At 40.9% G+C, this 72089-nt stretch overlaps 3 protein-coding genes across 3 annotated transcripts; all 3 read right to left on the reverse strand.

Annotated features, from left to right (window-relative positions):
- Nucleotides 1-1022: 1022 nt before the first annotated feature.
- LOC142370522 (solute carrier family 22 member 13-like) lies at nucleotides 1023-3914 on the reverse strand. Its single transcript, XM_075453099.1, has 5 exons — nucleotides 3540-3914; nucleotides 2255-2358; nucleotides 1685-1839; nucleotides 1269-1440; nucleotides 1023-1185 (listed from the first exon to the last, which is right to left on the reverse strand). Exons 1-5 carry the CDS (start codon nucleotides 3912-3914, stop codon nucleotides 1023-1025), a joined length of 969 nt encoding a protein of 322 aa, XP_075309214.1.
- Nucleotides 3915-11021: 7107 nt separating this feature from the next.
- LOC142369909 (solute carrier family 22 member 13-like) lies at nucleotides 11022-15315 on the reverse strand. The gene is made up of 9 exons (XM_075452322.1): nucleotides 13984-15315; nucleotides 13124-13227; nucleotides 12617-12771; nucleotides 12332-12503; nucleotides 12098-12218; nucleotides 11911-12005; nucleotides 11625-11839; nucleotides 11348-11456; nucleotides 11022-11220 (listed from the first exon to the last, which is right to left on the reverse strand). Exons 1-9 carry the CDS (start codon nucleotides 14356-14358, stop codon nucleotides 11022-11024), a joined length of 1545 nt encoding a protein of 514 aa, XP_075308437.1. The 5' UTR covers nucleotides 14359-15315.
- Nucleotides 15316-15392: 77 nt separating this feature from the next.
- Nucleotides 15393-27831, reverse strand: LOC142370523 (uncharacterized). The gene is made up of 9 exons (XM_075453100.1): nucleotides 27704-27831; nucleotides 27508-27595; nucleotides 27064-27417; nucleotides 25033-25168; nucleotides 24214-24359; nucleotides 23427-23474; nucleotides 17827-17957; nucleotides 16093-16266; nucleotides 15393-15982 (listed from the first exon to the last, which is right to left on the reverse strand). The coding sequence occupies exons 1-8, from the start codon at nucleotides 27829-27831 to the stop codon at nucleotides 16098-16100; spliced, it is 1200 nt and encodes a 399-aa protein (XP_075309215.1). The 3' UTR covers nucleotides 15393-15982; nucleotides 16093-16097.
- Nucleotides 27832-72089: the final 44258 nt, after the last annotated feature.

The raw sequence follows: 72089 nt of genomic DNA on the forward strand, positions 1-72089 counted from the left end.
GGGGGGGTAAGTAGCAGTAGTTTTTTTTTTTTTTTTTCAGTTTGCTGTTCTGGAGCATTTAGGAGGAAAGAGATCAGCAATGATCTGAGCTGCTGGCCGCCATCAATCTGGTAAGGGTTTTAATGCCACTTATAAACTATTTGTCTGACAGCTGAGTCCATTGTTCTACAGTGAGAAAGATTATTCACAGATTGATAATAATCAAGAAAGTTTCCAATATTCCCAGGAGTGGACGTCCCAGCAAGTTTTCACCGAGGTCAGACCATGCAATGCTCAGCGACACTGCAAAAAACCCAAGAACTACATCTCAGACTTTACAGGCCTCAGGCAGCACTGCTTTGGATCGCAAAGCTGAATGTGAACAAACCCCAAAACGTCTGGAACAATGAGATCAAAGTGGAGATGATTGGTCATAATACACAGCAGCATGTTTGGAGGAAACCAAACAGTATATCGGCACAAACACCTCACACCAGCTGTCAAGCACGGTGGTGGAGGGCTGATGATTTGGGCTTGTTCTGCAGCCACAGGACCTGGACACCTGGCAGTCATTGAGTCCACCATGAAATCTTCTGAGAATGTCTAGAGTCAAATGTGAGGCCATCGGACTGACAGCTAAAACAGGTCATTGACACAGCAGCAAATCTACAACAGAATGTCTGAAAGAGGAAAATAAAATCAAGGTGTTGTAGTGGTAGTAGTTGAAATACTGTGGGGGTGAGAGAGCTGTCTGAAAAACTTTCAGAACATTGTAGAGAATATTTGAATGATATTCCTCCACAACATCTAAGATTGTCAACATCATACTATTATTATTATTACTTCAAGTTATAGCTGCTAAATGGGGTGCTAGAAGTGATTGAGTTTAACTGAATTTTCACACTATGCTTCTGCATTTTGGCTTAGTTTTTGTTAAACAAATAATGATGTCATGAAAATGGTACGAACTGTTGCTCATCTGATGGCTGTATTAACCTAATTTAAGGACCTGTTGAAGACCAGATTTAAAAAAAATCAACAATTTATTCACATCTTTGACGTCGGACTTCATTGTGGACGATCACCTCTTTCAGCAGATCTTCTGGTACTTTCTTTTTGTTTACTCTTGCTGCACACTGGAGCTGTTTCCGTGCCTCTTCCATCCTGCCCTGCGTCATGAGCCAGCGAGCCGACTCTGTGAGAAACCTGTTGAAATACTCCGGAAATGTTTTGGCAAATAGCACGTGGAGAACGCGGCATTATACAGTACATTATGGCGAGCTGCTTACCGGTACATGGTCACCAGGACGATGACAAGAGGACTGAAAAGCACCAGCTGCTGAATCCTCCAGTCTTTAATCAAAAAGGCAATGCCAGACAATAGCATCTGTCCAATGGCAAAGAAACCTATGATGGATATCGTGCAAAGAGCCGACTTCGAAGGATCGGTCCATTCCACTGCTGCATGACAGAACAACATTGGCAATATTAACTTTTTATTTTTCTTACAGTTTGCAATGATGTTTAGTTTTATAGTGACCACGTTAATGTTTTCGTATTTCCCCCCTCTGAAACTGTTTAAATCTTAATAAATACATAAAGTTGAACTGATAACCAAATAACCTGCATTAGCACTGGTAAAAAGAAATGTATGAAAAGCACAAAACATTGACAATAATCACAAAAGATGAAAGCGGTTGCATACCCATGACGGATGCGTTCATAGCGTAGACAATACTGGCACTCCCACTGAGAAATTTGAGAACCATGTAAACATAAATGTTTGGTGAGAAGGCAGGGGTCACACCAAAGAGTAGCTGGAGGAGAAGCGACAGCAGGATTGCAAATCGTCTGCCAAACCTGAAAAGAGGACATGAGGATATAAAATGCACCTAAATCTGCATAAGCAACACTGCATGTATATTTGATCCCAGTGAATTACTAAAAATCCCCAAACATTTCTGGTATTTGCGGTAATTTTACATTGCTTCTCAGGTGTTGCCTTCCCCATAAAATCCTTATTTTATGTCCATTAAATTTCATTCATGGTTAAAGCCTTTAATAAATCCCTGATTGAGATTGACAACACATTTCAGCTCTTCTATAAATCTTTATGATTACAGTGAATGAAAATAACCAAGGTTGGAATTCCCTGAAAACAGTAAGTTTGCAAAGCCAGAGCCAAACACTGAAATACTAGCTGTTGTTAATTTAATGTGAGTAACGGACTAATTCTATCCTATTGGGAAGATGTTACATAAAGATGATGTATTACCTGTCGGAAAGTGCCCCGAACACAAGCGATCCAACCAGGACACCTGCCATGAAGAGGGACTGCGACACCTCATTCAAACCGCTGTGGTCACAAACCAAGTTAAACTGCACAGAGGACAATGGTTAAAAAAAAATTAAAAAAGGAGGGAAGTAGACAGATTAACAAACGGGCAGCAGGCTTTTAGACAAAAAATTACAAATAGGGATTTCAGGATAGAAACGTACAGTGTTCAGTTACACCACAACACCAAATCAGATAAAGCTGTGATGTTTGGGAAATTGCAGAGGTTTGAACAGAGGATCTCCTGTTTGTCAACAAATATATGTGAAAATCACTGAAATATTCAAAAGCAATGCTTCTCATTGAAAGATTTGAATGAATTAGCATATTTCTCCCTTTACGGTGCATATTATGATTAAACTATTAAGATAAAGGGGCAAGCTCAGAAGACTCAGTGAGGGATCTCTGATGCTCCAGACTGCACTGAATCAAGATCCTTCCATCATAAATAGCTGATTTAAGCACATGGGCAAGCGATTAGTGGGAAACATCTGTCAAGCATTACAATAGAGTGTTATATTCACAAATACCACTCAAAACTCGACTGTGCTAAAAAGAAGCCTTATGTCAACCTTGCCCTGAGGAAATGTCAATTTCTTTGGGATTAGAGGCATCAGACAGTGGAAACACGTATTGTGGTCAGACCTTTGGCACTTTGAATTGCCTTATGTACAAATTGGCCCTACAAATAAACTTGCCTTGCCTTACTAGTCAGTACACTAATTGCTCTGAACCAAATAAGAAATGGGCCACCCAGGCTGTTAATAGCAACAAGTGCAAAATGCAGGTTCAGTAAGGGTTTGGAGATTGCACGAGTGCTCATGGCAAAGCTCATTTATGCTTCTGTGATGGCAGCATTAATGCAGACAACTTTCTGCCTTTTGAGGTGAGATCTTTTCCAAGGAGAGATACTTTCTGCCCACGGTAGTAGAGGGTACAAGTACTGAACTGGCCTGTGTGCAGTGCTGACTTGTCCCCAACAAAGAATAATGTCAAATTTTGAAAGAAATAATACAACAACAACGGCACCGTGCTTTTTTTGTACACCTTTGAGATGTGTTTGCAGGAAGAATGAGACAAAACAACATGTAGAATACTTGACATCCTAAATACCAGAGTGTTGTGATAAATAAGAAGAACTTTTATTTATATAGCACCTTTCCTAGATAAAAATCACAAAGTGCTTTACACAGTATAAATAAGTAATAAATTATCTTTTTCTTACATCCGTCACAATGTTGGCAACGCCTGACTCAGCCTCATAGATCCAGCCATCTGTACATCCTGTTGTATCATTTATGCCGTACTCTTCAATGGTTTCCAAATCCAGGTTCACAGGTGTGAACATTTTGCAACTTTCAAACCTTCCATTCACATCCACGGGAATGGTGAGATTCCTTTGTCTCTCTTCTGTCAGATTTGGTCCACGCTCCAAAATCCAGTCAGTGTTACAGTGATGTGGGAAGCTCATGCCTGTAAATACCTGGCTCATCACATCAAAAGCTGGAAAAATGTTGGACATACATAATGAAAGAAGAAGGCATTTCTGAAACAAACCAAACTCTCCAATTTCTTTCAGGATCTGTCCAAAGTTGTTCATTTTGATATGTGGCTTGACTTGCGGAGGCAATTCATAAAGGTAGTGTGAGAGAGATCACTATAAATTATCTGGATAATTAATATTTAACCAAGCCCAATTAAGTTGGTCACTATATTTCCCTTCCTCTTTGAAATGGAAACAACAGTTGTAACCCTTATAGTACTGTCAATAAAATATCTGATAGCTCAGTTAAATAAAATGAGAAGTGACAGATAACAGCAGTAACTTCACTATAAACACAAAATAGTTTTTGAAAAAGTTCCAGCACAGAATTAGATTAATGAATTGGGAAGAAAAGAGGAATATTCACACATATGATGACATAACATTAAAAACATAGTTGGTACAGTCAAACCAATTCATGTCAACAAAGCTATATCTATATAGCACCTGTAAAGCAGTCGTGCAGCCCAAAGTGCTTTACAGCGCAAAGGATATAAAACAATATACAAAGAGATCAACACGCACAAAAAAAATTTGCAAATGAAATTATAACATTAAAAGCAAAACGTCAAAATCAAACAAACAATAATTTGAATAAATTAAAACATCTGACACAAAAAGAAAGCTTCTTTTTTGGGGGGGGGCATGGAGACTAAGAATCTTTTTTTTTTTTTTTTTTTATGGCATGGTAAAGGTGTGAAGCCCTTTTCACCCTAACCTGCCAAGAGACAGAAAATTAGGTGAATTAGAGCAGCTTTATCAGGAATTAAGCTGCAGAAGCATTTACTTACTCTGGACTATTTTCAAAAAAAGAAAATAGACCTGATCTAGTAAATGGTAAATGGACACAATCACACGGCAGTAGCTGTAAGGAGCTTAGAAATCAGGAGCACCTGAGGCATTTGTATATTTTCCACTTTGAGATCAGTAGGGGAGGTGGGATCGAACCACCAACTCTGCATATAGTAGACATGCATCACTCTTTTGTGAAATAGCTGCAGACTCTGATGTACCCTAGAAAATTAACGTATAGATAAAAAACAAGATGCTTTATTAACAAACATGGAGCAACATGGGCCACCTCTTGAAAAAGGGATTTTAGATGCTCCTTTGTGCTTACCGCCTGAAAGGCTAACTCTGTATATGTCAGTGAATGTGTAACCTTATATAATTAGCTGACTGTGTGTGTAGCACAGCTCAAAACGTCTTCTTATGTAACCTTGTAATATTATTAATTAATGTCAAACACTTCCCTTTAATATGTAATACTTTTAAGAGTCAGTGTAGCGTGTTTACATCTAAGCTATCAGTCGGTAATGTCATTCATTTATGACCATCAACTTGTAAACACACAAATTACTCCACGACACACCCACATTGTGTAAATCATTTAACAACAAAGTGAAAACATGGTTTTAAGGTTAGATTTAGATAACAGCTAAGGTTCGAGTAAGGGGTGGGGTGATGAGCTCATGGGCATGTGTCCTGTGGTGAAGTTGTGGGTGTGTCATGCAATAAAATTATAGTGTTGTGTAAGCATAGCAACATCCAAACACATTGCATAGATATGGATGAATTTATTTGCCACCCTAAAACATGACAACCCAGGGCTCAGACCAGGATGCAGAGTTGTAGTCTTACACACTTCTCTGCAGCTTCCCACCTGCTGCTACCCACCCAATCGATTAACACAAAAGGAGCAAATCCTCTTGTGCAAAAAGAAATTATTAAAACAAAAACTTTAACTGAACAAAAACATCAAACTATTAAATGTGGTTTGCTGAATATCAGATCTCTCCTTTCGAAGTCTCTGTTAGTGAATGAGTTGATTTGTGATCATCATATTGATATATTTTGTCTTACAGAAACCTGGCTGCAGCAGGAGGATCATGTTAGCATTAATGAAGCAACTCCCTCTGACTGTTTAAATGTTCACGTTCCTCGAACCACAGGCAGAGGAGGAGGAGTGGCAGCTATCTTCAGATCAGGGTTACTCATCAGTCCCAGACCCAAGATTAGTTTGAGCTCTTTTGAATATCTGATTCTCAGTTTTTCCCACGCAAAGTGGAAATCACAGAAACCTCTTGTGTTTGTTGTTGTGTATCGTCCACCTGGCCCTTATTCTGAGTTTCTGTCTGAATTCTCAGAGTTTTTATCCCAGTTAGTGCTGAGTACAGATAAAGTCATTGTAGTGGGTGACTTTAATATTCATGTAGATGTTGAAAATGACTGCCTGAATATGAACTTTAATTCTATATTAGACTCTATTGGATTTTCTCAGAGTGTTCACGGACCGACTCACTGCCTTAATCACACCCTTGATCTTGTTCTGACTTATGGCATTGAGAGTGAACAGTTAACAGTGTTCCCTCATAACCCTGTCTTATCTGACCATTTTCTGATAACCTTTGAGTTTACATTACTTGACTATACAGTTTCTGAGAAGAAATTTACATATAGAAGGTGTCTATCAGAGGATGCTGTAACCAGATTTAAAGAATTAATTCCATCATCCTTTTCTTCACTGCCATGTGCAGATATGACAGAGGACGACTACATAAACTTTACTCCAGCAGCACTTGACTCTCTTGTTGACAGCACTATAGTTTCAATGCGTACAGCACTGGACAATGTTGCCCCTCTGAAAAGGAAGGTAATCAGTCAGAAGAGGTTGGCTCCTTGGTATAATTCACAGCTGCGTGCTTTAAAGCAGACTGCAAGAAAGCTGGAGAGACAGTGGCGTTCCTCTAATTTAGAAGAGTCTCAGTTAGTCTGGAAAGATAGTTTAACAATGTATAAGAAAGCCCTTCGTAAAGCTAGAACTGCTTATTATTCATCATTGATAGAAGAGAATAAGAACAATCCCAGGTTTCTTTTCAGCACTGTAGCCAGTCTGACTAAGAGTCCGAGCTCTGCTGAGCCAGTTATTCCTTTAACTCTCAGCAGTGATGATTTCATGAGCTTCTTTATTAATAAAATTGTTTCTATCAGAGAGAAGATTGATGGAGTCCTTCCCACTATTATTAGTGATGTATCATCAAGTACAGCAGCTTTAGAAGTATCTTTAGAACCTGATTTGTATTTAGACGGCTTCTGCCCAGTTGATCTCTCTGAACTAACAACAGCAATAGTCTCTTCTAAACCATCAACTTGTGTTTTAGACCCAATCCCAACCAGACTGTTCAAGGAGGTTTTCCCATTAATTGACACTTCCATATTGGATTTGATCAATCTGTCTTTGTTGACAGGATATGTACCTCAGACTTTTAAGGTTGCTGTAATTAAACCTTTACTTAAAAAACCTACTCTTGATTCAGAAGTGTTGGCTCATTATAGACCTATATCCAATCTCCCTTTTATGTCTAAAGTTCTTGAAAAAATAGTTGCAGCTCAGCTTTGTGATCATTTACACAGAAATAATTTGTTTGAAGAGTTTCAGTCAGGATTCAGAGTGCATCATAGCACAGAAACAGCACTGCTGAAAGTTACCAATGATCTCCTCTTAGCCTCTGATAGCGGACTTGTGTCTGTGCTTGTCCTGTTGGATCTCAGTGCTGCATTTGATACGGTCGATCACAGTATCTTATTACACAGACTTGAACATGTTATTGGGATTAAAGGAACTGCATTAGGCTGGTTTAAATCATATTTATCTGATAGATTTCAGTTTGTTCTTGTAAATGAAGAATCTTCCTCACACACCAGAGTAAGTCATGGAGTTCCCCAGGGTTCTGTGCTTGGACCGATTCTTTTTACTTTATACATGCTTCCATTAGGTAACATTATTAGACAGCATGGTATAAATTTCCATTGCTATGCTGATGATACTCAGCTGTACTTATCTATAAAACCAGATGAAACCAATAGGTTGGTCAGACTACAAGCATGTCTTAAAGACATAAAGACCTGGATGACTCAGAACTGTCTGCTGCTAAATTCAGACAAAACTGAAGTCGTTATCTTTGGACCTGAGCGTTTCAGGGAGAAATTGTCTAGCTATATAGTTACTCTAGATGGTATTTCCTTGGCTTCTAGTTCTACAGTGAGGAACCTTGGAGTTATTTTTGACCAGAACTTATCATTTGACTCGCATATAAAACAGGTTTCTAGGACTGCCTTCTTTCACCTTCGTAATATTGTTAAAATCAGGAACATCTTGTCTCAGAGTGATGCAGAAAAACTAATTCATACATTTGTTACTTCAAGATTGGACTACTGTAATTCTTTATTATTGGGCTGTCCTACATATTCTCTGAAAAGCCTTCAGTTGATCCAAAATGCTGCAGCCAGAGTTCTGATGAGAACTAACAGGAGAGATCATATTTCTCCAGTTTTAGCTTCTCTTCATTGGCTCCCTGTTAAATTCAGAATAGAATTTAAGATTCTTCTCCTTACATATAAAACTCTTAATGACCGAGCTCCATCATATCTTAAAGATCTCATTGTAAGATATTTTCCTAACAGAGCACTTCGTTCCCAAACTGCAGGTTTACTTGAGGTTCCCAGAGTTTCTAAAAGTAGAATGGGAGGCAGAGCCTTCAGTTATCAGGCCCCTCAATTGTGGAATAAGCTGCCAGTAAATGTCCGGGAAGCAGACACCCTTTCCACTTTTAAGACCAGGCTTAAAACTTTCCTTTTTTATAAAGCTTATAGTTAGGTCTGTTGAATCTGCTAGTGTGTCTGCTAGTGTGTCTTGTTCTGCCTCCACCTCTGGCACCCTCTATACTTTCATTACCCCCTACCCGAACCAGGGTTTGAATCCCATTCCCGCTTCTCTTACCTCTTTTATTTCTCCCCCTACCCGAACCAGGGTTTGCATCCCCACCCCGCTGTGACTGGTGTGCAGTTGGTGAGAGGCTGAGGTAGCTTGTGGCTGTAAAAAGATGGTTGTTGTGGTGTGAGGAGCAGATCTATATAGGGAGTATAGGGAATTACTCACTGAGTCTGGTCCTTTACTTTATTTTATTATTTATTTTTTCGTTAGCACAAGTTTCTTGTGTTTACCTTGAATAGGGATGGCTCATGTGATCCTGAAACATCCCATAGTTAAGCTGCTATAGGCCTAGACTGCTGGGGGGCCTCATCTGACACACCTTTCCTCACTTTACTCTCTTTATGTATATGTGATATTATTGTGGTCATTAACTCGTGTTTCCCTGTTCCAACAGATATCCTTTGAATGGTGTTACAGTGCCGCCGTCGCGGTGGCCCCCTGCCCCCCTCCCCATCCCCCCCTGCCCCCCTCCCCACCCCCCCCCCCCCTTCCCCCCCCCCCCCTTTTTCTGTCTTCTCAAACCCCAGCTGGTCGAGGCGGATGGCCACCCTTCCTGAGTCTGGTTCTGCCAGAGGTTTCTTCCTGTTAAAAGGGAGTCGTTTCTCTCCACAGTCGCCTCAGGCACGCCGCTCAGGCCGGGAGATTGGACCGAAAAACAAAAAGTTTTCAGTGCAATCTGTTGGTTTTCTTAGCTAGGAAATTGTTTTTGAATTGGCTCTATATGAACGAATTGGATTATTTTATGAATTATGATTATTATTAATTAATTGAATTCCAATTGGCTTGAATTGGACTTACTATCTAAGTGCCTTGAGATGACATTTGTTGTATTTGGCGCTATATAAATAAAAATGAATTGAATTGAATAGATGGTGTGTTTGGATGTTGCTATGGATGAATACTGTATTTCCTCAATTTAAAGCCGGGATTTAAATAAAAGCCATGCCTCTGATAGTGGCCAGGGTCGGGCCAGGAGGGAGTTTTAATTACGTTTTTTGTATTGGATTACGGTAAGCTTTGTTTCCAGATCAGTCTAGAAAGCAGTTGCATACAGTATGGATGAACGTATTTTACGAAAAAGACCATGCAAGGAAAATTTCATAGGATGTAGGAAGTGTTAAGTGTGTAGCCACAGCTTGTCAAGGTTAGACTTTGTTTGCCTGTTTGCGACTTTTTGTATTCAACTTTCTGGCAGTCTCTCCTCACAGGTTCTTGAGGAGAAAAACTAGCAGTGACAATGACAATTTGAAATACCACCAAGCTGTCCAAGTAAATAAAAGCCTCAGCCTACATATCTTTTAATTATCTTTTAATTAATCTAGACTGTTGCTTTTTTTTTAAATTCATTTAAATTATTTTATTTGTTTCTCTTTATATTCTTTTAATGTTTCTTCCACTCCCTGCTGCAATGCTTTTATTTTATGTAAAGCACTTTGAATTGTTTTGTACATGAAATGTGCTATACAAATAAATTTGATTTGATTTGATACATGTGAGGAAATACGACAGACACTCTTCTATTAGAAGCCTCTGCTGTGTGTAATTTAAATAGATTTTTGGGGGATTTACAGTAGAAAATCTACAGATTGGTGAGGTGAAATGGAAAAAAAAAAAAAATCAAATCTTGGAAAAATCCCAAAGAGCACCATTGCATCCACCTGCCTGGAGTGGGCTTTTCCACCAAAACTCACAGAGCAAGCAAGGAGGGCATCGATCAGAGACAACGAGGAGACCAAAGATAACCCTGAAGGGGCTGGGAAGCTCCACATAGGAGATTGGTATATCTGTTCATAGACCACTGTAATCTGTGCACTCCACAGAGATGGGCTCTGGGAGTGGGACCTGACTTTGGTCAGGCTGTCAGATGCATGTTTATCAAGAGAAGCAAAAACAAACACAGAGATTTCTGGATTTATTACTGAAATAACACTGACATTTCATACAAACAGATGGACTGCCATGTATACAGGGGAAAAGATTCACATAATATCCATAAATTAGAATAAAGGAGATTATTTTAACTGTTTACAGCAAATTTACAGTACATACAAAACTTAAATGTATACAAATCCCAGTTATTAGTTTACAACTTTTAAGGGAGTGACTAAAAAAAAAAGATTGTAACAAGAAAAAAGAAAATGTGACACATGATTGCATCCGACTGCAATCAAACAAATGATGTGACGAGGAGAGGAAGCCCCCTTTTTAAACAAGCAATGAGCCAAAAATCACATTTTTGTGCTTTTTTCCTTCCTGCCTTCCTGAGCGAAGAGCGTCCTCTCAGAAGTTTCATCTGTAGGTTTTCTGAAACGGCAAAACCCGTCAATTATTGATTCAATTTAATTTGATATCCATGAGATAATGTCTCTGCTGTGAAATGATTTGGAAACTCACTGAATTTCAGCATGGTCCTGAAGTTCGGCATTGCGAGTTTCAGGCAGCAGTACACAGAGACCCCCAGCAACAATGGGGATAGTGCCATAGATCAGCATGGGAATGGTGTAATGATAGACATCCAGGAGCCGGATCAGAGGCGCGAGGATGCCCGCCACACGAGCACACATGGAGTTCAGACCTACACCGTTCTGCCTGCCGGGACAGGAGGTGAAGTTATCATCAGTCCTACTTCATTGATTATGAGAAAAGAGGCCATCTTCTCCCAATACATCTATATAAGCATATCCTAAAGGTTAGCTTTAGGTCACTAGTGTCTTACCTTAAAACTGTGGGGTATAATTCTGCAGTATAAACATAGACTGTTGCAAAACTGGCAGTGGCAGCAAATTTACCCAGCACAGCTATGACCGTTACCACGACTGGAAGATCTGATGGATGAATAATAACACAATACTTAGTCAAACAGACAAAAGTGGAGAATGCCTAAAAGCATTGAGAGAAAAATATAAAGAATAAACATAAATTTTTGGTCGACTTTCCTTCCTAATCGATAACAAACAGTGAAAATAAAAATAAAAAAAGTTTTAAAAAATCACCTCTTGGTACAGCTAGAATCCCAAGACAAGCTATGCCACCAAACAGAAGCACCCCTCCTTGACAAAGTCTTCTTCCAAAGCGCTGCAGGAGAGGCAAAATGCCCAGCCGTGCGGGAAATTCTACTATCCCGAAGATGAACTGCGTGAGATAAATGTCCAGACCAAAATTGCCAACATTGAGGCTCAGTCCATAGTACATCAGACTGGTTGCAAACCTGGAAAGTGTGATATATATCTTCAGTGAAACCCTTAAAACAATATGAAGTGAAATGAAATAAAAACTCACCAGGCGCAGCTCATTATGAGAGCACGTTTTCTCAGATATGGCAATCTGAAGATGTCCAACATGGTTCCTTTTTTGGTTGTACCCTCAGCCTCCAGCTACATCATTTAGGTGTGATTAGTGAGTGGGAGGGCTTTACTGTGTCTGATTTTGGTTTGAAGCGAGTGTGTGTGTGTGTGATGCAGCTCACTTTTTCTAGCAGTTCTTCTGGTACGTTTCTCTTGTTCACTTCAGCTGCTCTCCGGATTGCTTTTATGGCTTCCTCCTTCCTACCCTGAGTGATGAGCCAGCGAGCTGACTCTGGAAGAATCCTAGTTGACAGATAACCCTAGAATCACAAACTGTAATGCACAGGTCATATTACTTTTTTCTGTTTCTATGATTTTGGTTATAAGCATCTAGTTTGGCCAGAGTGGCTGCTGACCAGTAGAAGATTCCCAGGACAAGGACAAGAGGGCTGAAGAGCACCAGCTGCAGGATCCTCCAATTCCGGATCAAATATGCAATACCAGACAATATCATCAGCCCAAGTGGATAAAAAGCATGGCAGATAATGGTGCAGAGAGCAAACTTTGAAGATTCACTCCATTCTCCGCCTTCAAAGCAAAATGACAGACAAAATCATGCCTATGAATGCTTATGCCTATTGAAATCAAGTGCATTCAGTCCTGACATCTGTTGAAATTTCAGCTGCAAACACGGTACCTACCTATGACGAATGCATTGGCAATGATGCCAGAAATTGAGATGCCACAAAAAAATTTGAGAACGATGTAAACATAGATATTGGGGGAGAAACCACAGCTCACACCAAACACCAGCAGCAGAAGGAGTGAAATCAGGACCACGAAGCGTCGGCCAAACCTGGGGCAAAGAAAAGGCACAACTGTGACACTGATCACCTTGAAATGCACACTTGAATTAAACCATGACTTTTCTCAGCTTTTTGTACGTAACGTAGAGTCACTTCTGTTCATTTTTCTTTCAAGGGTCAACGCAGCGTCTTTTGAATGCAGAACTCACTCGGACCATTAAAGTCAAATTCAAGTCACATTGCCGACATGCAGTCGTAAGCAGCTGTTACAGGACAAGAACTGCACAGAAATGTTAATAGAAAAACCATGCACACTATTCTATATACACTAAATCTACTTGTCACACATTAAATCAGTCTGGACAGGACAGTGCTCAGCTACACTGAGTTGCTGATCCGTACCTGTCAGCCACCTGCCCCAACACAAACGCTCCGACCAAAAGCCCGGCCATGTAGATGGACTGTGACGCTTCAATCAAACTACTCCTTTCACACACCATATTGAACTGTCAACAGGAAGGAGGACAAGCAGAGAAATGCAGAAAAAAGATGGAGTTTAATTAATTATGTGAGAACTGTAGGCAGTTACAATTATTGGGTCAACTGTAAACCATGCCAAAAGGGGACTTGTTTAGCAGATTTCATGTTATTGTTTAAACTAAAATTGAATCATTTTTTTTCTGAGTTTTGTAAACTCCGTATAGCTGCCACATTTCCTATCACCAATCCAGGTGTGTGTTTGGATTTTCATGGGCTTTCGAAAAGCTGGGTTTTTAGTTTCCAGTTGAAATCTCATCCATGAGAAGAATAAAAAGTAAATAGATAATGAGTTATGGTGATATCGTCAAACTGGCTTCTTTGCATTGGCCCTTCGATTATACATGCTTGACTCGCTAATCGTAGCCCCACTGTACTTTGGGGGGGGTGGGGGTTCTCCTACTCTTGCACTCTGAGTTATCAAGCACACTGTTACAACAGTGCTAGATTAAAAAAAACTGACATGTTACCATTACAGCTCCTTAGTGACTTAATCACATGCCTTTCAGTTGACCGGTAGTGTAAAGTCAGCACTGAGTTAGTGTCAGTCAGTCATTGAGTGACAAATATGAGAGCCAAAAGCTGATGCTGCAGTGGGTCCCTAGGCTGCGATAGAGGCAGAGGGAGCATTCCTAAAAACACCACATAATGTACATGTTTGGGTTCTTTTCAAGTCATTCAAGGCATTTTTCCAAAATTGCTTAGAACAAACAAGTATCTCTTACCTCAGTCACGATGCTTGAGGCACCTTTAGGGGCCTCAAAATCTGATCCATTTATGCATCCTGAAGTGGCGTTAATTCCATACTTTTCAATGGTTTCCAGACTCAAATTAACAGGCGTAAACATTGTACAGCTTTCAAACCTTCCGTTGCTGTTCACTGGGATGGTGAGGTTTATTTTTCTCTCATCTGTAAGGTTGGGTCCATGCTCCAAGATCCAGTCAGTGTTACATTGGTGTGGGAAGTTCATGCCCGTAAACACCTGGCCGATCACATCGAAAGCTACAAATATGCTGGGGATGCATAATGCAGCCACCAAGCGCTTCTGAAACAAGCCAAACTCCCCGATCTCCTTGAGGATCTGCTCAAAGTTGCTCATATTCCCGGCTGAATGTCCTCAAAGTGTAACATGGAACAGACGGTTGCCGGTGTGAGCAAATCTCAGCCACTAACTGTCAGTGTCAGCAGGAGTCTCATCCTCCAAGTTAATGTTTAAACTGATGATCTCTGTCCTTTATGTCAAAATACTGACAAACAACAGAGGCATAATGTCAGATGTGACCCATCAGGTGTCATTCATTGTATCAACATGACAATAGGCTTTTGGAATCGGATTAAATCAAATGAAAACAGTTCTACTTGAGCCGTACTTTTGACAACATAATGATCCGAAGGATTTCCTCTTACTGCCCTGCAACTTTTGGGAGGAAACAATATCCTGTAGTGACATGACACAGTAGATCAGATATTTTCATGTGTGTAGTAGCACTTTTATTTTGTGAATTTCCCCACTGTGGGAATAATAAAGGTTTATCTTACTTTTATTCTTCAGGAGTTTTTCTTGCAAACCAAACATGGCCCTCTCTTTGAATTTAATATAAAAGTAAAGTATGACATGCATGATTGTTTCTGGAGTCCACCTGGAAGTGTGACTTTCATGCAGCTTGGTGTACAAATCTGAGCCTGATCTGAACCACGTTTCCCTTTTTACACTGGTCACCGATAACCTTTTACTCTTTATGGTTTGGTTAAGGGCATTGACCACAGGGTCTACAGAAAAGGTATACTGGAAACAGTATGTCACGTGTTTCCAAAGTGAGTTTAATCAGTGCAAGGGACCAAAGTCAGGATATTTCTTCCTGCTAATTCATGGAAGTAATCTGTGAATGTACAAACCATGAATGTGAGATCGCCGAGTCAGCTTTTGCTTTTTTAGTGGACAAACTAGACACGAGGACCAGTAAAAGTGACTGTAAAACTACAGCTGATTAATGCTTATAGATAGCGAGGACAATAAACCTGAAGGGACTGAGAGCAAAGGAAGACAAATAAAGTCTGAAACAACTTATGCTGTACAAAAGTAATGCAAAAAAAAAAGTCATTCATGCGAGAAACTTTGGAGTGAAACAAATGGAAACTGGAGAGTTTGGTTTTATTCGCTTTGTGCACAGATGTGATCCTGATTTTCTTCATGACTAGTCAATCATCTTACACATCACAGTGTTTTCCCTTTATTAGCGTATTCTTCAGAAATTTACAGCAAAGAAAAGTCGGATTCAGGTCATTACTATTATTTAACCTTTATAGAAAAACAACAACAACAACAGCAGAAATGCCAGTGAAGGGAATGCTGCAACAACAAAAATACACAGATTTCTGATTCGTCTTTGTTGAGTAGTTGAAACAAAATTTCCAAACACAATTCCACATGAAAGCACTGTAAAAAAAATATTTATTTTAATATTTAATATTTACTGATTTGTGGCTGTAATTACAAACCAAAAGGGCTAAATGTAATTTAGTCAGATCGATTGAATTACAAGGAGATGATTACATGAATCAACATCTGCGGACATGAAATATTCAGATATAGCTGCACTTAAGTAGTCTTAACATTCCTTTCTGGACATACAGTACATAGACACATTGTAAAAGATGGACATCGGTGCCTCGAACACAGCTTCAGAAGAATTTTCTGTCTTGTCATAGTCACCATCTCAAAACTGAGAATACAAACAGAACCGTTTTAAGGAATGGAAACCATCGAAGTGATTAGGTGTAAAAAGTAGCAATTAGATAGTTGTGATCATTTGCCTCGCCTGCTGATACTCACGTTTTTTATGCCTCAGATTCTTCAGTCGCCATATTGGAGTCATTCCTCAAAATCCATCGGTTCTTGTGCTGAGCGTGTCCAAAGCCCTCATCATAATTCCCCTTTCGTTTGAACAGTTGTTGGTAGTGAAATATGCAGTAGAATTCACCATTTAAAGGTGTGTAACTGTACATGCTACAAATGAGCACAAGTTTGTTAGTGACACTTCAAATTGTCTATCCTTTTAACATGTCAGAAAACCTCAGGTGGAGCTAATAGCATTAATGACTCGATTGTTCGTAGTTACACAAATTACAAAATGAATGATAGCCTACTGATAGCAAACGGCAGTTCACATTTCGTTCCATATGTTGAAAAAACATACTTCTGGTAAATTTCATCAGTCCAGCAATCAATAAGTAACATAACATAACATGTTCAGGATTGAACATGTTGAGGAAAGATTAAGTCTCTACTAGTTACTGGGCCAAATGTATGATGATGGTTCTTGCCAAAACTTTTTTAAAAGTAAGAAGTTGATGTTTTCTTTTACCAACAGTTTCCAACTGAGCCTGTCACCTTTATGGGTTGTTTGTAGCCTTAATGTTGCGATGTTAATAAATCTCCGCCTTCCATTTGCACTGCACGACTACAGCTGAAGTTAACCACTCAGCTCCTCGCTGTCAGAAGGCGTGAACATTTCCGACATTTTTGTTACTTAGAAGTAGCTCTAATTATACATTTTGTACTCGCTTAGCAGCCAACCAGAGTAATGTTTTTTTCTTTATTTAAATGAACAAGTTGTTTTGTTATTGGAGGTGATTATCATTTATTTATGCTATTCATTTTTAATCCACAAATTTTAGATTTGCCTTACTTTTATGATAAAAGCAGTTTATTTCATTGCACTTTGAGTCTGATATCCATAAAATTGAATTTAGTTAGTCTCAATTAGTAGTTTCACTAATTAGCACATTTGTTTTCTGATTGTGGTCCTAAAATACCCTCTAAGATTGTTTTTTTTTTTACCATTTCTTAATTTTACACACAATTGAACAATTGAGTTTTTATCCTTTTCTTTTCTTAGATTTAAATACAATAGTTTTACCCGTTGTTACTAATTTCTTCCTCCCTTATATTAAGCTTTGCCCAATATCTCGTCGCATTGGAGCTGTTGTTCTTAATAAGTGCAATGCAGCGTAACGTCCCACAATGTTTTAGTGCGTAATTCTCAAAGTGAACATGTGCTGTATCACTTTTCAAATTGGGAAATCATGACGTGATATTTTTCAAGCATTAAAAAAAAATGTCTCCTTTCCTTTTCACTGAGTGCAGACATTATATTTAGAATGTAATTTAATGCCGTTAAATTGCTCGTTAGACCCGAGCTCTTGTTTTTGTTCTTGTTTTTTATTTCTCTTTGCTTTTTGGGCTTATTGGAACCTCATAAGTATAAAAAGTACACGTCTGTACATATTTGTGATGTAGTAATCTGTATTTTGATTCAATAATGCATGTTTCAGATATTTTAGATTAGTTTCCTACTGTTGTATTTTCTTGTCTCTCATTGTCTTAAAAAGGATGTTTTATATCTAAGGTCGTCTAATATTTGAGCCAGTAAAGGGTAAGAACATAAATGAATAAAAATTAGCAACCGGTACTGCCAGTAACTCACTTTGGTAAAGGAGGAGATTCATAATCAGACACTGATAGATATAGCAGATGATTTCTCTGCAGAATATGTTTATATCCCACCTTAGTTTTTTCTTGCATTTTTTACAGCAGAAGCAAGTTTTATGAAATATGTATTTGTCCGCTGCGATTTTTTCCATCTGATAAACGGGCTTCAGACAGGCTGAGCACATCTCTCGGCTCGCTGGTTCAAACTGATGAGAAAAATGACACTGAACTTAAAGGACACCAAAAATATATTTCCACAAAAGGCATTCATTACAAAGACAAAAGCAAAAAGTTAACGCCAGTGTGAGCTAACTGTTAAGGGTAAACACAGAATACAGGTTAAAAGAATTACATCTAAAGTAAAAAAAAAAGAAAATCTAAAACTAATAACAAACATAAATAAGGTAACAATGTAGCTAACATAAGCAATTTCTTTGCAAATAAAATGATATATATGACAGCTTCCCCATTAAGAATGTGAATACTTAATGGGAATGTGAGCATTTAGCTATTTAAGTATTGAGGCATTAATCTGATTGATTGGCAGCTGAACCTCGGGATAAGCAGTGACCTGATATGTAGCTGGACTGATCACGGCCTGACTTGTGGTTGTCATGGTTTTTGTGCTGAGTGTCAGTGGAGGTATTGGAGGAGTAAAAACCTGTTTCAAAAGTTATCAGTCCTCTCATAATTTTCTGTGATAGTCCCCGCAATACTGTTCCCTTCACTGTCAGTTTGCACCTTCAGCACACTGACCTCTCGATTAGAGCTGAGTGGGCTGTGATTGGATTGTTTTTGGCCTCCATTTCTGTCTGTTTTTCTTGTCTGAGCCGGACTGTTGCATGTCATCATCTTTGTTGTCCGAAATTTCTCCTCCATTTTGGGGCTCTGTTGACACGCTGGGCAGATTGAGGTCTCCGGTGGAACTGCTCCTGCTTTCTCCATCTTTCGAGCTGCTGACTGAATGGAGATAAATGCAGGAGAAGATGGAGGGCTTGGCCGCTGTTTGGCAGAGGCCGCATCGGTGCTTTTGTTTCCTTGTGAGGTGGAACTCTCCTGTCCTTCCTGTAATTTTGTTCTGCTCGAGCCGATGCTAATTTTGCTAATATTACCAGAAGATGAGGATCCTTGCACAGCCCCCAAGGACTCTTTGAATAGACAGGATAAACCTGCAATATCCGAATCAGATTTCAGTGTAGACACAGAATAAAGGGCCTTCTTAATGGCTTCCTCTATGTCCATAAGTCTGGCTAAAGTCTGCTCTTTTAGATTCATGATTTCCTCACTAGCTCGCTCAAGATCTCCATAAACGTGGGCCATTGAGGTCTTGCTTTCAGTTCTATCCGTTGGTAATGCTACCCTTTTGTCTTTCTTTTCCACTCCAACGTTTTTTTGTTTCTTTCCTTTGGAGCTGACAACCCAGTCGGGGACGTTCTCAAAAACTCTCCTCAGAGACTTTACATCAACCTCACTCGTGTCCTGTTCAATTTCTTCAACTCGACTGAGAATGCTCCGTAGTTGCTCTTGCCTTCGCAGGTTATCAAAAATGTCCATGGCTGCTGGTATGTTCCCTCTGATGATCTCATCCATGTGAACAGAAAGTCGCTGTCGACGTTCATCCTCTGTTTCGATGCGTGCTTTCTTTTCCCTCATCTCAACTTTGCTCTCTTGTTTCACGTCTCGGCCGTGCTTGTTTTCATTGTCAGCAGTGTTAGAGGACGGATCAGCTGGTTTTGGAGCTGCATGTGCTGAAACAAATGTATCCCCAGTGTTATCTTCAGTAAAGCATGTGGGGTTTTTGTCATCAGGTAGGGCAATTTTTACTCTTTTTGGCTTTACCGGGGCCGTCCTCTTTACAGTCACTGTTTGACCTCCAAATTTCTGACATGCTTCATGGAAATCCAAAGGGCTTTCATCTGGTTCATTCATGCTGCTTTTTCCTGCTACATTCAGAGGGCTACACTCATCTTGAACAGCATTTATCTCCCGTTTCCCAATGATGGTGTTTCTATCTGTTGATTGACTTTCTGAGGTAGCTTGTGAACCTTGGATTTCATGTCTCGCTTCAGTTTCTTGCAGCATCTGTACATCCTCACCTGAAAGCTCATTTCTTTGCTGATTCACTGTCTCATTGTTAGATTTAAACACGAGTCTCTCAGATTCAGTTCTACACGAATCTGATGTTTTTGGCATTGGTTGAGGAAGTTGAGGAGCTGTTTCTTTTGTTCTCACAATATTATTTTGGGTTCCCTCTGGATTTTTTTTGTTGATGGACTGATCTCTTTGTGTTGGTTGACTGACCTCCTTATCCCCTTGTTTCATCTTCAAATGTTCTGGTTTATGTGGAATTGCTGGTTTTGGACCAGTCGGCCTTTTGCTTGTCATTGAAACAGCACTCTTATCTGATTTATTTAGAGTTTGGGTTTTGTGTGCAGGCGCGGCATTTGTTGAAGTCACTTCTTGTGCTGATTCAGGTTCAGTCACACGGCAAAACTCCTCACTATGAGGCCTTTTAACAGCCGCCACATGTTGTGATCCTTCTTGAAGTGGTTTGTTAGAGTTTCTGTATATCATAGCTGCTTTAAAATCTCCCCTTGCCACGTTAATGTTTGATTTTTCCAAGGATTCCAGTGCTGCTTGAATTGTACCCTGAAAAACAACTTCCTCTTCCTCTTCTTGTGCAGGTGTTACTTCTGAACCACGTGCAGACGCCACAGCGGTTGGATTTTGTTGTTTGTGCACTATCTCTGAGCATTCCTGGCCCTTTTTATTGCAGCTCTCAGCTGTTTGCACGTTCTCAGATACGTTGCCTTCACTGGATGTCTCTGTGTTAACGTGTTGCCTGTCAAATTTATTTGTTTTTTTTGAGGCTGAACAGAGTTCATTCCACCCTAATTCTGCACATGACTCCACCTTTTGGTCTACATGTTGTTGAGGCAGTTCTGCTATTGTTCTCGAATCTGTTACATTATCTGATGTGGAAGGGACGGTGGCTTTCTCAGTGGGTTCTTGTGTGGGGATTTGTTGTGTTTCTTGTAATAAGTGACTAAATGACTTGGCCTCAGTCGCAGTCTGTTGGAGGTTTTGGATAGCTGTTTGGAGGTCAGAAATCTCATCGGCATTATCTGGCACTAGTTCAGCTTGGTGGATCCTATCGTCATTACTTGTCTCATAATGCGGCACAACTTTAGGTGTGCAATCTTCTTGTTTTTGTCCTCCATATTCCTTAAAGGTATTCTCCACCTGCTGCTGGAGGGATGTCTCTATACTGCGCTCTACAGAGGACTGGCCTTTTCCAAGTGAGACTTTTGAAATTGTGGGAGATTGAATACAATATTCCTGCGTGTGGCTTTTTTCTCCAGAGAACAAGCTTTTTAGTCTCTTTACATCCACCGGGGCCCACTCTGTGTCACTTTCTCCAGAAGGATCGCTTCTCTGCTCATGATGAAGCTCTTTGTCTTCCCCACCAACTGTTTGGCTTTGAGGGAGCTCCTGTTCCTGTACTGTTGGCTCTGCCTGAAGAGTTTTTAAATACTCCAAGTCGCCCTTTTCAATGCAACTCTTGAACAGTTTTACATTCCCTTTTACTTCAGGTCTGACTGACAATGGGTGCGTTTGGTCTTGAGAGGTGTCTGAAGGGGCGCTTATAGTTCTCATGCCACCTATTTCTGGCTCAGGTTTGCCATACTCTTCACCTCGTGAAGGGCTGTAACTCTTCACATCTTTCTCATCGAAGTACTTGAACAGGGAGTAAACAATGACTTCAGCAGAGTTGCTTACATCATCTTGAATGATCACTCCTTTCCTCAGAGAGTTGTCCTGATTGAGAATATCCTCAACAAGCTGCATCACATTGGCAGTTTTGAACTCAGTGTCTTTACTTGTATTGAAATGATGCTGTTGAACTCCTACATCAACCGTCATGGTGTCCAAACAGCCCTTACTATCTTCCTTTAAGTAACAGATCTGGGGTTTTAGGTTTACCCGTGGTAGTAACTGAATAATGAAGTTTTGTGCACCTCCTTCAGCCACCTCATCATATTTTATCTGAGGTCCGCTCTCCGATACTGTAAATTTAGCCTTTTTAGCAATCATTGTCTCATTCACCTCAATTATTGCCCCATTTGAGTGTATTTCTTTAACACGGTGGAGGAAATTCAAAGTTTCCATAATGTTTTCCACCAGCGTCTCAATGTCATCCTTGTTTTGGTGCTTAATCTTGTCAAAAGGCATCGACTCAAACAGGTGGGTTCTGGTCTTCACATTGGCAGTCAGATAGTCCTCACATACTTGGTTCTGAGTTTTTGAAGTATAGAATGAAGTAGAATGCTCTCTCTCAATGTTCCCTGAGATAAAAGGGTTGTTTTTGAAAAGACCTGCACTTGTTTTAATCATTTCATCACGGCTTTCTGAATCAGAAAAACTTGTGGACTCCCTCTCAAAGAGAGTTTTATCACGAGGAACCTCCTCTCCACCAGGAGAGTCGTATTCAGTTCTTTGACCAGCTGCATGAACGCACGACAACTGAGGCTGTTCTTCCAAATTAGTGCCGCTACTTCTCTGATTGCTCTGCAGATTCGCTCTGTAAAGCATTTCAGCCAGCTTGTTTTGTGTTTTGACTACTTTTGTCTCATCGCCTGACTCCTGAAAACTCTCTGGATTTGATCTAGACTGACTCTCAAATATCCTTCTGGTAGCTTGAACATCTATTCTTACCATCTCATCCTCACACTCTCTGTTAGGATCTTGCCTAAAATTGACAGATTTGTTATCCTCCATGATTGCTTTAACATTCTCAGTGCAAGGCCCCTCTTTTGGCCTCTCAAAACCTGCTGACGTTTTACTGAAATCCCTTCTTTCCACTGCTCCCTGTGCCATATGGATCTTGGGGGTGTGAGGAGGCGCATTGTTACTGAGGCCACAGTTCTCAAATATCAAGCATCTTGAAAGAACCTCTCCCTCGTATCCGGTTTCACCAGCTGTCGCACTTTCTGAGCTCAAAACCTCAGCAAACTCCTCATCCACAAAATCATCCAGCATCTTCAGCTCTGGGTGGGTGTGCTTCAGGAGTCGCCTCAGCTCACATTTCTGCCGTTGTTGGTATAACATTTCTTTGGAAAAATGGGATGGTATTAACTGTTGAAAATGGGTCCCAGTGACATCTTCCATTCCTGGCTGATATTTGTCTGTAGGAAGTTGGGAGAGATCATCTTTCCTTTGTTGGGAGTCCTCTGCCATCTTAGAGGAACAAAGCAATGCTCTTACTATTTCATCCATGTTTGACAGGAGTTAGCCATCCACTGAAAATCATGCTCCAGACTGGTTAAAAGGTACTTACAGGAGTGAGAGCCATGTAATACCACCCACTCAAGCTTGTTGATTTGCTTTCCACATGCTAGGTGTAAATGGGTTAGCTGCACTCCAAGGCAACCAGCAGCCACAAAATAAAACAAATATGCTTTTGTATAGTGAATGACATATAATATCTTTTTTGTTCTTTCAAGGCAACTGTTCACCTCTCAGAAAGAACAATCGTGTTTTTGTTTTTTTAAGTTGTATGGAATATGATACCGTGATAAGGTTTTATGTTATTGTGACAATGCAAATCAAATGCGCATGGAACAGTTGCACCAACCACACCATCATGCTAAAGATCTGGTGACGTGCTGCTTTACCTTGGTTAGTTTTACTCTTTTTCCAGATTCACGCGGCTGATCTTGCTCCTGTGTGGAAATAAAAGTTCATATAGATCAGACAACTTTACAAAGGCGGTGTTGTCTGGCTACCAGACTTTGCCCATCAGACATTAATAATGTCATCATTTCTCAATGTTATTATACAGTATAAAATAAAAGGCGTAGAGCTGCAGAAAAGTGCTGCCCGACATTCAGTATTGGTTTTCAGTCTTGACCTTTGTTTCAAGATTTTGAGTTATTGCCTTTGAAAAATCTTTTTCTTTTATTAGAATTATTTTCCTACACAATTTTTCACAGAGTGTTCACTTCCTACCCAGCGCCACCCCACTGAAAGTCTTTATGCATCAAATACAAAATAAACAAATATGCTCTTTGATTTGCAATCTTTTTCTAAATCATTTTTCAACATGTTATACAGCATTTTCGGGTTGTACTATTTACCCTAACCTGTGGCAGCATGTAATATTGAGACAATCTTTAGCTGTTACCGTGTCAGCAGACACAATATGTAAGCATTTAACTCTTTTACTTTTTCTAAAAGTACAACATCTATGAGATTCTGCTCAGAGAAATGCAATGTAAACACAACCATATAAATGATCCTAACTGTCATCCTGATCACAAGGGATAATATAAATGCTATCATCACAATCATAATTAAGGGATAATCTTTTGTTAACTGGAAATTGTGTGCAGCACCAAGAGCATTAACATAGTTTACTGTGATCTGAAACAAGGATAACAGCGTGAGAAGAGGGATGTTTACCGGCTTGGAAAGACTCTGTGTCGATTCCTTTTTTGCCACCTTGGACAGATAGAGAGCAGAAATCGCTTTGACTGAGACAGACAGTGTCTCCTTGGTTTGGATGAAAGAGCTCTCTCTGAAGTCAGCAATTGACCTCCTCTTTTCATCTGCAGAGACATTGCACACACACAAATGTATCCGCATGATGACATACATTGCACTGCGCAATACTTAAAAAAGGGCCTAATTAGAGCCGTGGGAGATCCGTGTTGACAATTTCTAAATCAAGTTTGTAATCCGTTGTAAAACCTAAACAATACAGATGACTTCAGCTACATATTCGTGTCCATGTGAAACAAACAGATTGTTAGCGAGTACCAATTTGGGTTTCCAGTAATGACACTTCCTGAGCTGATATTTAACAGCTGTCATGTGGTCGGGTTATAAATGTCACCCGTGGTGGAGCAGGAAAGATACCTGACTCCTCTGACACACATGCTGAGTTTAGGGACAGGCGAGTCACTGCAGCTACAGTTGACTAAGCGTAGAAGCGCAAAAGTAAACAGACGAGCATCTGAATATTGTTTACAGTCACAACGGTAAATCAGTGGTCCAGTAGCGGCTGTCTGTTAGGAAAGCAGACACGTGGGAGTTGTTTACTTTTGGCAGCAAGGTTTCAGTAATATGCAATATTTAAGACTACATCACACAGCTGTAGAAACTTTCAATCAAAGACAATATATCTTCCTTCAGTAAATCCTATTCAAATTCATGGCTTTATAGGAGTGGGCAAGTTTCAGAGAATATCTGCAATCAATCAAAGTACAAATCTCTACTCACAGAAGACGAATAATTCCCAAGTCCCTCTTCCCCGTCTTCTTAGTTCTTTGAATCTTTGGGAAATCAGTCTAATTTCCTGTTGGTTTGCGTCCTGCAAAGCTGCCTCTGTCTCTCTCGGCTGCTCCTTCTTTCTGTCTCATCCTTGCACCAGAGACAGCTGACCCTTTCACCCCCCCTGCACTTATTCAGGACTTGTTGCATGGCAGCTATTTCTGTACCACTCTGAAGTGGCCTGCTTGCCCACACCAGTTTGAGTCAATCACAGATCCTTGTATAGCTCAATTCTTGTCACCCACAGCTTTGACCTGAGTTATTCTGTTTTGATCAGTGTTCATTTCAGTCGGATGCCTTCATGGCATGGCTGTCAAACCTCAGACCCATGCCAGGAATCTGGGAGTGATATATTCTGATATGAAATTTGGCAAACAAACTTGTTTTGTTCCCAGTTGAGGAAGATTGCCAACCTGACACCTTCCTGGTTATCTGTCATCTCAGCCTTAATCACCTCAAGGTTGAATTAGTGTAACTGCCTGTACTTGGGTATCAGCCAGTTTCTTTTGTCCTGTCCTCAGCTGGTTCACTTTTTAACTGGTAGCAGAAAATTACAGTCTCATTCAGGTTTAAGCATCGCTCCACTGGCTCCCGATTAAATACAGATTTGATTTCAAAGCTTTTTTTTTTTTAAAGCTTTTTTTTAAAGGTTTGCACTTCAGGACTTATCTGTACTTCTCTGACCTTATTTGAACTCCTTGGTTTTGACTTGCATTTAATGCTCTTAGTATTTTAATGTTTCTGTCCTTTATCTTTAAGGAAAAAAATAGGTTTCACTTTGTTTTCTCTCAATTAATTGAATAGTTTTACTCTTTTAAAAAAATTTAAAAAATCTAATTTTGGCTTGACACTACAGTGCAAACAATGTAACTTTTAGAGGGCTATTGTGTCTTTCATGTATGAGGACATGATGCCAGTAACAGTTTCCTCATTACCTTGATCAGGGCCGTGCAGTGTGTCATGGGCTTATCAACTGGATTTTGACCTGAACGCGTAAATGATGCATCCATTTGGACATGTTTTTAATATGATCACATGCAGTTTATCGCAGCTTTTAGTTACTCTCTTTCTAATTTCCCTCATCAAACCATAAAATGTTCGAGCCTAAGATCTGCTGATGACAATAAAGAAAGAACACCTTTGACCTGCGAAAAGCTGCTTTTCACTAATTTCCCAGTGTATCCCACAGTGTTGGCATTACAGAGTTTAGATAAATGTTGTTGACGGAGGAAGGGAAAAATATTGTGTAGAACTCACCAGCTTGCGATGCTGCAACTTTTTCAAAATCAATGCCCCCTATTGTTCTTTTCCTTTCCACCATGGTCTGATTCACCACCTGGAGAGAGAAATGAACAAACCGATGCTCCTTAGTGGTCTGTCTTTCTGTATGTCAGTGCAGTTTCATGTGGTTATAAGGTTGGAGAAATAGCTTATATTGTTGTTTTGTGAAGTGAAAAGAAGTAAATTCAGCTCTTGCAGACAAACAGACTTTGAATATGTTAATGCACATATTACGTCATTAAACTTGTAACAACGTGTAAGGAAGATCAGGGAACTTGTCTGCAAGCTTATCTCTCACCTCATCACAAAAGCAGTGTGTGGATAAGCCAGAATGCAAATGTATCGCTCTCAGTATAGAAAGTACGGTGAGGAGTCCTCAAGATCCCCCATTCAAAAGCTCAAACCTCTTAAGGGACCTAAAAAGCAACCTGACTTCACATAACTGGAAATCTGTGCATGCAGATCTACTAAATACTAACTTAGTAAAACAGTTCATTTTTAATGCATGCAGCAGGTATTTTAATTACTGTGTATGCAAATTACAATAGAGATATTAGTCATTTTTTTTGCATAGAAGCACATGTTGTTGTGATTCTGATTTTGAAAAAGCAACATGATAAAATTCCAAATTGTTGGACATCTATCTACATACACAGACAAGAACTATATGACTGATAATTGTAGGACAGGTGTATTTACCTTTCTTGTCACGTGATCCTCTTCTGCATTGATTTTAGTGCTTTTTTCAGCTGGTATTTTCTGTTTCTCTGCAGCAACCTGCACGTCCTTGGCCTCTCCATTCATCACTGGCATGTTTGCAGTGTAACTCGACGTGACGCCCGCAGCCTTAAAACTGCTCTTTACTTTGTTTTTTGCAGTTGCCTTCATCTCAAAGAGAGCCTTAAGAGCTTCCATGGAGTTGGTAGTGTTTTGAAGGCTACTGGTCGATTTACTGCGGGTCAAACTGGTTTTGGCTTGAGCCAGCTCCTTCTCTTCATTTCTCCTCATCAGAGACTCCAGAGTCCCTGTACCTTGTCGGGGAGATGGTGTAATCTGAGAATGATACACACAGGACAAATGGGTTTGCCTGAAGCTGCCTTGATTATTTTTCTCACTGTGCACGGACCTCAAAAACAAGGTTACCTCACTCAAAGCTGGCTTTGTCATTCCTGCAGCATTATCTCCTGAAGTTGCTTGAATCAGTGGGCTTACTTCCACTTTAGTTTGATACCTGTCACATACACAAACAGCATATTTGCCCACATGGACTAACCGTAAGGCTGAATTGTGTGTTTAGTAGTGACAGATGCAAAACAAGTGAGTAGACTGTTTCTTATACCTGGCCACTAACTGGGACACAGATGTTGTCTTGTCCCGCAGTCTTGTGTCTGTCCAGGTCGGCTTGTCACATGATGACGGGATGCTCTTCACTGACTGTGTGCGTCTCAGATTTTTCCTCCAATCCATGGTCACGTCACAGCAGCACACAACTTGCAAATAAGTCTATCACCCAGCATACACGATAGAAAATCATTAGCACAATCCCGTTCATTTTAACTCCACTCATAAATATTGTCCTAATTTTCCTGCTCATGTATAAAAATGGCAGCTTTTGACATCAATGATCAGTATCACTGAATTAAGGCAAGGTTGTCATGCCACTGAACAACAATGCAGAGGAGTAAAGAAACTGCTCCGTTTACAGACAGAGGAAAATTTCAGTAGAATTACCTTACAGATGTCAGTCAGTGTCTCTTCGCTGCAACAACAGGACACACTTCCGCAGCATCACAAGATCAGCACACGCTGTTGAGGGTTTGTGAGCAAAGTCCTTTTTCTTCCTGATTACTGCTAACTGTGTAAAATGGTCTATGACTGGCAAGCAATTGGATAACCTGTAAATCCCCAAACAACAAAGTTGCCCTGTCGTCTTTTAAAAAGCTGGGGTTGATGATGGCCATTTTGCTCCATATCAAGTGTCTGTAACCATTATTGAGTTTTGTGGTTCCTGGGCTTTCAGGGTAATTGTTGTTTTTTGATTTCTGGTTAAGCCCCAGATGTAATTACTTGATGCTTGAGCAGGAGCACACCATCCACTAAGATAAAATTAGATTAACTTTATTGATCCTCAAGGCTGTTGGGTCATTTCGGCATTGGAGTTGAATCTAGACAAAGAGCAAGTGCAGGACATACTGAAATGATAGGAATTATGATGGACTGGAGACCATTTGTGTGTGCTGAGTTTTAGTTTGGCACTGATTAACAGAAGTCCTTTCGTTACAAATTAACAGACTTTTAGTGCCATATAAGAATAGTTCATTTGCAGTGTAGGCGTTCAGCGTTATCAGCAATATCTTAGCTGGACAGTTTGTAAATAACTTCCAAAGGAACACTTATTTTGGGGAAAAAGGTGCTGGTTTGATTCATGGGGCCCCCTTTGAACAAGGTTACAGACAGTGTAAACAAACCAATCGACCATTTTTCGCAGTTTTGTCTGGTTTTAAGAACTACATGACAAAGCAACCTTACGTTGTGTCCTAACTGCTCATATACTTTGTGCGTTAAATGCATTAAAGCCCTGGGCTAACCTACCTCTTGAGCTCATTACTATTAAATCATTGCTACCAGAAACAAAAAGTGAATCCGATGCACTTTACTGGAAACAGAAAAAGTTGTCAGCACAACCCCTCTATTAAGCTTGTTCCTCACACTGCACTTATTTTTACTGCTTTTTTTTTTTTTAAAGGTTCCTAGTTTTAAAAATACACTTCAAATGTCTGACCGTCTTAAAGTCTGAGTCAGAGAGCAAGCAAGGAACAAGTGTTGAGGAAGTTCGTCTCCACCCAAGAATTCCAAGAACTCTCGACCCAGAGGGGTTAATGAAGAGCAGGTGGAAGGTCTGGTTCCTCATGACCTTGCTGACAACATTAACACCTACTAGAAATGCACACCTTCCATTGAGCTTAGGAGTTTGTTCGTTAAAATATATACTGTACATATATAGTGAATGAGGCTTTAAGAGGCACATATCAGTACTGATTTTTATATGGATATACATAAACATTAGGCGATTTTGATATTTGTCCCAACCTGTGATGAGATTTACTACAATAAATTCAAATATGCTGTGCTAAAAAAGCATTTTAGTGCTTGATTTTTTTTACCACTTGGGGGCAGTGGAACACCCAGAAAATGTGCATACTTTTCCATATGTGCTGTTGTTAAAAATTTGTTGTAAATTTCCCAAACATTCTATGCTGAAAAACACAATACTTTTACTACACTTCATTTTAGACTGAGATGCGTTTTTTCTTTCTTTGTGATCTAAAACATAAAAGGCATTACAACATTTAAGTAGCCTCTCTGCTTTTGTCAAGGCACACAATTCATATGTACTCCCTTTGGTCTTGCTTTGTGTTAATCAGTCTTCAGACAAAGAGAGAGCAACAGCAGCAGCACACACCCCGGGGGCAAAAATGAGAGATTCAGCCTGGCTGTCTCCCCCTCCTCTGCCCCTCCTCTGACTACAACCCTCATCCTTCTAAACCCACTACTGTCTCTGTCTCTGTCTCAGAGGCACCAGGGAGATGAAAGGGAATATACAATGCGCCACCGTAAGACTATGAACAGTGCAGTGTTATTAGTGGAAGTTTACTGGCCTTGTCTGGGCTTAAAACAAGCTAGATTAAACCAGCCGTGCATTTATAAGGAGGATTGGTGTCTGGTTTGAGGGTGAATTCATCTGAATGTCAGCAAAATTAGAGTCAAAAGTGGAACCCATTCATGGACACATTGCTCTGCCTGCATGTGACTGAATGTGCCTTCTGAGTGAGCATGCCTTTCTTTAGTGAATGAAAAAAACTGAGGAGGGATTGACCTTATTTCAACAAAATGTCGCATGTAATCCAGCAGGGGGCGTTAAAGACCATTACAGCACGCTTTGTCTTTCCTGACCACATTCGGGTTACATGGGAACATTACGGTGAGCCTATCCAAGGCCAAATTATCTCATGAAAGTGCACCAAAATAACACAGAACATAGCAGAGCAGAGGCGAGGTCGTTGGGGAAGATAAGGTCATAGCTAACAAGTAAAGTTGGGCCGGTGATGAAATTTGTGACAGTGAAATGAGTTTATAAGCAGCACAAATCTAATTCATCATGTATTGGATTGATATTGGCTTTGAAAACTTTTTAAAACATTTGAGGACTTGTTGTTGTTGTTGTTTCTGTACAGAAAAGCAAACCTGAACTCTGTGGTGCTTGTCAGAACATGTGATGCTGGTTGTTAGATGCAAGTGACACACACACACACACACACACACACACACACACACACACACACACACACACACACACACACACACACACACACACACACACACAGCTATGTGTCTTGGGTTTGTCTGAGACAGCTATATGCGTGCACAATGACATGTGATGTGTAATGTAATGTGACTCAGCAGTGATATGTGTGTATGTGTGTGTGTGTGATTCATGCTGCTCCTACTAGTGATACTGCCCAATATGTAATTGAGGTAATCTAGCTGGTGCTCATTCAAAGCCTTTTGAGAAAAACAGGCTTATCATTCATGAATGTGGGAGAAGGCATGTTTCCTTAAATAATCTATTATTGAATATTGTTAACAACAAGGCTTCAGCGAACCAGTGACTTGCTTAGCTTATTTGTTAGAATCATTTTTGGCACATTTGGAATATCTTATTTATTCATCAGTCGTTTCTTGGCCAGCTTGCTTTGATGCCAGGAGGAAGCCCAATTAGTTAAAAATGTCCCATCTGTAGTTGAGATCCCAGTCTTACTTTTGGAATGAGATCACCCTTATAAAGAAATATATATATATATATATATATATATATATATATATATATATATATATATATATATATATTTCTTTATAAGGGTGTAATAAAAAAAAAATATATATATATATATATATATATATATATATATAATCATTATTGTTACATTTAATTCCTGCTTTTTACCATAGTGCTCTAACTTTGCTACTTCTTGTTTCCACATTTTTTAGAAATGTCAGGATGACATTACAAAACCATAGTGCCAAAACAACTTAGTTCCCTCTTTCCATCATATGCTCAGCTGGTGACTGCATGACTGTCACACATGTGTACGCCATGAATGAGTCAACAGAATTCAAGATTTTAAATAGAGATCCTGATAACAGCCTTCCTAATGAACACTGGAGATATCTCATAATCCTAAAAACATAACAAAGAAATCTCAGTATGATCTGTTTGATGCAAAAGTAATCGCTTAGTATGTAAATCCACCACAGAGGCACATAAGAGCATGTTGTGTGCTCTCGAATTGTGTTGTCGAATGTTTACAAAAATTTGAAGGATGCATCAGATCTTGACTTGGTGAATTTTCGAAAAAAATCACTTTGAACCTACTGTATCAATACAGATCAAATATAAATCTGTAGATCTGTAGTGCTGCCAGTTGATAAATGCCAAAAAGAGTGTTGATATTGCAGGCTGGCTTGGTGAGATCAGGTAACATCTTGCCTTACTTGGGGTGGGAATCTATAAGCTTGTCTTCATCCCACTCCTTTCCAAGCTTATTTGAATTTGCACAAATACTTAGCCGCTTGTTCTGTATATTATTTTTGCTTGGAATAAACTAAACGAAACTCAACCTATACATAACCAACTTTGTAAATTGAACTTCTGTTTTATGCAAGGTTTTAAAGAAGTTGACTTTTTTTTCCCTTCTGAAACCACATCGATATGAATCACACGGCTGCTGGTGTACGTGGAAGTGTCAGAGGATACTGCTGTGGCAGTGTCGGGAACTGACAGTGAAGTTTCAATGCTGTTTTCTGCTTGAACTGATACCGAAACTTGACACAGTTTGCAAATTTGATGGCCATCACAGTTTTGCTGAACAATCAGAGAGCGCCCCCGCAGAAGCAACAAGAAAGGCTTGTGAGAAACATCTGCGACAACAGCGGTCAAAACTTCAGGGATGACGATTACGAGCCAGAATACGTTTTCAAATGTTTTATACCACATTTAAGAACATGTTTCAGATCCTCTGCATTTTTTTGTGAATGAGGAGGAGGATGAAGAACAAGAGGAAGAATGAGTAGTGTGATAAAGGTGCTTATATTTATCCTTTAGCTGAGTCACAAATAAAAGAGAGAAACTGAATCCTGAAGGAAATCAGCAAGCTTTCTTGCACAATAAGCATCCATACTGACTCTTTTTAAGATAATAAGAAAAAGATAAGCTTAGATTTTTACTTCTACATAATAACAAGACACCAATAGTGGGAGTCAAATTAATCTGCAAAACATTTGTGTGTCTAAAACTAAATACTGAACACGTAACATGTGTTTTTCTCTGTTGTTGGAGAGACCAGATTTTTGTTTTGCTCTTTTTTGTCTTGCACGTTATGGGTTCTAATTAGGTGTTGCATTTCATCCATGCTGCATCATGGTTTGGGGAACAGTGAAAGAAACTGAAGAAAACCAAGTATTTTTCATTTCATTTGTGTTCCATGCCTGATGGAAGAATCAAAGTGGAAATCTATGTGTTATTAGGAAAGAGTCTTCGTTCCAGCTCTCAGAGTTCCGGAACACACTGTCAGCTTCTCCCAACACATGGCTGTGATTTGTTAGAACAGTCGCCCCCACCCTTTTCAAAAAAGAACATGACTAGTGGTAAAGAGCAGTACATTGTGTGTATCCTCTGTGTCCAGCATGCTTTTCTGCAGGTGTGTGAGCAGTGCATTGTACCCCAGAGAAAACGTGCTTCGGTACAGCTGAGTGGGAGTGACCACGACTACCTAATCCGTCCTCTTTCCTGTCCCTGAGAGTCTGCACAAGCCCGCCTACCTCAGCATGACCATGCACAGGCGGCGTGCACGGCCATGCCTGCATGTGTTCGTGTGTCAGTGAGAGTGTGCGTTTCACACGTGTGGCCACCGTGGAGGAGGCTGGAGCTTCTAAGCTGCTTTGCAAAGCTTAGGAGGGCAGCCGCTCCCTGGCCACTCAAACATGCCTGGAGGGGGTGACGACATAGCTGAGCAGTGAAGCTTGGTGCCCGGGGTTTCACATGACAGTGCCGGGTCAGGGCCAGCCCACAGAAGCACTGCACTGAACTGTGCATGATCACAAACACAGTGCTTGCTCTGCAGCCAAAGACAGCGTTTATCTTTCCTGGCTGCTTTTTAATCACTTAGAATATCTTTGTAAGTGCATGATTTTCATGTATTGAAATATTCTCCTTTTTTTTTTTCATTTTGGCACTCAGATCTAATCGAGCCACAACATGCAAAGCAGGTTCAGCTCTGCACTGGCACAGTTTGGTCGTGGATGATTAATTGTGGTGCAGAAGTACAGTGCAGACACAAACATGCACGCATGCACTGTAATTGTCTCTGCAGGACTTGATGTTCACCCCTGTCGATATCACATGCAAGCACGCACTCTTCCTCCCTGTAGGTTCAGTGCAAGTCGAGAGTTGGAATATCAGGTTTCCACTCTGTGTGCACAGTTTGTACTCACAGCTTCACCTTTGTTCCTCCTTTGTCAGCACGCAGCAGCAGCACTGCATCAGGCCACTCTCTGCTGCTCTCTAAGGATAACCCAACCACTGTCACCGGCTGATTTAGAGTTGCCAGGAGATAATTATCGCATGGGGGCTAAAACAGCCTTTGTCTGCATCAGGATAATTGGTGGCATATGAGCAACAATGAAGCCTAAAAGTGTTTAATGAGTTTTTCTTGGTTGGTGATGCCGTGCTTTTGCTGGTCAAAGCATTTTGAGCGTTGTGTGTGGTTCATTCATGGTCTCATTCTGTAAAAATGTACGATTGTTGTTTCTCCAAATTCCCTTCAGATGTGGAACCTCAGATGACCCTCCTGTGGCGCCAGTTAAGGCTGGTGAAGGAAGGAATAGGAGGAAAGAAGCTTGAGAAAAAAGATGACACACGGCATACAGTGGAGTCTCTTTCAACCCAAGGAAGGAAAAGCAGAGTGTATCTATTTAGTTTCCTGATAATTTCTGAGAAATGAATTGCTTCTGTGTGTACGCTTGCCTTTATCTAATAAGCCAGTCCTGCAGTTGGTTAATGTTTGTGAGTAATCAGCTGCAACCAGGAAGGAGCTCTGTGGTTTTACTGTGGGCCAGTGGCCACTGCCTTTTGAAATGTGATCTGCTTTGTGAGACGTCACACAGCGCAGCTCCTGGAATGTCCTGCGTAGACAGAACAAACTCAGAGGCCAGCACTTATCTCTTATCTCTGGCTGTGACACTTTGTTCTGCAATACCGTCAAATAAGCACGCATCTGCAGAACTTATCTGAGACATGCCACAATATTGACATTTCCTAGCCAGAGAGAATCTTTGTGGCACCTTGCATGTTCTATACTTTTTATACACATGGCCTAAGTTTTATCTGTAGTTCTTATCTGTCATTCCAAATGCAGATATAAAAGCAAATAATTGAATAAAAGGGAAAGCTGACAGATTTGTCAGATCTAGACCTATCCCTGTCTTTGCTACAGCAATGTCTTCCACTTCTCTCCAGGGAGCCTTTTAACATGTGAGAAAATCTCCCCCTCTTTATGTCATCGGGGTTAATCTTGGTTGCATGGATTTGATGAGAGATGAACTTCGTGGATTTGGTAAAAGTTTTTTTCTTCAGCGTTGTGAAAGCGCCCCCCCCCCCCTCTCTCTTTTACACAAGGAAATCATTGTCTGTGTCTTTTTGTGAGTGAGAGTCACAAAGGCTTAGAAGCACATGACCAGAACAAGAATGAGCTTGAATTTAATTTCATTACAGCTAAATTGGTTGAGTAGCCCCTTGTTAGATGCGTATAAACTCATTACTTTAGCAGCTTTTACGCTCGTATCATATGCTGGACTGGATTAAATAACCAGCCACCTGTAGTATCATGCAATTTAATCCACCACTAAGACAAACTCACATATAACCATAGATGACTGAGTTTTTCATTTTTATTTTTTTGCTATTCAATCTATTTACTTGAGTTAATGTCCAATGCATTTAGTATATTTTTTCACCCTCTCTGACTGTATTGCAGCACTGTTACTATGATCCGTTTTGATTATACCGACCCCCACCACCGGAGGCATAGTTCTGCAAGCTGTGCAGATCATTTCTGTCCAACATGCTACTGCAGACACATGATGCAGTTGTGATAAATATCATCACACTGTTGCAGCAGTTTTTCAGCTTTGATATGTATGTCTTTCAACAAGAACTGTAAGGGCAGGAGAGCGTTTGCTTCAACAAGAAAGGAACCGAAGTAGGAAAAGTGTCCCAATTATCCAAAACAAGTGCAGAGTTTGAAAGCTGAGCTGCATTATCTGTCGCTGTATGAATATTGTATTGTGAACTCAGGTTGCTTAGTCGCACATGTGATGCTTTGCAACTGCACATGCAGAGCCGTCCCCTGTTACACAAGGCAATCGCTGGATATTTGCGTGTGTTTGTGTGTGTGAGAGAGGTTGTGAAGGCTGGGGAGCACATGACCGGGACCGGAATGATTAATTACTACCACTTGAACAGAAGTTGAGACAAAAAAAATGCACAAACAGCATCTATGTTTCAGTGCCAAGTGGTAAAAATGATCATTACACATGTATCAACTCATTCTGTGTTCAGTCCTCAGTAGTCTACTTAAGCCCTTTGGTTGTCCTCTAGATTTAGTTTCCCATCAAATTCCACACAGCTGAAGATATGGAAGTTTATCTGCTCATCTGCTCATCTGAGCTCTCTCGGTTTCTGTCATCAATGTGCACCTGGGAGGTGCGCACACTGTGATGTTACTCATGTGCTGCACAATCCAGTTTGAGTCTATGACCCATTGTTTACTGTTATGGTCAAAACCATAGCCCCCTTCAGCTGCGGGTTCCATCATAACAGATTACGTAAGAGTTTTTGCTGTTTCAGAGTTACAGCATGAGATAATCTGGGTGAAAAGGTGGCTCAGTTTACGTCCGTTTTAGCATCAGCTGAGTATGCGCATGTGCACACACTGTGGAGATGTGAAATGGTGAGACATGAAGACGTCATTCTTAGAGTTGGAGTCTGCAGAGGGGAAGATGACAGCCTAGTGGTTTTGTGTAGTTCTGCTGAGCTTCCTCCTTTCTCTCTCCGTGCACACATCTCCGTACTCTCCATACTCTCTCCCTTGCGAGGCACGACTCTGGTCACTGTGGATATTAATACACTGCTCTGCCACTGAGTGTGCTCAGCACAGGAGTGAAAATATCTGACAGAGACTATTTATAGACCCTGCAGGCGGGCAGGCGGAATCCACAGCAACTCGATCCAGCCCATTCTGGAGTCGTGTTCCACAGAAATCCTCATCAGAAAGGAGCTGCAAAACCCAGGGGCCAGGAGCACAGTTTGGCCATGATGAGGAAGGAGGTTTTTTTTATAGAACTCTGGTGGCAGTTATAGATGAGTATAGCTGTAGTGGAGATAAAACAGGCCCATGTGACTGTTAAAGCAAAAACACATGTAATATTCAAGCAGGTGGTCACGTTTTCTGTGTCAAACACGCACACACACGCAACTTTGGGGATGGATAGCACAGTGTTTGTACATGACACACTGCTGTCCACATTTAGAGTTCTAAAAGATATGAGCACATTATGACTCAAACCAGAAGCATTAGACTATAACGTTATTGTGTCAGAGGCAGGTCAACTGGGTGGACAAACCTTCCTTTTGCCTTTAAGCATCATGTGTCATCCTTAGAATTTGGACACAAACAGAGAAGTGTGGATAAACGAATAATGGAAAGCATCTTGGGTGCTTGTTGGGCTCTCTCTCTGTGATCATGCGTATCCCAGACAGAGCTATGACCGAGGAGAGGTACAGTGTCTCCTTCCCTGCTCAGATGCAGAAAGGAAACCTGCGCAGTGCTGATTTAGCCTCATTCATCACCAGTGACATTTTAATAAGAGGTGCTTGTGATGGGCTTGCTGCTGTGTCCCATCATAACAATTTGACTTGGCTAATTGGGAATCCTTCCATTTTAAAACATGTCCATCCTAATCACACAAGGCTGCCAGACAGTACGTGCAATTTATTGGGTTTTTGCTGTCTGCAGCTTTATAGCATGATGATGCTTTGTATTGTTGGATATTAACAAGAAGGTGAAGCCCTGGCATTTTGCTCAAGTAAGCTACGAGTGTGGCTGAAAAACAGAGATCATTTTACAAAACTCACAGACATTATCTTAGTGATAAACAGAGTCAATGATAAGTATGTTCATTAATGTCCCATTCCAGTAACCACACTCAGTCTTGTGTACATGGACATACAATGTAAAACAATTCCCTTTTCTAAATCAAAGCTTAAAAAAAAAAAAGTGAATTTCCTGTCATTGCTCTTATCCTCATAGATCCATTCCATTGTTGGTCTGTCCTCGCAGCCTTTTCTCCAATTTTACTATGTAAGGGCTTGTACTTCTGATACAAAAGTCCACATGCATTGAACTAATGACAAAACTATGTATATGCTTCACAACAATTTACACCGGTTATTCTATTTCTTGCAGCTGAGTTACACCAACATGCCAAGTCATCGTGACACGTCATCAGAACATTAATGACTCTAATCATCTTAGATGTTTTTACGAGACATGACTCCAGGGATCAATCAGTTCATGGGGCATTTGGGATAGCTCAGTCTCGACGGTCTCAGCTGAACTGTTTCGACACTTATTTGATTGATCCTCGTTAAATTTTTTACAGATTTTTTTTTACTGGCCCACACAGGATCACATGTTGGTGATTCACTAAGTTTCCTTGAGTGCGAGCAGGAGGTTGCTATTTATTGTTTTATCGGTGTCCCTTGACAACATTTAGATAGATTGCCACAGACATTACTGTGCCACCCAGAATGCAGAATGAAATAGAAGAATTATGGTGCTTGTCTTGTGTGAAGATATTCGAGACATTCCTTTGTACACTGATGTAGAGGAAGGGGTAACTGTTGTTTCTGTTAAGTAGCTCTGAGATCCTGAAGCCATTTACATCATAAAGTACTCGTATTTGTGTCAAAAGATTGACTTAAAGGGTGAGTGTATGAGTGTAGGGGATGTTGCCAGACTCTGCTACAGCACAGAATTTATACAACAACCAACTTGCATGATGATGTGCTGGATAAGCTATCTTGGCTTGCTTCAGTGATCATGGATCCACTCATCAGTGTTATGCCTTTTGGGACAAGGACGTCATAAGCGGTGTGTGCAAGACGGATTTAATGAGGCAACAGAGGAGCGGCCCATTTGAAAGCCAAAAACAAACCCTAGCTGGCCAGCACTCCAATAGTCTCTTGCCAATGTTGTCAATATATGTGATGATGAAACCGGGACAGATATGAATATATGAAAGATGTGCTCATTCACCATGAGGTCACCCACTGGTTTGTGGATTACGGTCATGAGGCTGTAACATCACTTAAATCTTAAATCACAGGTTAGCTACAACCTAAAGCACCCCCAACATGATCTATTTTACTCTCATAGTTTATTAAAAGAAAGTCATTCTGTGTTGAAAAGACACTAAACAGTTTTTGAAAATATAAACTCATAAGGAAAACGTTTACTATGCTGTTAAGTCAAGTGAGCTATATGCTAATTTCCTCACAGATTTAGCATAATTAGACTTCTGAAAACAGTTCTAAGGCACTTAAGCTTTAGAAGCTTTGTCCTTCTTTTATATACAATAGATTTCGAAAGAAATGTATTTGACATCTTCAACAACTTCAGCTGTTCTCTGCTTTGACTAATTATCAAATGCTAGGAAGCTCACATTAGTTGTTGGTGTTTTGATGTGGACCACTGTGAATAATATTACTAACGATTTGGTCTTATTTCAAGTTTGGTCACTTTCACTATTTTGCATTTTGAGTTTCTGCTTGCTGTTATCATAACTTGTGGAGCTTCTCACATTCTCTCCTCCAGTGACTCTTGTGGCTTTGCTGAGCTCAACTCCCCCCACTGCTTCATCATCTCCTTCACCCTTTGTGTTGGTAGCACAACTGCATTTGATGTTCAGTGGTTATGACACATCATGGTTGCCATCCTCAAGGCCGGCCTCCTCTTCTTCTAACCTCAGCAAAACAGTGTGGCTATGTGTATGTGACTGCATGTGTCACACCACAAGGAGACAGACAGAGACTGGTGAACAGACGGACTGGCAGACTGGTTGTCTGCTTGTCAGCTCCCTCACTTGCCAAACATTGCCTTTTTGAGACCACACTGTGTACCTGCGAGTTTGAATGAAGGAGGGAGTTTGCCTCCTGTTATCTGAGTGTGCAGCCTGAGCATGTGCAGGGAGTCACATGTCCTTTGCCGCTTTCCAAGCCTGTCTGCTCACCTGGTGGTTGCCATGGAAACAGCCAGACAGCGGCAGACTTTGCACCAGCCCCGGGGGATTGAGAGAACACAGACGAGGTTTAAGGGAGAGGTATATCTCCAATTAAAAAAAAAAAAAAAGTCTAAGGAAAAGCCTCCGAACTTTATGCTTTTCAGGGCTTTTAACTCTGTGTTTTTGAAGATTTCATTATAATGTTACTCTGAGATTTAATTAGGGGCTCTTTGTTCTATTTTGTTGAGCAATAAAGTTTTAAAACACCTTTTAACAGCTGATTTCATATGAATATCCCACTGTGTGCAGCATGATGTTGCTGCTGAAGAATGGAAGCTTTTGGGCGTTTTAGACAAAGGGAGTTATGTTTGTATCGTGGCAAGACTCCTGATGTTAAACACACATTCTTTGTGGTGACTGAGTATGTCACAGATTATTTGCATTCCCAAAGGGGGTGTGGAGGGCAAAAAAAGTGCTGTTGTCCTTTTTTTTCCCTGTGAACTAAAGACAACCCTCAGCTGGGCTGAGGCACTGAGCGCTGCTGCAGCTTTCAGCACTTGTTCTTGTGGTTTAGAGATTTTTTTTTCCCCCCTAATTGTGCCTCCAGTTTATTATGCTGACGCTTGAATAGCAAGATGTTCCCAGCTTTATCGCACCAGTTGCACACTTCTCTCCTTTGTGTTTTGCCAGCTGCCCTGAGAGAAGGAGGGGGTGCAAGGAGGGGAAGGGAGTGACTCAAAGCAGAATGTGTGTGGCATGTTTATGCATACATGGGTTGTTGTGTGTTAAATGTCTTTATCTGAATTTAGTTCTTTAAAGATGTTTCTGGTGTTTGTACAGGTATACATGTAACTGAAAGTCTTTCGTCACGCTAAATTTTGTTTTTGTGTGTGCAACTGAGGAAGATTTAAGCCACCGGTTGTTTTTCTTGGGCTCGCTTCTGATCTCTACTATGTCTGCAGGGAACAAAAGTCGGCACTTCTGATCTGTCCTCCCCCTTTCCCACCTTTCTTCATCCCTCCCCTCTGTTGCGTCCCGCCTCTTCCTCCCCGTCCCAGCTGCAAGCCCTCACAGCCAGGGGTGAACGAGGGAGCAGCATGGAAAAAGGAACGGGTAGATGCTGATAGGAGGAACAGTGAGACAGACTGCTAACGGACATACAAGCAAACCAGCAAATGCTCAGACACACAGCGAGAGCTGGATGATAAGTGCTTTGAGCCCATGGACCAGTCCAGCTGAGCTGTCCTCCCATCTGCCCATGTGGAATGACCACAACACAAACATGTGCAGTTCAACAGGATGCTGGGAGACACTTACATAAAGCAGCTCCCATTCTTGCTTGACTCGCCCTCACATGGGGGAGCATGTGATATATGCACTCCATGTCGCCGCTACAGCTTTTAGTCTTTCTCATTCTTTTGTCTGTCACTCACTGAGAGACAGGACTACCACACAGACACCCAGTCTAACACCAAGTGTGTTCTTGCTGCTCTCTGATCAGCCTGTCTGCGGAGGTTAACTGACCTCGTCACCCTCCCCCTTAAAATATTGGCTCTTATTCCCTTTTTTGTCTTCATTTCCCTCTCCCTTGCCGTGTGTGCAGGGTTCCTGGGGGCGCCCCCTCCCCCTAGGCCTCACAGAGGATGGCCGGTCAGTGTGTGATGTGCAGCTGCAGGGCAAAGAGGAGGAAAAGGAGCAGGGGGGAGTGTAGTGCTGACTACGTTGAAACGGCCACCCACATGACGTCACAGTTTCAGCTCAGAGCATTGTGTGTGTGTGCCAGTCCCCCATGCTGCCTGTGTGGTGCGAGCAGCACTGCCTCAGATAAACATTCACAACTACACTGACTGCATGACAGCTCGTCAGAGTGGTGACGTAACACAAAGCCGTGTGTAGTTGTATTCAAAAAGGGATTTTAAGGAAACCAACCTAAACCAACAGTGAAATACTACATAATAGGATTTATGGGACGACAATCTTGGGCACATTTGCATCAAACAGTTATCAGGGTTCTCCGAGGGCAATGGGGAGTGAGGGGCTTTTTTTTTTCTGGTTGCATGAGCACTGCTGATTGGAATGCTAAATTCTGTTGCATATAGGCTCAAAAAAGCCTGTGCTTCACTGTCGCTCCACTGCTGTTTGTTTAGATTTTCCAAGGCTAACATTAAGAACTGTTGCTTATATAACTTTAAGTTTTTACCGTTGTTTCTATGTTTAGCTTGTAATGACCTCTGCTGCCTGTTTATGTTAAACTATTTTGTCTCTTTTAAATCAGTCACACACATAGTGCTGTCCTATCTTTCTCGGTGAACACACTGCTACATGATTTGTACGTGCAAAAAAAGAGCGGGATGCTCTGTTACGAGTTGGTCTTGCTAATAATAGCAATAGCCTGGTCAGCAAGCACAACACAGAGGACAAATCTTACTGATTTTCTATCTTTTACAAAAAGACTTGTTGTTTTACTCTCACTGAGATCATTGATCTTTTAATATGCCAAAAAGGACGAAAATTAAATAGAAGGCCCAAAAATCTTCAAGCTTATAAAGCAGACAAGGAAATATCAATAAGATGAATCATCAGGCAAGTTTCCACATCCTTTAGTCATCGTTTTCATCAGTTAGGGTTTTTTTTTTAGGATACCCAGCCTCCCCTGCCAAAATTACCTGGAGGTATTTAATTAACCGTGACATAAATTATTTGAAACAACTAAAATCAAGTTAAAAAAAATGGAAGCAGAACTTTGGCATTTGACTTTATAAATGATGAGTGGTTCTAATGCTTTTCCTTTGATCTTTCTTTGATTTTTATTAAGTGGGCACAAATGTGTCCTGTTATGCATGTTTTCTAATTCTCGCTGAGCACATAAGGAAAATGTAAACCAACGGATGACTGGGTTGCGGTGATGCTCATCATGAAATCACTTTTTGATCCTATTTGATGTAGGAAATTTTTCACCTCTGATCTGAGGTGGGTGAGACCCTAGTAAGACAAACCAGTTTTATCCCACTTATAATGTGTTTTTTCATGGTACATAGAATTAACAAGATAGTTCAGGATATTCCCTAGATGACTGAAGTCTTCAATTTTTTCAGCACCATGTTCATACATATCCAAATTGTTGTCAAAAGTTTAATCGGTTAATTCTCTGGTTTCATGATGAACCTTTTTCACGACAACAAAATCCAGAAGCTGCTCTTGGAAGGACGTTGCCCTCCATGATTTGGCAGCCCAGTGTTGCAGTCATTAGATTGAACCTCCGCACACAGAATTAATTGCACATCCAGGCCAAATTAATCCTCTGTTCTGGAAGAAAAGCAGCTGTATTGCCTCCTGTCACCTGTAGAGACACCACGCTGTTCTACTCATATCCTGCTTACTGCATGAGGAAAAGATCCCACAGATTGTTATCTGTCAGTACACATACTCTGGGCATGCTTCCCAGTCCGCAGATCGCCCTTGGCACCGCGAGACATAGTTAGTGCTGATGCCTCTCTGTCCTTTATCTACTTCCCTGCAGCTTTGCTCCAGTGTGCCACCACCGGCCAGAACACCGAGCCTCCCAGGCAAACAGGCACAGTACACAGTGAACTAGACGGATTATCTTTGTCGAGTGAAGAGATCGAGACAGATTATCGCATAACAGTCCTCACCATCAGTATTTCACTCCCTCCAGGGAACCCAACAAAAAGTCTTACACTTATGCAGATTATTATCAGTAGAATACAGTAGTTAGCTCATTAGAAACAGGCTTCAACAAAAGGGTTTATTCCAGGCATCCTTCCTATTTAGATGTTGCACACTAAAGATCATCCACTGATCTGTCTCTGGCAAATTTCTGACATATCACACTGATAATCTAAATTCTGGTTGTCAGACATGAATTCTTAGAATGGGGAAAAACTATGAATAGTTAATGAGAAATTAAAGCGTCAGCAATCTGTGACTCACAAAATGAGCTAAATCTGTTTTTTTTAGCTGTAGATCTGAAACCGTGTCAACTTTACTGACACATCTGTCACAGAGGGACAACACACTTCCATTGTGACCATGACTGTTAGCATGCTTTTCAGAGCTACTGACTAAGAGTGATTTAAATGAGAGGTCATAACCTCATAGGTGCAATGTGAGGGCTTCTCTCACACTTTTGTTTTGGTGCTTTTAAACAGCTCTTTTTGCCTTCACACGTGATAAGTCATGCTAATTGTCTGGTGGATAATAATAAAAGAAATTCTGGGACTACAGTTGGGGGCTGTGTCAGTATATTTTTGAATGAATGGCACCCGTTGGAGTGATGCCTGCGTCAACTCTGACCCAATCTGAATAAAGTACCATCCCATGGCTTTCCTGATTTGCCAGTGGCAAAGACTGGCTGCGATTAATACAGTTCTTGGATTTTGGCAGTTGCAATCTGCTGTAGATTTATGTCACGGGTATTAATCATTTTGGCTCTTCAGAGGTGGATTATCGTTGGATTGTTGCCATTTAGAGATAATTTATTATATGAGCTGCTCTGTGGCTGTCCAGAGACAAGCCAGCAAGCATGCTTACTATCACTGCCCATTGACCTATCTGTGATCTTTTTTTTTTCAGTAAATTAACTGAAAAATCCTGATGAAGCTGCTGTTGTGCCTCAGAACGAAGAGGCAGTGAAGTGATCCTGCACACGGTTGCCCCTGCTGTGTGTGAGGGGAAAGTGGGCTTACAGATTGTTAACAGTGGCAAAGAGTCATGGTGTCTCAGTCATATGGTTGCTGTGGCAACCATGACATCAATGCAGACATAGTGATGCATGAAAACTCTAATAGCAGGGGGCTGGTTGCTAGGCGACCTAAAGTCAGGGAAGTCATGGGGCAGACGGCCAAAGTGTTGGGAAGTGGGGGGCTCAGCGGAGGAACAGTGGGATTATTTTCCCCTCTGATTCCAACGTGCTGTGCTCTGATTTTAACCTCTTAGAGAAACCTCATCCCATAATAAGAATCATGCTGAAACTTGCACTTTCAACACTGCCAGTAATATGAGTGTCTTAACATTTATTCCCTTAGTATGAGTAATGTGCACTTCTTCAGATATAAAGACTACAATGTCCACTGTTAATGCAGAGTAGCTTTTTCAGAGCAACTGCATGACTTTGCATTTCCAGCGGTTTTTGCTGAACAACAGACTTTCTTTGACCTGTGAGTTCACTGCTATGCATTTGCAGTTATTAAATGTATCCAGTAAGCCTTCAAAGCTGTCTTCTGCTCCGAGCCTTATTCATCTCTTACTTCAACCCTGCAGGTATTAGGTTGCTAATGCTTGGACTGCAGAAGCAGAACAGTGCCAAACATTATCTGACAAAAAATTCTGTGTTCTTTTAAACAATTACATTTTCGCAATTACTTTCATACTTAACATGTGTTGTAATGAAATAAGACAACAGATCAATAGCTGTAATTTAATCTCGTTTAATAAATTAACATCATGTAAAATCTTACAGACATACATTCAATATTCTGATGCAGACGAAGGTGCATACACAAGCACAAAAAAGGAGGACCAGAGTCACATGACATGACTTTAACATAAAGCTGGAGTCAATTATCAGGTCATGGGATATCTTGAGGTTCAGTTGTACAGAATCAAAGGAACAAGTCTACTTCCAGCCACTGACCTGTGACATCACTTTGACTCAGACTTAAAGAACTAAATAAACCCTACCAAAATCTGAAATTTAGTTATTTATTCATGTATTCATTTATCCATCTATGTTTTGGGTCGTTTATAGCACAGAGCATGTTAGTAGAAAAGGAAGACAGAAAGAAAAGGCAAATGAAACTGAAAGCGTTCAAACTATCGTATTAACTTATACTGAATGACCACAATTCCAATTCAGTATCTTTCACTTCTCTGTACTTCTTTTGCACTTCTAAAACTACAACGCTTGTTGCAACATTTTCACTCACGGACAGAAATCAGTTTCTATTTGTCTGAAAGAGGACCTGCTGTGAAATCACAAAAGTGAAAGTATCAAAGTGGAGTTCACGTAACGCACAATTTAAAGATCCCACCTTATGTCAGTGTTTCCTGTTTCTATCAACTTTATGCATACAAATCTATGGGAAGTTGATTGGGTCAAAGTTAAAAATGTTTGCCTGATTATTTCATTATTGTCTTCTCTAAATGTGTTTCGTTCATCAGAAAAAGTCTAAATTCTTGAACTGGCTGGGGCCAGATAAGGCTCCAAGCTTCTGAACAGGGATACATAACCACAAGGCCTTTACACGCAAACGGGGACGGATGTGCCTTTGTTGTGCATCTGTGTCATCAGCAAGGCAGCATGTGAACGCACACAAAGCATTAAATTTGTGGTAATAAATCATTAAAAAGAATTATCCAAACATTCTGTGGTAAGTTCCCCTACTCTGCAAACTCTTGATGCAGGTTATTATTCCATGTAGCAGAGTTATCATAATCATGGCACCACAGAACTGCCTGTAACACGCCGCTGTACTTTATTGGGAAGATCCTGTGCCGAAGAAGTGCAAAGTTAGCCTAGAAATCTAGACGCCCCTAGCGACCGCAAATTGAATTTGCTCCGGGGCAGCTTTTTGCTGTACGGGTCTGGCTTGTTAGGCTAGTGCAAAGTCACAGCTGGCTTTACATAATCATCCACAAGAGTCCTGTTTTTTTGTTATTTATGTGTTTTCTAAGGGGAAGTGACAATAATAAGCAAACTCTCATGGTTACATACACAGCTGAGTTGAGCTAGGGACATCTTGACGCGAATCATCATGCATACAAGTATAGCTGAATTCAGTACAGGAATGTTATCTTTAACATCTTTTCTGCCAATATAAAATCAGGATTTTAAAAGAGCGGCAGTCTGAAAATGCTCTAAGTGACCACAAGTTGACACACAGCTTTAATAGGCCAACTCTTAGTCATAATTTATCCAGCATTTAGCATTCTGACAAAAGAAACAGAAATATATGTGAATTAGAGCAGCTTTGTTATCAATTTGGTAGTATTAATATACACTTACACTTTGCTGTTTTAACAAAAAGATGCAAAAAGATGGAACTTTTAAGCATGTACAGAGCCCCCTGGACTATGTATATCTTGTTAAGTGTACATGCAAGAGTGATTTGAACCCCAACCACATTATCTGAGCATTAGTCTGGCTTTTTTGTACTATTTCGGTTGGAGTAACATGTTTACATGCATTTTAAAATTCTAACACAAAAATCCATAGTGTTGTAAACATGCTTATTGAAAATATGAATAACACTTCATGCATGTCCTCTTTGTTCGAATCCTCCATCAGTTCATGCATTCAGACGCGGAAGCCATAAAAGCTTTTGAACACACAATATCTGGTGTTTTAAATGGGCTTACATTTGCAGAAAAACACAAATGACTGGTTTGTGTAGGAGTCCAGTTAAGAAATTTGGACTGACCATAGAGCTAAACCTTGTAAAGCATAATCAGCAAGTGAGCAAGGAACAGAGAGCGGTATTTATGACCTGTGGATGAGCTTTAACACATCAAGGCACTAATATTATGACTCAGGATGAGATCAGCTTCACAATGGAAGATGGATGATGAGGTGCTCTTTTCTCCCCATACTTCCTCTGGTCAAGCCAATGAGTCATGCTCTGCAGAAAATGTGTGCGCTTATGAATGAAACTCTGTCGAAAACTCTCACTATTATAATTTGAGAGTGGGAATTGTGTGCACGCATTCACAGAGTCTGAGGTGCGTCTGTGCTGATGAAAGTGTTTGTCATAGCAATGGAGAGGCACTCAGCAAACACATATTAGTGTAAGGAAAAGTGATGCAAACAGGTGTTTCAGTATGAACTGTTATCTTTATACTCTTGCATCACTCTACAGCTACACCACCATCGTGACCTTTAGCTGGGATATTGGGGTCGGGGCTATTTGTATTAGGATGAATTTGGCAAACAGCAACACGTGCTTTTCGCCATATTAGGTAAGGGGTAAATAAAGAGAAGTTAAAAGAGGAAACAAGCTGCGCCACTGTGGTAAATTGAGGTTCTTATGTCATCTCTATGGCCTCGGGTTAGCCTATTTATAGAAACCGTTGCCTTTTATATCAATGCCAACAACAGTGACCACTTGTCGCAGTCAGCGCAGCAAAGCATTAGTGGCTGCTTGTTGATGTGGCTGGAACTCAATGACTCACATATATGACCACAGAAACATGACCCCAAAATAGATTTGAACACAGTTAGAGTTCCAGTGGGCACTTTTCAGCTACTAGATATTTACAGCAGGGCCTTCTGAAACATAATTTCTTAACAATTTTGTGTTGACTTTTTCATGGTTTGTGGCACATAGAAACAGTTTTTTTTTTAACATACCAGGAACTAGTGAGCAGAATCATATGTCTTTAAACTATTCTTTCTCAGACAAAAAGGAAACAAGCCCCCAGCTACAGGGGCCTTTGCAACTGAACGGTTTTGCAATGAGTTACTCTGTTTGCCAGAGACCAGTCGGCTTGTTTTCTCTCTGAAATGCGATAGCCCCTTGGGATACACCACTCACTTTTCACCACCCAGGGACGTCTTGGGAACAGAGGGCTGCATCTGCAGAACAAACAGCATGTCGCCCTCACTACCATCCTGCCAACTGCCCTTTCTCCGCTGGTTACCATGACAGCGTGGGGTAAACTCCTCAAAGCAAAACATCACTTAAAATGAAAAACAATTCCTCAATTGCTAACCACACATTTTGAGGCACAGAAAAATCAGGAGACTGAGTTATTTCAAAGAAACTGTAAATATCAAGCTAATTAATGTGTTTGCTTACTGAGAGAATACAGTGAAAACAAGTCCCTTTTATTCTCAAAGGCACCAGGTGGGACCATAAGGTGAAAGGCTTTAACCTATAACAACGCACAAAAGGCTCAGCTGCTCCTGGCTGATTGTTGTAACCCCTACAGTAGCCCCCACCCCTCCCCCTTTCCCCCTACCAGCGTGAGAGTTGCACAACACTGCCTGGCTAGAGCGTTAGTCACCATGGTGATAGAATATGCACTGACAAATATTGTTGGAGGGGATTGCTCAAGTTTTTTTGCACACTGCTCGTGGCTTAATCTAGAGAACAGCCTTGACACAGATTGACCAGGGAGCCTCCAAGTCTTGCCAAATGTAGGACAAAGATCAAGCAGTCACACAGAGCAGGCCGATGTGTGCAGAGATTCAGCCTGGCATGGTATCATCCAATGGATCCTGAGACATTTTTTAAATAGATATGTTAGAGAAAGAAAGAGTCGGAGTATATGAGGGCACAGTGTGCAGTGACAGTAAAACTGTGTCATCCTGCTGCTGCTCAGCTAAGGGTTTATATCAAGTTCAGGCTGACTTCAGAGCTGCTGACAGTCCGACTGTTACTGTGACTGACTCTGTGGAACTAATGTATGCCTGAACCAAGACTGCTTGTCTTATGTCTTGGCAGCATTTTGTCTGTCTCCTCCTCTCCCTCTCGCTGCCATGACTCATATGTGCCTCTGTACGCCCCAACACAGACGGATTCATGACTTGATGATTTCTGGCTACGCCATGAGTCAGCCTCGGCACATGCCTCCTCCGTAGCGGTGTGGGTTCAGCAAGTGCTTGCTACCGCTCTGCTTTTGTCATCAGATCCGGGTGTGCTTGAATGCACAGCAGTATCAATTAAAAGTCAGGATTCGTTAGTGTATTGTAAAATGTCTAATTCTTTAACTTTGTGTGGTCACAGTGTGTATGCTTTTGCATGGCACAAGTACATCTACTTATTTAGCCATTATGTGTATTGTGGGGTTTAATAAAGTGGAAGGAAATCTACTATAAATTTTGTGATAATATTATTGCTATAATTATCATTATTATGTGAATTACTGATGTATTATGATAGCTACAGCTTCCACCAACTACTCTGGCACAAAAAAAACCTCTTTGAACTGAAAGTAATAGAAACGTTTAAGGGTCCCCTGGCATGCTTTTCCATGTTTTCCGGTTTATCCGCAGTGTTATAAATGATGTATTATCGCCTTCAACGTCACCTCAACAAAAAAACGAGAGAGATTTCCATGTCAACGACAGAGTAAAAGGTAAGTAGAGGTGAGTATAGTTGCTTGTTAAGTTAAAAACAAAAATAATTTATCACAAGGTGCTAACATAGTGTAGAATGCGCCATCAAATCTAAATTATGACCTTACAAGGAAAGAAAGTCAGACAAAAGTGTTCATCTATTAAGTCTGCAAGGCACTGATAAAATACAACAATAGCACGACAAATCTGAACAATTACCAATTGTACACACGTACAAGTGAAACCTATTGGCAGCCGGTGGATGCAGCTAATATAATTAGCACCAGCAAGAAAAAAAACAAGTGAAATAACGACTTGAATAGTGAAGAATCTTTCCAACCACAGCTTAACTGAAACTAGGCGAGGTGTGAACAAATGTTAACGACTATATCACATAGGCCTATAAGGGGCTGCTTTTTTTTTTATCTTGTACCTGCCGTATTCTGAAGATAGATAACTTATTTTGCATCCTCTTGCATCTTCCTTTGAATGTACTGAACATACTAAAAAAGGAAAAGTTGTCCAGAAGTGAGCCAAGTCATAACTATAGTATTTTTTATTCAAGCAAATATTTGATCAAATTTCATCAAGATACGTGACGACGTTACAAGACCTTAGTGTTTTGTCAGAACAGAACAATAATTTGGGATAAATCTTAAACCTACTCTTTATACACGTGATTGCACGGGTATTTTTGATTATCTCTACATGCATGTTCCTGTTATCTTATCTGTATTTGGGTGTCTGTGTAGAGACACGAGCAAAAGAACTGTAATAACATTTTTTAAAAACTCGCTTTCCAACCAATCGGCATCCAGTGCTTTTTCATGTTTGAGTCAAATGTTCCTGAAGCCATCCTCAAACTGTTGTTTTCATAAGAACAAACAAAACACCTTATCTTCTGTACACAGCACTGAGAATGTCCTGTTTAGCGTAATATAAACACACAAGCAGTCGCAGATATTCAGATATGGAGAGCAAAACCAAAAAACCCAGGCTGGCCAGTATACCCTGCATGCGTGTGACCCACGGCAGCCTGGAGCTGTGGGCAGGTGGGGCTGGTTTATTAAGCGACTGGAGCTCAAAGGTCACGTCTTAGGCCAGCTGTATCAGGCTGAAGTTGCATGTGACGCGTGCACACCGTCACCTGCATATGCATGTGTACACTTTGTTACACGGCATACGCTCCGATCAGGGTCATCTAGTTAATGAATGACCAAAACTGGTCTGTGACAGCCTACTAGGCTGTTTTACTTAGCAGGGATTCAGAGACTTTTTTTCGACAGCTTATCTTAAATACACACGCCGTCAATCATGGGCAGCCTCTGTGTGTTTGTAGGTGTGTGCGTCTGTGTGAACATTGTCATGGTTCTGCTACTCTCAGATTGCATAAGACAGATCTGGTACATTTACATGTTGCTGACTATGAGATTAGACCAGACTTCCAACATCCATTACATTGGTATTATATGATATTCTTCTGCAGAGTAAGAAATTGAAATTAAAGCAGCCACTATAACTATTCTTTGTTCCATTTTCTCTTTGCATATGTCACTTATTTGCTTGCTTTTTGCCATCGTTGGTCTTTTAAAGTTAAAGTTTTTTTTCCGCTCGTTATACACGTTATATATACTCGTCACCTGTTTAATAAAAATAATAACACATAAGGAAGCACAATTTACAATCAAAGAATAAACTGTGTCATATTTGCAAGCAAAACCCCTTTCAGTAATAGAATAAGCAATATAGGTTATGGTGTGCTTGAAAGCTGTCTTAAGTAGCTGTTTCGAGTGCTAAGGTTTCTGATTTCATAACCATCTTTCAAGTAACGCAGTGGGAGGTGGAACAATGATTGCATAAGATTTCTCCCAGCATCGCTGCAGTAAATCAGGCCTCCCGGAGCTGATGTAAAATATTAGTGTGCCATTATCAAAATGGTGCCGTTACCTCAAAGATGCCGGAGAAGTGTAGATTCCATTTTTATGAAGAGGAGACACTACAGACCACCAACTCTGCATTGCAAATAAAAAAAGTTTACGATCGCTTGTAAATGGGCTCATCAAATGAGGCCTGTGTGTATTATTCATAATATGAAAGGTATTGCAATCTTGTGCTTCATAAATCTGTGCAGACTGTCAGACTTCATCGTTAAAAACTCTATCTACTGTGTGTTTCATTGTGTCAGAGCCTGTTTTCTCACGTTTGCTCCTTCAGTTTATGCGTCTGATGTGACTGCTGTTCTTGTGCAGTAAGGCAAAGGAGTTATTCAATCTTTTCTTTTTAACTAGCTCTTTCCCTTCTGGGTATGTCCCGGGCCCAGACGCAGGGCTCCTACTTGAGAGCATTCAGGCTCCTTTAAATCTCCCAATCAGTTGATCACAGAGAGGCAGGTCAAGGGTCAGGCTTCAGGGGAAAAGGTCTCCCTTCCCCACAAAGAGCCAGCCTACTGGTCGGTAACCCCTGTCTTGGGGAAAGATTGGTTTCTTAAAAACCTACATTAAAAGCAAAACATTAACAATTTTTGAGAATGTTTTTTTTATTTATTTATTTGTTTTTCCTCCCAAGTTCTTTATCGGTACTGGAGCTGCACATACTTTTTACTGTCATGATCGAAAATATCCTCATTTTTCACTCAATGAGTTAATCATCTGGTGTTTAAAATATCCATTCCGGTTTGCTAGAGCTCCAGCTGGGATCCTTAAACAGCTAGTTTGATTCTTTTTTTACTCTGCACTAGATACACTGCTTCAGACTGATGAATGCCAAGTTCAGAGCACAAACTTCTGTGTTTTTGGAAGATTATTGAGAAATTATGGTGTGCTGGAGGCTCGCTGTGATGCCCAGACTGCCCAGGCAAGTCTATTGTGTCAGTCACTCGGTCTCCCTGGAGCACGTCTGGTATGTAAACAAAGCGGTACCACACCACTGCAGAAATATGCTCATCATGACCTCTCCTAAAACCCAAGGAATGTGTGAATCACACGAACGCACACAAAGGAATGTGCACCTCCACCCCTGAACACGCAGAAATAAAGCAACCTGTGACAAAAATGAAAGACTGTCCTGCAGTTTTCTGAAGCCCATTTACACGTTCAACTCTCTGTAAATGATAATGATAATGATAAAAGAAAAAGAAGAACCTTCACTTTTTAATGCATAAAGTCAGTTTGAAATACGGAAAACCTCAGCGGATACAGCAGCAAAAAAAAAAAAATCTTTTGTTCAGGTGGAATGCTTGACTCTTTAAATGATAAAACAAAAAATAAAAGATAAATGCAGAAGGAAACCAGTTTTAGGAGTCATTTGCTGTTGGACCTGCTTCCATTTCTTTTGTGAGGATAATGTATGTGTGTCTTACATAAGTTGTGGTAGCCCAACATTTCAGAGATGTGTGCACTTAAACATGCAGCACTTAACAAAAAACACAATAACAAAACCCAAACACATTTCCAGTGACACTGAATAAATAGATATTACATAACATCATTTAGCAGATGCTTTCATTCCAGGCAGGTTTCAAGTATGGAGGGTTCAATGTGGGGTTAAAACTACTTCAACATGGAGACTGACAATTTAGAGCTGGAACGAGCGGTCTCAAAATTGAAAGATGACCACTCTACCTCCTGAGCTACAGCCGTCCCATTCATCCATCCATTTTCTATACACGCATAATCCAATTTAGGGTCACGGGGGGGCTGGAGCCTATGACAGCTGTCATTGGGCGAGCGGCAGGGTACACCCTGGACAGGTCGCCAGTCCATCACAGGCCCACACAGAGACAAATGAGACACACAACCATCCACGCTCACACTCACTCCTAAGGACAATTTAGAGTCACCAATGAATCTAACATGCATGTATTTTGGGAGGTGGGAGGAAGCCGGAGTACCCGGAGAGATGCAGCCGTCCCATTATTCATAAATAAATAAATCCCAAAACACTTCAGAAAAAACAAAATGCACAACCACATGTCTTTTTTTAAATGATGTGTTATATGTAGGGTAACAGATTACAGAAACCCACTTAAAAATAATTTTTGTGTTCTTTGCTTAGTTGTTGTGCTCTGTGGAATGTTGCAATGCAATGCACCTCAGGGTGAGTGTATCACTGTCACATGGCTTCAGCCTAACAGAAATGTTGAAAAGTGAAGAACAGACAGAATGGGTGGTAAAGGTCAGGGGTTCAACTTGTGTCCAGGCAGGAGCAGATATGCAACCACCAACCACAAGGAATAACCAATCTCCCTTTTGATAAACACTAAAACAGCTTCTTAGCAATTGTACATTTACTTTGATCCAGATTATTAGCATTATGTGTGGAAGGTGAATGAAGCAAGCAGGTGCCAGTAGAGTAACTGTGAAGACTGAAAAGACTGAAATTGCTGTGATATATGTCTACATAAACATGAGAAAACAGAGGCCAACTGCACCTGAGGATTCAGCGCCATCAGCTGAACTCTGCGCTGTTACCACAGGACCCTGGACCACAAAGCTGTAACCACTAATGCTGAACAGATGTTCATCAGCTGCTGAAATGGGATGAACTCTTCCCGCGTGGTAGCTGGTTTCGCTGGGGCTTTAGCTGCATTAAGGCGTCACCACAGTTTATTCCCTTGCTGCTGCATAAAAATCGCATGATAACAAGGTAAACGGTCATGACCTAAATTCAGTGCCCAAATCCACAACAAGGAGAGATGTTTATAACATATGAGACGACCTCTGAAACAGGATATGTGAGTGTGGGTGTGCATTAGACTGTGTGATGTGTTTGGGATTTGACCGAGATCTGGTTCGCAGTTTGCTTTTGACTCGCGTAGTAGAGTTTGCTCCTGTGACCCACAAAGAGATTGACTGCAGGAGCAGTTCTTATGACTAAACCGGCTACGCAGATGGGCCACGTGGGAGGAGAAGGCCAACAGATTTCTGAAAAATACAAACAGAGAGAGAGAGAGATTTGGTTCTGTCAGAAAAGAACATAACCTCTGCTCTCTTTTCTGTAACATAGACATGAGGGTCAGAAAAACTGGAAGCTTTATTGGGTTGGACAGTTTGGACCTGTATTACCATATGATTAACATTCCTCACAGGGAAAATGATTTATCAACCCATACAGCAATCAGTGAGGGGAGAGAAGAAGCCTTAATCAGCCAGGGGATAGGAGAACATATGGTTGGGTGATTACACCAGCATTCACCTGCTGACTGAGATCCACATCCTGAATTAAGATGCCTCCGTCCCAGCAGGAGAGGGATGGCATCCAGAGAGCTAAATGCAACTGTTAGACATGCATCTCCTTCGCAAGCTCAAAATCCTGCTTATAATTCAGGATAATATGGTGCAAAGGAGGCAGCTTAAATCCACAATGCAATACAAATGTAGGGTATACGGCAGGATGAGTGTGTGTTTTATACAACAGGCTTGTAACTGCATGTTTACATAAGTGGCCCAGGAAGTGTGGGTCAGTAGGCCTAATCCTGTGTGTGAAGAGTGGCTGTCTTATCCAGAGCCATTTGATTGACTTAACACCGGTTATTTGCTTAGATGACCCATAAAGTCTCAGACTTGCCTTACTTTCTTTTATATCAACTGACTGATAGCTTTAATAAGGACTGTTAGTGTTTATCTTGTTGCTTCAGCGCTAAACTAAAGAATGTTTTCCTTCGGATAAGTGGCGCTTTCAGTGTTTCTACTGCACATCTTTACATCCAGCTTGATCTCTTGGAAAAGAATAAAAAGGAGTCAATTTTTTCTGTGTCCATGAAAATACGGACATAACTGTAACGCTTTTTGTGATATCACGCGGCACCTTTTAAAGTAACGTATTTAAACCGGAAGCATCTTTCTAGTGCTTCACTCTATCAACGTAGAAGATGGAGCTTTCTAACTTGTGGAAGATGATACAAAATGGTACACTAAAAGCCCTTTTCCTGAACCTAAACAAGTGTTTCTGTTGCCTTGCCCCAAACAAACAACTACTATTAAAAACAAAAGTTATACGTAAAGATGTAAGGAAGCCAAATGGGGTGCAAACTTTTGTCCCCCAATCTTTTTTTTTTTTTGTAGAAACCACTACACACAATCTTTACAATTCTTAGCAAATGCTCTACACACACGTATGCCTTATTCAGAAGGGGGAAACATTCTGTGAAATATTTCTAATATATATAATAAAACTTTTTCCAGCAGTTGTTTGTTTGACTTGAATGTCAGACCAGTTTCTCCATGAAATTTATTTTGAACTCCGCTGCTCCTGAGACCATTCTTCTCTTTTACTTTTATTCAATGTCTTTCCTTTTTGATAAGTTTTGTGCTCCCTACACAAACAGGATGATTTGTAAGTGTGATTTTTTTACACCTGAAGATTTTCTTACAACATCTACCCTGCAAACATATCGGTGTTTGCAGAAATATTGTACAAGGAACTTTCAACCAATAAGGTTTGTGCAGTTACTAATTTCTATATTCATAACCAAGTTCTCTGTGATAAAATCAATAAAGATAATAAAGATGTAGACTTCAAAGACAGTATGAAAAAAATGACAATTGTTGTGATTCAGTGCTAGACACAACTAAACTGAAAAAAGTTTCATGATTAGCAACCCTGTCAAGCTTTGTTGTCAAATCCATCATAACAGATAAATGTTTTTGGTGGAAATTAGTAAGAGTTCATATGATTGCAGAGCATCAATATAGCATTCATTTGTCTTAATCATTGAGATTATATGTATCCTAAAGCTTGTAGAGTTTTAAAATGGCATTATTATATTCAGGCAACTGGTCACTGCAGCTCGATGATCGACTTTGTGGTTGTATCGTCGGACTTGCGGCCTTATGTCCTGGACACTCGTGAAGAGAGGGGCGGAGCTGTCAACTGATCACCACCTGGTGGTGAGTTGGCTACCGCTGGTGGGGGAGGAAGCCGGTCAGACCTGGCAGGCCCAAACGTATTGTGAGGGTCTGTTGGGAACGGCTGGCGGAATCCCCTGTAAGGAGGAGTTTCAACTCCCACCTCCGGCAGAGCTTCAACCATGTCCCGGGGGAGGTGGGGGACATTGAGCCCGAATGGGCCATGTTCTGTGCCTCCATTGTTGAGGCGGCCGACCGGAGCTGTGGCCGTAAGGTGGTCGGTGCCTGTCGTGGCGGCAACCCCCGAACCCGCTGGTGGACACCAGTGGTGAGGGAAGCCGTCAAGCTGAAGAAGGAGTCCTATCGGGCCTTTTTGGCCAGTGGGACTCTGGAAGCAGCTGATGGGTACCGACAGGCCAAGTGGAACGCGGCCTCGGCGGTTGCTGAGGCAAAAACTCGGGCTTGGGAGGAGTTCGGGGAGGCCATGGAGAAGGATTTCCGGACGGCCTCGAGGAGTTTCTGGTCCAGCATCCGGTGGCTCAGGGGGGGGGAGCGGTACACCGTCAACACCGTGTATGGTGAGGTCTGCTGACCTCAACTAGGGACGTCGTGAGTCGGTGGGGGGAATACTTCGAGGGCCTCCTCAATCCTACCGACACGCCTTCCGATGAGGAAGCAGAGTTGGGGAGCTCGGACGTGGTCCGCATTTCCGGCAGTAAGTCGGACATGTTTCCTGTGAGGGTTGGACTCCGTCAGGGCTGCCCTTTGTCACCGATTTTGTTCATAATTTTTATGGACAGAATTTCTAGGCGCAGCCAGGGCGTTGAGGTGGTCCGTGTTGGCGACCTCAGAATCGGGTCTCTGCTTTTTGCGGACGATGCGGTTCTGTTGACGTCATCGGGCCGTGACCTTCAGCTCTCACTGGAGCGGTTCGCAGCCGAGTGTGAAGCGGCTGGGATGAGAATCAGCACCTCCACATCTGAGACCATGGTCCTCAGCCGGAAAAGGGTGGAATGCTTATTAACAGGGTTGGGGAGTAACGGATTACATGTAACGGCGTTACGGTAAAAGGATACAAAATAAAAGTAACTGTAATCCGTTACAGTACAAGCAAAAAATATGTACTCAGATTACAGTTACATTCAGTGAGAATGGGGGTTACTTAACAGGATTACAATTTGTGCAAGCGAGGTTGCAGTGACAGAAGTACAGAGCGGCAGGGTCGGACTGGGGAAAAAAATCGGCCCTGGCAATTTTCCCCGGGACCAGCCCCCCCTCAGTATTAATTAGTATCTCCAATCTAATTAAAGCAATACTATGTAACATTTCAACTATAAAATAACAGCTTGAAAAAACTTGTGCGGCTAGAATGAGTTTTAATATTACGATTGGCCTGTCTCCTATGCCCTTCGGGGGTCTGAGTTGGAAAAACTGCGCTATGTAACTTTGCTGGACCGGCCCGGTAGCGGCCCGGGAGCTGAGCGGAAGTACTTCGACTTGCTTTCTGGCACACGTACCGCAAAAACAAATAGACCGCTCTCACGCTCCCAGGTACATTTGATTACTCTTACCTTCTCGGTCGACATAGCTTGCACCTTCTGACTCCTCGCCGGTTCGTCAACAAACGTGAAACGTGAAAGCAAAAGGGTGTTGTATTTACGACAGTGTAACCGTACATTACCTCCAAGCCTGTAGGGGGAGCTCCATAGTGGGCTTTTTGAGAAGTTACATTGTTTCGCTTTAAATAAAAATAAAAAAACGAGCACAGACCGCTCATACAGTCAATGGCATGTACCCATAGAAAAAATACACACTCACACACACGTCACACAACCTGACTATCGACTGCTAACAACCATGATCAGTCACCCACACAAACCCAGACACATAATGGCTCGGCGGCCAGCAATCGGATAAACCAATGAAGTGAATCAATCCTGTGAAAGAATGAAAACAAGTGAATGAAACCTGCACTCACCCATTATGAAGTTAACTCTGCCAGCCCCATACTCTTGCCCCTGCTCAGCCAACTCCTTGACGTCGGGTATGGTTGGTAACGTTACGGCGGCTAGCATTAGCAACGAGGCTGCTAGGCTTGGTAAATCGGTAAGCATTAAGCATCAAGGCAACTGAAGAAAGCTAGTCTTTTTAGCTATGTTATATTATTATCTTTCTTCTCGGCTATAAGTTAACCTTTGTTTGCGGCCACTGGCCCTGACGCGCTAGCTGTCAAATCACCGGAAGTTTTCACCGGAAGTACTGGCGCACACACACAAGCAAGGGTGTGCAAAGAAAAATAAAATGTGATATAAAAGTCTTACTTTGCTTATTTATTACTAAAGTAGAGCACTTCATTGTCATTGCACATGTATTAATGAAATGCAGTTTGGCATCTTATCAAGTGTAACGCGTGCAGATTGTATAGCATGCAGTATTTAGAGATAAAATGCAGTTATTTACAGCTAGTGTAAGGAAAGATGGTTAATAGATATGTGCAGAATAGATCAATTACCTAGGGAAATGCATGTATGTGCAGAGAATGTATAATGTAGTTATGGCAGTACAATGAAAAGAAAAATAGCATGGTATAAATAAATGTGATAAATACAGATGGAATCATACAGATAGTAGGCTACCGTAAATAGGTAAAAGTAATCCAAAAGTAATCCAAAAGTAATTAGTTACATTACTTTTTTTAAGTAATCCAAAAAGTTACACTACAATTACATTTTAAACAAGGTAACTTGTAACTGTAACGGATTACATTTTTAAAGTAACTTACCCAACACTGCTCATTAAGAGTTTAAATATTTCTACTGTATACGCCCTTTTGAGTGTGTCATTGCAATATGCCAGGACACGTAATGCCCGTAATATTGCAGGCATTACATGTCCTGCGATGCTGCTGTTTCACCGTCCACTGAATGGGTTTCTGAAGTGAAGATGCTGCTCTTCATTTTTTTGGTTTTTAATGCGCACAGAACTCAAATCTGCAGATCCTTCTTGATTAAAACTCTTGCGCCCCGACTTTACTGGTGATGTCTTTATACCTGATTACATAACACAGCTGCTGTCATTAGCTCCTATCTTTGTTCATGTTGTCAGCACACCACCCAACCTGGGTGATGGCTGTTCATGAACATAGCATCCTTTTTTGACTCTGGAACATGTTTTAGACTAGTTGGGACATCTGAAAGGGAATCTGAAAAGCACGGAGATAAAAACTACTATACGTGGTGGATTCAGCTGCTTTAAAACACAAGAAGGACAAACTCGAGGAATATTGTCTCCCCACCTTTTTTGTTTCATTCTTCCAATCAACTCAGTGTAAAGAAAAAAATCAGTACTGTTGGTCGTACTAGACCAGTTAGATCTAAAGCAGCAAGAGCTAAGAATGGACGTAAACAAGCAAGAGTACATTTAGTTTCATCCTGGTCCGAACTGTAGCAACAATTGAGTCGTTTCACTCTGCTTAGCCATCTGTATCTGCACTGGTAAAGAATTTCTCTTTTACGCTGACTGCTAAGTCCTCCTCTCCCCTCTCACACTGACCCTTCCTCTACAAAACCTCCTCATATTCAGTTACATTCCCTTAAGAGGACATCCCATCACTTCTTATTACACACACGGGGAAAGGCAGGGGAAAATAAGTAGGCCACGCTAGCATTATCTGTGTTTCAAGCCGTGAAGTTGGTTCAGAGCAAAGCCGACATGGGCTGTATGCCCGATGGGGTATGTCAGAGGTGGTAAATAGACGTTGACATTTCCTAATGTAAACTTAGCAAGAGGACGGACGTTTTAGTAAAAAAAAAGGCCTCTGGTGCACACAAGGTGTGAGTGCTGATCTACTGATCCTTTGAGTTTAATCTTTGTGCGTTCTTTGTTATTTCTTCTTCATAAGCTTCCTAATTTTCCCTTCCTAATTTTTTCCCCCACTGGGTTTATATTCTAAATTAGAGCTGCTTGGGAATGGCTTCAGTGTGCTGATGTTCAGGTATGGTGAGAGTCATTCAAGTTAACAGTCAGTCAGCAGATGGTCCACTGACCTCCCCATATGTGATCAGGCTTTTTAGGACAGCTTCTCTGAAGATCTCTCCTTCACTGCTTATTAAACCATCCTCGGCTCTGTGTGATACGCACTGGCACAGATTCGGCCGGCTGCATGACGCAGTGCATGCATCTGTTCTCTGCTGATGTCTGAGATCCTACAGCTTAACAAATGAAGCAGAGAGAGATGCCTGTTATGTATGAGTCTGCTGACAATGCTGTGAGAAGTGTGAAGCTAAATTCATATATCTGTAAAATACTGGGGGAGTTTCAAAAAGGAAGGGACACTCTTTTGTCTCATAATCCCGATAATCTTTGTGAAATCCCTCAGTATCGACTTGGATTAAGTATTCAAGTGAACATTCAGCTGCCCATTATTAAATGTTAAAGGGGCGTAAGCCTAATTAGGCGAAGAAGTCCACTCCTGGGGCATTCCTGGGTGAGAAGCCTTCACGCTGGTGGATTCTCGACCACCATGCATGAACACCACGTCTCCTGCAGTTTCTCTTAACCTCTTCCAGGGCTCTTTTTTCCCAGGGCTCAATTATTTAACAAGCACGTGCTTGGTTCAGGGACTGTGCGACTAAATGTTGCTTTTGTTGCTGCTCTGCATACTTATGCTTATGCACACGCAGCTATTTTGTCAAGCCTTATGAGATAAATGAGTGAACAAGCGAGTGCTGGTATTTATCAAACTGGAGGGACGAGGTTAAAAAAGCAGTTGTGTCTGTGTTTGTGGGTCAATCACCGCATATCACAGATTCAGTTTAATCTATGAAAATAGAACAAAAGTGAAAACAGTCGTACCCTCATTGTTTCTCACACACAGTACAGTTCTCATGACTAATATGGCGCTCCAGCCCTTCTCTGCGTGATCCAAAATTCTCACACATCCCTTGTTTCCAGGGAAAACACAGGCAAGGGACAGGGAGTGATAAGGCACAGAAAAAGAACTTCATACAATCTCTTTTTTCCATCATAACATAGATACGGTGCATTCATCAGACTACACTCAGTGCTAATTTCCCTGTAGGCAACATGCTCCATTTCACTCCCCGTGTCTGCCTTTAAAAAGCCACCCTACCCCTTACACACCCCTCAGCCCCCCTTCCCTCTTCTTTACCTCCTTCTGTTAAGCAAAATGCTGATATGTGCGTAAGAGTGCTTATTTTTCTCATCCATTACCAGATTAATTAAAGTGTGGCTTTTGCCAATGCCCAGACGGATCCTCAATACTTCAAATGAGCTTAATCACCATGCACTCCCTAATCTCGGGCTAATTTAAAGAATTGCCTGCAACATACTGATGACTGGACTCTCCCAGTTTTCTACCAGAAAGCTTTATCTGGAAAATTCCCCGACTAGCTGACTAGTTCTGCTCCGGCACCGTCAACAGCTCAACTGCATTTCATGTCAAGCGGGGCTTTTTGATGGGGCTTTTTCATTTGGATATGGTGCTTAAAGATTTCACTGTGTTCTGTGACATGTAATGCTCCCTATGCATGGGGATAGACTTGTGTTCTGGGGAGATAGTGCACTGTGTGCAGCCTTTTAAGACACCGTGTGGTGTGGGTGTGCACACTAAGGCAGGCATTCTTGTAGCTCTTTGTTGTCCACATGTCATGATGGATTTGGTCATTGCCAGCAGTGAGCAAGACTGACGCGAGAGCATGCAGTGTGCCTCCAGAAAAACACAAGCTCAGCCTATTGCATCTATTTCATAGCGCTCTGCAATAACCCACCGTCTAATGTGCTGCAGGCTCACTGTAGGATAATGCAGATTAAATCAAAACCTGCACGCGTAAATCATATTACTCCTCAAGTGATATGCCATTTTCCTCCTCCTTCATTCATTTTGATTTAAACGGTGCTTTATCTCCTCATTAACTGCATAATATTATGTATTATTTTAGTATTCCCATGGCTAAATAACCTAAAAGGGTGCTTATTCAAATTCATTATATGCTTCCAGGCAAACTTCTCTGCGAATCCCAGAGGGGGATTCACATGCCAAGCTTATACTTTTAGACAATAAGAGGGCAGTTAAATTATTAATGGCCAAATGACTCTGAAATTGTAAATATGTTTACTTTTAAATACACTTAAAACAATGCAAAACTTTATAGCTTGTATCCAGGTCTCAGGATAGTCACAGTCCCTGCAATCCAACCTGAAGACAGGCAGCTGATGCCCCTGTGCTCAGGGGTCTCAAGGCCCTGACCTAAAGTCCTCTGCTATTGTGTTTCACCACCTTCAGAGAGAGCTTTTCATCCTCTCCATACTCCCGGATCAGCTGGCTCATATTTGCATAAGTGGAGCACTGCAATGTGCTTCGAGTTTCCCTCTTCTCACCTGTGTCTCCCCTCCCTGCTTGTACAACAAGATGAGGATAGATTTGCTTAAAGCGGCAAATCGCTTGATTCATCAGCAAGGACAAAACCCCTATTGATGCCATCCATCTCTGACAATTGTAAAGCCGCCCTGAATAAATCATTCATCCTGCTGTAAACGTGTGAGCGACATGCCTGCACAAGACACCTAATGGATCCTCGATGGGGGGAAATAGCTGGGAATCGACCCATTCTCGCATCCCTGTGTGTGGATGGCATTGGCCTTGTCTTTGGTTTCTGCGTGGCTGACCATGTTCAGGCCTGAGGGCAGTGCAGAGGAGAGAGTGGGGTCGCATTCTGCTGCTGGGTGGAAGCTCCTGCTATGGTGTAAACACCCCCAAGACTCAGGAAGGGGGACAGGAGTACATGTACATGCCTGCCCCCTCCCTCCCTATAAGCACCATCTGTTATCCCACAACTGAGCCACCCAGGATGGGGCCTGAGGAAGGGCAGCTGGGGGTGCTGCAGGGGAGGAAGGACTTAAAGTAGCCCCAGCCCTCAGATGCATCCTGCTCAACAAGATATGCTCAGATCTGTGCACAATCCAGAGTCGCTATGTTGGACATTAGATCCTGATTAACACAAGGTGGAAAATGAAATGGGCTGTGTAGACTCCTGCTGAGATCGGAATAGAATTACAATGGAATAGCCGACAGTGCAGTCCTGCTTAAACAATACAGCAGCGCACTGGTTCTTAACAACAGCCACAGGGGGAGACACTGATGATTGTTCATTAGTAAACTCAGTAGGAGCTCGCAGTCGACCAATCTACTAAAGATCCTGGACTCTGCTCTTGCTTGCAGCCTAATCTGATGCACAATCAGTAGTGAAATAAGAGATGATATGGTAGTGAAAAGGCAACCAGTCGTTCTTTTGTTTGTAAACACTTATTTCATGGGACGTGAGCACAATTTTTTCACAGCTGAATGTGTGAGTGCGTCTGAGCACACAGGACTCGAGCAGAGCCTAAAGTCATTAATGTTAATGTGAGTGTGCATCCCTCACTATTCCCTGCGAGACTCTATATATAGGGCTGTAATGATAGCCAGCTCGGGGAGATGAGAGTGGTGAATTAATAAGCCTTGGTAGAAGATCTCTGTACTGTCTCTAGACAATGCTGATGCTCTCTGTGGAAAAGCAGCAGAGATGAGATGTTATTTCTTTTTCTACTTTTCCACTGAACTCTGAAAATTAATTGATTTCTGGTTGGGGGAGAAATGGTTCCTTTTTAGTTGGAAATTTATTTCAGTGTTAGACTTATCTTTAAACTCTGAGGCAATGGTCTGATTTATTGATGAGGTTTGGGTCCAGTGTACCATGGGTGACATTATGATAAAAGGGACGAAGGGGTTGAATCTCAGATTAAGTGTTATTGTCATCGGATGTTAAAAAAAGGATGAAACTGATCAAAACATTTATTTTATGCTTTTATGGAAAATGTAAATAAAAACAGACTGCAATGATTTGCAGGAACATTTTGTCCTGTAGACTAAATCTATGATCGTATGGGGGTGCATTAGTGCCTATGGAACTCGCAGCGTATGTACCTAGAAAGGCACCATTAATCCTTAAAGGTATACAGGTTTTAGAGCAGGGATGTCAAAAGTCGGTCCTCGAGGGCCGCTGTCCTGCAGGTTTTAGATGCTTCCCTGCTTCAACACACCTGATTCAGATTAAATGGATCTCTTGCAGGACAACGGCCCTCGAGGACCGGATGTGGACATCCCTGTTTTAGAACAACATATGCTCCCATCCAGAAGACATCTTTTTCAGGTAAGGTTTTGCATATTTCGGCAATACAATTTTAAACCACATCCTGCTTCTATTACAACACCATGGCTCCATAGCAGAAGAGTCCAGGTGCTGCACTGACCTGTCTGCAGTCCAGACCTTTCAGCAACTGAAAACATTTGGCGCATCATGAAATGCAAAAGACAACAAAGAAGACCCAGAACTGTTGAGCAGTTAGAATTCAATATCAGACATAAATGGGGCAACATTCCTCTCTCAAAGGTCCTGCAACTGGTCGCCTCTGTTCCCAGACATTTGCAGACTGTCTGGGAACAAGATGAGCTTCTATTTCTATGAAATCATAAAAACAAACTCTCACTTTTAACATTATAGATGTTTAATGAATTGAGTATTGGTTTATGAGATAAAAACTTTTATATCCTATTCTATAGTCTCAGCCTTTTTGGAATTAGGGTTGTCCTTGAAAGTAGAGGAAAAGGAAAAAAAAAGAAGAAAAGATCTGTAAGTTGACCATAACTAAGGAATTTGTTAAAGGCTGAAGTGAGCAGCTGTTAGGAAAGTATCCCAATATTACCTTCTACTGACAGTCATTTGAGGATAGGGCCCCACCCGATGTTTCCACCCCTCTTATACTGAGCCAGCGTCCAGCCAGAGAGGGTCAGCTGGAAATAAGATGCCCTAGTTGCCAGGAGTGATCGGCTGTCTCTGTTCCCTGGGAGAATGTAAGTGTGTGTGTGATGTGAGGACAACATGCAGCCCTCTGGTTCTCAGACATTTTTGACATCCTGTGTATTGTCCTTCAAGTTAGAGCAGCTACAGCCCCACTTCCTCTGATCTGGCAAGCTGGTGGCAAATGCGTAGCCTCTCTGTTAGCTACATCATATCCCCCATTTGTGTGTATTTGGGTGGCTGCTGAGATTCTTGTCCTCATTGTTATTGTTGGCAACAGTGTTAAGTAATTTTAATTGAATTAAATACATTAAACTTGGCAAAGTAAAACTTTTAAAATATGAATGAAATGCTGTAAACATAAATAAAATACACTTTGTCGAATGAATAGCCATAAAGGCAAAAAAACCTGATGGGTAAGGAGCACAGATAAATCAGTGAATTAAATATAAGCTCCTTAAAAGAGATTCTGTATGCTCTGAACTTTGTCTTAAAAACAGAAAGGGTGTCCCAAAGGTGAAGGATTCTTCTGGAATGACAAGCGATTTCACATGAGACAGATCACAGTCATTAATGGCTGTTATAAGAACGGTTTCAAATCCTAGTGTAAAATCTGCGAAAGTGAGTAAAGTTCTAAGTCTTTTACTGCCTCTCAGAAGGAGTCGGCAGTTGGCTTCGGGTTGTTCCTTTAAACATAATTTTGTGCACACCCACCTAACACCCAGCAACATTTTCCTTCCCACCAGGCTGCTACTGTCTGTTTTTCAAGTTGCCTCTATGATCCGTTTGCTGTGAGGAAAGAACATTGTGTCACATTTTGTGGAGGGAGATCCACATTTGGATTTTAAGAAAGTGGGAGCTTCTAAAATGTTTCCAGGAACAGCCTAACCTTTTTTTTATATATATATATTTTAGTTTTAATAAAGCTTACAAAAAGAAACTGTTATGCAGCTGCAGTCTTAAGTCCACCCCCCCTCCTCCCTCAGAGGTCATGCCCCCTTTCTCCTGTTCACTTAAGTCAGTGATTTTATGACACAGGCTGTTAATCCAGACAAAACTGGAAGAGTTTTTTGTTTTTTTTGGAGTGCGTGCCTGTGTGCCTCAGCAGGCATCTGTACACTACCATTAACATTCAACTGAGCAAAGTCACATTCAGACGTTAATCAATCGATCAATATTTGCTCCTCTGTCGCATTTACTGCACACCGAACCTAACCATTTATAATGTGGCTGACTGCTGTGTTTTCTGATGCGCGCAGTTTGTCCTTAAAGGTCTAACAGTGAAGCACAAACGAGTAATGCCTCTTTTATTTGATGGGCTTGTTAGTGTGCGGCTCTATAAGATGCAGAACAGGTTCTCGTGTTTCATTCAGAGACTAATGCGAGCTACAGTGAGAGTGCCGCCTGAGGACGTCACGAGAGCAGGGCAGAACACGCAGTCCTCACCTGGTTGGTTCCTGTTGGCCATCTGTCTGAAACAATCATTTATCGTGTCAGGACTTGTATTGAGAATGAAATACTGAGAGTAACAAAATCGATGACTGACAGGAAAAACATTAATGTAAAGAAAAAGAAAGAATACAGTATATACAATCACATGTGTCTTTTGTTTTATTTAGTCGGCATAAGACAACATTCTAAATGTTGAAAATAACAAATGTAATTTTTATGTTTAGATGATAGAATAGATGGTCAGTTTAAATGAGATTTTTCCAAAATGTTGGGACGGGAGCATGTTTCTCACTTTGTTAGATTACCTTTTTTTTATGTTTATGGAGCTAAAGAGATTTGTTGCTCTTCTTTTTTTGAAATCACATTCATATTTCTGTTTCATAATGCGTTGAGCATTTTTAAGTGGGTGACAGGTCTGAAAGCAGGCAGGCCAGTTTTGCACCTGGGCTGTTTGACTATACAGCCGTGCTGTTGTACTATGTGCAGAATCTGGTTTCCCTTTGTTTAGTTTATTCAAGCAAGGCCTTCCCTGAAAAGAGGATGGGAAGAATGGAAGCACATGTTCTAAAAACCTGTATTCTGTACATTATTCAGCATTAATTTGGCCTCCAGAAATGTATATCTCTTTGCATTTTAGAGGTATAACATTAAATGTATAACATTTAATGCAGTGGCATATTTTGCTCAATGCCCCCCCCCCCCCCCCAAAAGAAAATTTAAACTATCTGGCCACAGAGTTGTGAACCCCTCCACATATTTAATTCTAAAAGACTAAGCTTTTGAACGTGGTTCTGCAACCACTCTGCGTTGATTCTTCACAAATGCTTATCTATGTGTTATAGTGTTTTGCTGCCACTTGGGTGCAGATTCAGAGATATGTGGGACAATATGCGGTGTCGGATACTCTTGATTGTGTTGGTATATGCTGTTAATGGTCCTTTAGCTTTGCCCTGTGGCAGATAAGACAGAAATCATAGTGGAGAAACATCTCCTTGCTGGAAGTGTGAAACTAGGTGTTAAAAATGATTAAGATTGTTCAGTGAAGCTGTTATCTGTGCTTTTCTTGTTTTTGTTGATTTTTCTGCACATAGCATCATCTCCGAGACTATGCACTGTTAGTTTTTTGGAGGGCTGCGTGAAAGTCTGTTTGCATAGGTTGAATACCATAAACGCTTCACTCTTATCTATGTACTACCATCATGAAGCCCCATGGTCTGACCTCGATGGAAAGTGTTAAGGAAAGATGGTTGGAAAAATTCTTAAGGCCTTAAGAAAAAACTACTGTGCTGCAATGAGAATTTGACCACACATATATTAATCTGTGATGTGGATCTGCAGCACTGAAACTACTGCGGTTCAATAAATATTCCACAAAAATCCCTTTAGGTACTTCATCTATTGCAATCTTATCGCATTGTTACACAAAGGTTATCTCTCATATATACTATGGGAGATATTATGAAAAAATACTTTATCAAGGTTTGTAAAAGAGAAAGGAATGTTTTTTTTTCTAAAGAGCGACCTGTAGTGTTGTCAGAAGCTGCTCACGTTCACCCTCCCGTCCATTTATGTCATTTATATATATTTTATTGTTTACTTTTGATCAAGATAGTTTCCTTACCCATATTACATTCTCTTTATTCTATTTTCTATCTGGGTCTCCTTGTTGCAGAAACATGGTAACAGAAGTAACCTGAAAATGAGCAGAAGCAGCACCAAGAAACCAAGACACGCCATGTAGTCCGCTCTCTGCAAGGTATTTAAGCCTCATTCTTCTTTTGCCACCAAAGCCTTTTATTCCAGGCCTCCCACTGACTAGATCCACACATGCTCTTAGAGACCTTAATCATTTTAATATGAAAGCTGGTAAGTACCCCCAATAATCACTTTGATGAAACGGAGGACATTTTAAACAGCCCCCCACTGCATTTCAGCTTTTCACCCCTGCCTTTCATCATCCTTTTCATCGTTCCAGCTCCACCAACTACAGCTTCTTCTAAATGCTACGTAATTTACAACCTTTCAGCCTTCCGTAACTCCTTCTCAATTCATCTCAGTCTTTGGCTTTGTCTACCTTTCCTGATCAAAGTGGCCAGTCTCTTAAAATTTGAGGTTAATTATTCTTTCTTCTTGGAAATGTTTTCCATGTGATACTTTGAAAAGGCTGGACCTTGTTAAAACCCATTCAACAAAATAGCGAAGAAAAAAAAAGTACACTGGGATGTTTCCATTGGATATGAAGGAAAAATCTCTTCTAAAACCAAAAATGAAAATGGATTAAATTATATATTTGCGTGTTTATGAAAGCTGCCTCACATATTGTTTTTTTTTTTTTACTTGTTTGAGTCCTCTCAAATTATCAACCTATTACGTATGTTTCAATGCAGTTATGTCGATCTAGGTTTATAGCTCGACTAGACTACTCTCATTGTCCAAATTTACAATTATGGTAGGGGAATCGGTGTATTGACCAAAGTACGTCTAAGAGGTGACATGTTTCTGTACGGCTTGTTTGTAATGATTTTTTTCTAGATGACAAGTAATTCAGCTGATTTGAACTTTGTACATTTTTTACATGCTGCATGAAGAGACATACATGCTGAAATGATACATCCAACCCTTGTTGATATTCACTGTCGTTAACAACATCTCTTGTTACTGCTACTGGGTCAAATCCAGTGACAGAAACAGTGGGAGATTCGCAGAGCCCACAGATCAGTTTAGGTCCATTAGAACATATACTGACAGGACAAATTCGACTCTGGACCATTTTTTCTGGGAGCTGTTATTTTGTATTTGGAAAACGTGACTTTGTGAAATTTCAGTTGGACTAACAAGTTGACATGTAATTTAAAAGTCCAGTTTTAGTCATATAATGGCAGTTATTTTCAATTTTTTTCCAATGCCATGTATTTGTTCATTTATAATTGTTTACATCCGGAAGATCCGTAGGTTCTGTTTGGGCTGAGTTCACTGGTGCACCCCCTAGGAATCCTCCAACAATATACACACTACACAGGCATATATGGCAGCTGAAAAAAGAGCCAGTTACCCATGTTAGCAAAAGGTTTAAAATACATCTTATTATACATGTATATATATTATCAGATATATAAAGAGCCGAGTTAGCTGCCTGTCTTGTGAAAAATCTTAAGACCAAAATAAATAAATAAATTGAACTACTTTTAAAGTTCACTATGTACCTGCTTGCAAATCTAGGACATGGTTCATCTTTATCTGCAGACTATAACTGGAGCAAAGTGGCAGTGACAGAGCTGGTCCACGGGCTGCTATTCTGTTGCACAACACTTTTGTTTTCCCAGTGCTTACCTAAACATAAAGGGCTCGGCTCTGTTTGATGACGTATGGACATATGAATCAATAATCTGCTGATGAAACCAGATGTGTCAACTGCTAGTTTCAAATTAAATTAAACAGATGACTCAACTCGGGTGACTCAACCAGATGGTTTACAGTAAGATAGCAGTGCTGTATTTTCATATAACGAATTTGGGATTAAGTCTGGAAAAAGTCACTCCTCAGAGAAGAAAGCCTCTTTTCAGTTACATTTTGTACAATTGTAAAAAAAAAGACTTGTTCACCGGACACTCGAAAAACCTATTTATCGCGTTAGTCCAGCCAAAACCTGACTCTTTAAAGTAATGTGTAAGTGTATGCTAATACAGCAGAATACCCAATAAAGTCCCTTAAAAATTATAACTAAATATCAACCTGTTAAGACTACATTTCAACATGTGGTTAAAGCATTTCCAGACCATTGCTCTGCTCTTATCAAGTCCAGATTTTACAACCATAGCCTCATCAGAGTACGTTTAAAACAACATCTCTGAGTGAATTCAGTGATACTTAAATGTACAATGATCTTCTACAGAGAAATGCAGGGATGGCAGAATGTCTTGAAGTCTACAGTGTCATGGAGTTGGACATACTTCAGTTAATAACTCCCAGTTAACTGGGACAAGGACAGTGGTCTAGTTAAATGGTCAAGTCTATCCGTGACCGTGACAGTTGACAGCAAAAATGAGTTTTCTTCCTTCCTGCTATTACATATGACCCTTTATTAGTTATTATTATTATATCAATAATAAGATATTATTACATATTTCACTTAAACATTGCTTATGAGTTACTTATACCAATAGTAATAAGCGCTGTAGAATTGAAACTTTATAGTTTATATCAAGAAAATATCAGTATGTCAGTGTTTTATTTTTCCCTGTATTCTAAACAGTGAGTTGTGAGACCTCTTTTTGTCATAAAAAGTCTCTTTTTATATAAGTTTACATTATTCATCACTTTGCTAAACATATTTGGTTTTTTTTATCCTTTTTTTCTTGGTGTCTGCACTTTAACTTTGCATTGTGACATATACTGTAGGTCTACTCATAAAAGTGCAATAAACACAAGAAAATAAATCTGTAAAGTTGCTGTTCGGCAGAAATGAAAGTACCAAAACAGAGGAAATAAAAACAAAAACCATTTCCCTTTGAGTTATATTTAGCAATCTGATTGAAGTGGAGCACAACTTGGCTGCTTTTGTTCCAAAAAGAAATTTATGCATGTGCAGCAACACACTTGCTACCTTTCACATTCAATTGAATGCAGCGCCAGAATGACAGTGATAGAAACCAAGTGGTGCAAATGAGTCTTTGTTGACTTATTTATCACCTCTTCTGTGTTACCTTGGTATCTCCCTCTGCCTTTTGGCAGTTGCACTGCCTTGTGGTTTATTTATACCACATCTCATCATTTATTAAAAACTCAGTCAGTGGGGCAGGCAAAAGAGCATTAGGGAGCAAAGTCGACCGGCTGCTCAGGAACCATCCTCCTCTCATGCCAAGTGGGGCTCCTTCTGCCCTCGCTTTATGCGCTGAGCGCCAAAACCCTTCGGAGGCACAAAGACAAAGGGAGGTTGGGCGGGAGAGCTCACGCTCTGTGAAAAGTAAAAATTGCACCCATCCAAATGAGACGCATGAGGGGTAAAGGAATCTGGGCTTTTATTGTTATAACTTTTGGAAGAATGCGTTTTATCATCCTTGAGGGGATTGCAGTCATTGGCATCAGATGAGAAACCGA

This window comes from Odontesthes bonariensis, chromosome 20 (genome assembly GCF_027942865.1).
Source record: "Odontesthes bonariensis isolate fOdoBon6 chromosome 20, fOdoBon6.hap1, whole genome shotgun sequence".
NCBI classification, from domain to species: Eukaryota; Metazoa; Chordata; class Actinopteri; order Atheriniformes; family Atherinopsidae; genus Odontesthes; species Odontesthes bonariensis.

What these genes read in the sequence shown, in the direction of transcription:
- LOC142370522 (XM_075453099.1), bottom strand. Translation starts at nt 3,914, where the DNA reads ATGAACAACTTTGGACAGATCCTGAAAGAAATTGGAGAGTTTGGTTTG. An exon ending in TTGCCAACATTGTGACGGAT is followed by an intron (nt 2,359 to 3,539) that starts GTAAGAAAAAGA and finishes TCCTCTGTGCAG; the next exon opens with TTTAACTTGGTTTGTGACCA. An exon ending in TTCGGGGCACTTTCCGACAG is followed by an intron (nt 1,840 to 2,254) that starts GTAATACATCAT and finishes TCCTCTTTTCAG; the next exon opens with GTTTGGCAGACGATTTGCAA.
- LOC142369909 (XM_075452322.1), bottom strand. Translation starts at nt 14,358, where the DNA reads ATGAGCAACTTTGAGCAGATCCTCAAGGAGATCGGGGAGTTTGGCTTG. An exon ending in GTCCTGGGAATCTTCTACTG is followed by an intron (nt 12,219 to 12,331) that starts GTCAGCAGCCAC and finishes TCTGTCAACTAG; the next exon opens with GATTCTTCCAGAGTCAGCTC. An exon ending in GATTCTAGCTGTACCAAGAG is followed by an intron (nt 11,457 to 11,624) that starts GTGATTTTTTAA and finishes TTCATCCATCAG; the next exon opens with ATCTTCCAGTCGTGGTAACG.
- LOC142370523 (XM_075453100.1), bottom strand. Translation starts at nt 27,831, where the DNA reads ATGGATTGGAGGAAAAATCTGAGACGCACACAGTCAGTGAAGAGCATC. An exon ending in AGGATCACGTGACAAGAAAG is followed by an intron (nt 25,169 to 27,063) that starts GTAAATACACCT and finishes GTGCAAGGATGA; the next exon opens with GACAGAAAGAAGGAGCAGCC. An exon ending in TTGGGAATTATTCGTCTTCT is followed by an intron (nt 24,360 to 25,032) that starts GTGAGTAGAGAT and finishes ATGTCTCTGCAG; the next exon opens with ATGAAAAGAGGAGGTCAATT.